Genomic DNA, 60,866 nt, shown 5'->3' with positions numbered 1-60,866 from the left:
CTTTTTTACCATATATTTTTTAAATCTTTATTGTTGAGAGTATTACAGATGTCCCCCATTTTTCCCCCATTGCCCCCTCCACCTGGTTTCTGCCCCACCTCAGGCCATTACCACCCTATTGTCTGTGTCCATAGGTAATGCATGCATGCATATAAGATCTTTGGTTAGCCCTAACTGATTTGGCTCAGCGGATAGAGCCTGAAGAAAGGGAAGGAGAAGAAGATGTTTCTAACTCTCTATCCCTCTCCCTTCCTCTCTGTAAATATATTTTTTAAAATATATTTAAAAAATATATATTCTTCCCCTTTCTCCTTCTCCCTTCTCCTTCCCCTTTCTTCTTGCCCTTTCTACTTCCCCTTTCTCCTTCTCTCTTCTTCTTCCACTTTCTTTTTCTCCTTCCCCCTTCTCCTTTCATCTCCCTTCTTCTTCCCCTTTCTCCTTCCCTTTCTTCTTCCCCTTTCTTCTCCCTTCTCCTTCCCCTTTCTTCTTGACTAGGGGACCGACCTAGTCAAGGGACCCTGGCAAGGGTCCTGGTCAAGGGCATATACCTTGGTTGCAGGCACATCCCCTGTGGGGAGTGTGCAGGAGGCAGCTGATCAATGTTTCTCTCATCGATCTTTCTAACTCTCTATCCCTCTCCCTTCCTCTCTGTAAAAAATCAATAAAATATATTTTTAAAAAAAGATCTTTGGTTAATCTCTTCCCACGCCACCCCCCCTTTCCCTCTAAGATTCCTCAGTCTGTTCCATGTTTCAATGCCTCTTGTTCTATTTTATTCATCGGTTTATTTTGTTCATTAGATTCCTTGTTTATTTTGACTTTTAGATTCAATTGCTGGGAGATATGTATTTATTGCTATTTTATTATTCATATTTTATCTTTTTCTTCTCCTCCTTCCTCCTCCTCCCCTCTCCTTTCTTCTCCTTTCTCCTTCCCCTTTCTTCTCCTTCCCCCTTCTCCTTTCTTCTCCCTTCTCCTTCCCTTTCTTCTTCTCCCTTCTCCTTCCCTTTCTCCTTCTCTTTTCTTCTTCCTGTTAACGTACAAAAACCATTGAAACCTGTAAAGAATTTTTGTGAGTTTATTTGAGCCAAACTGTCGACATATGCCGGGAAGCAGAACCTCAACGAATTGAGATAGTGCTCCGAAGAATGGGGGGGTTACAATTGTATTTATACATGAAATTCATTGGTGACAGATTTAAGGAGGTGGGATTAAGTGAAGCGAGGAAACCTCTGTGATAGGATAAAAAGTAAAGTGATGGACACATACTTAGGTGGGTGCAGGAACAATTAACATGATAAATGAAAGAATCTTCCGCATCTGTCCTGGGCCCAGCATACCTGGCTGTGCCCCAGGGGCTCCATAAAAGGGAAGTCACAAGTTACCCAGACATCCCAAGGACATGTTATCATAGATGCAAAAAGACAGATAGGCTCAGTTACGGTTAAAGGTTGACCTTATCAGTGAAGATATCGGCTTAAGACATAACTGCCCACCATAACTGCTTTTAGTTAAGGTTTAATTTCAGACCATCCTTTGTGGTTACTTTAGGTCTCTGAGTCTGCAAAACTGCCATGCAGGCCTCCCCTGAGCTTTTCAGGTCAGCATGTGGCCCCTTTCATCCACATTCCCCTTTCACCTTCTCCCTTCTCCTTCCCTTTTCTTCTTGCCCTTTCTACTTCCCCTTTCTCCTTCTCCCTTCTCCTTCCCCTTTCTTCTTCTCCCTTCTTCTTCCCCTTTCTCCTACCCCTTTCTTCTTCTCTCTTCTCCTTCCCTTTCTTCTTCCCCTTTCTTCTTCTCCCTTCTCCTTCCCTTTCTTCTTCCCCTTTCTTCTTCTCCCTTCTCCTTCCCTTTCTTCTTCCCCTTTCTTCTTCTCCCTTCTTCCCTCTTTCTTCTTCCCCTTTCTTCTTCTCCCTTCTTCCCTCTTTCTTCTTCCCCTTTCTTCTTCTCCCTTCTCCTCCTTCTCCTTCTTCTTCCCCTCCTCCTCCTCTTCCTCCTCCTCACCTTCTTCCTCCTCCTCCTCTTCCTTCTTCTGAAAATCCTTCAACATTTCGTGTAATACTAGTTTGGTGGTGGTGAACTCCTTTAGCTTTTTCTTGTCTGTGAAGCTCTTTATTTGACCTTTAATTCTAAATTATAGTTTTGCTGGGTAGAGTAATCTTGATTGTAGGTCCTTGCTTTTCATCATTTTGAATATTTCTTGCCACTCCCTTCTGGTCTGCGAAGTATCTGTTAGCTAACAGTCCTATGGGTGCTCCCATGTAGGTAACTAACTGCTTTTCTCTTGCTGCTTTTAAGATTCTCTTTTTGTCTTTAACCCTTGGCATTTTAATTATGATGTGTCTTGGTGTGGGCCTGCTTCTTTGAACACCATATATATTTTTAAAAAATATTTTTATTGATTTCAGAGGGAGAGGGAGAGAGAGATACAAACATTGATGAGAGACACATGGATCGGCTGCCTCCTACACGCCTCCTATACACCCCCTACTGGGGATTGAGCCCACAACCCGGGCATGTGCCCTGACTGGGAGTCAAACCGGGACCTCTTGGTTCATGGGTCGATGTTCAACCACTGAGCCACACTGGCTGGGCTGGTTTATAACTTTTGAGTAGTAATCTGCAATGCTATGTTTTGTCTATTCACTTAGTGATGGGCACTCAAAGTGCCTCCTGCTCCCCCCTTATCACCCCAGAGCAGCTATGAACATACTCATTCATGTGTCCTTTGGATCTGTGTGAAAATGTATTTGGGACAAATACTTAGGTTAGAACTGTTGGGTCCTAAGATACCCATACACATTAAGGGGCTGCTCTCCAGAATAGCTGAAGCAGTGCATGCGAATTCCTGTATTACTTCCTGCCCTCCACTGCATTGCCACCACCAAATTCAGTTTAATTTTTGCCAAGTATTATTTTAATTTGCATCTCTCTGATGACTAAGGAATTTGAACATCTTTTTCATATGCCTGTTAGTTTTTTGTTTGTTTGTTTGTTTTTAATATATTTTATTGATTTTTTACAGAGAGGAAGGGAGAGAGATAGAGAGCTAGAAACATCGATGCAAGAGAAACATCGATCAGCTGCCTCCTGCACATCTCCCACCGGGGATGTGCCCGCAACCCAGGTACATGCCCTTGACCGGAATCAAACCTGGGACCCTTCAGTCCACTGAGCCAAACCGGTTTCGGCTGCCTGTTAGTTTTGTAAATTTCCTCTTTGTAAATTTCCTGTTTATAATCATTGTCTGTTTTTCTATTTGTCCTTCCATTTCCTGTTTTTCTCTTGTTGAATATACAATAATTTCTTTTCTTTTTTTAATTTAAATTCTTTATTATTTAAAGTATTACATATGTCTCCTTTTCTTCCCCATTGACCTCTCCCCAGCCACTCCCACCCCCCAGCACATACACTTACAATAATTTCTTATCAGTGAGGAAAGAATGAATTATTCAATAAACAGTTTAAGATAACTACACAGGCATATGGACATGAATAAAATTGTATCACATGAATAAAACTGTATTCACTAGAAAGTATAAATTTCTAGTGAATCAAAGATTTAAATTTAAAAAATGAAACCATAAAAACTTTAGAAGAAACCACTGAGATTTTAAATAATCTCACACTAGAGAAGGCATTTACAAGTATTTTTTATAATTTCAACTATTTAAAATAAATTTCTGATGACAGGAAAATAGTCTTTCAACTAATAGACATGACAAACTAAAAAGAAAAAAATTGCAACACATTTCACAAAGGATAAATTTCCCTAATTTATAAAGAATTCCTATAGATCAAGGAGAAACAATAATAACCTAATACTGGTATACTAACAAAAATGGAAAAAAGATATCAACAAATAGTTCATAGGAAAGGAAATAAAACAGCAAATGAAATATGTTAAACCTGGCTCAATTGCTGTATCAAAAAATATGTGAAAGAATATATGCACCCCCCAAAAAATATATATATATACCATATATATATCTCCCTATGTTCATAGCAGTGCAATTTATAATAGCTAAGACTTGGAAACAGCCTAAATGCCCATCAGTAGATGAGTGGATAAAAAACTATGGTACATTTATACAATGGAATACTACATGGCAATAAAAAATAACTCTTACCATTTGCAACAGCATGGATGGACCTCGAGAATATTATGCTGAGCGAAATAAACCAGTCAGAGAAAGGTAAGTATCACATGATCTCACTCATATGTGGAATCTAATGAATCAAATAAACTGATGATCAAAAATAGACCCAGAAGCATAAACAGATTTTTGAACCTCAGAGGGAAGGCAGGAAAGGGTGGGTGGGAAGAGATGAACCAATGAACTTGTATGCATATATGCATAATCTGTGGACACAGACAATGGGGTAATGAGGGTCTGGGGCAGGGAGGATGGGAGCGACTGGAAGAGGTTTATGGGCGGAAAAGGAGGATCTACGTAATACTTTCAACAACAAACATTAATAAAATAAAATACAGCTCTAACCTGTTTGGCTCAGTGGATAGAGCGTTGGCCTGCGGACTCAAGGGTCCCAGGTTTGATTCCCGACAAGGGCATGTACCTTGGCTGCGGGTACATCCCCAGTAGGGGGCGTGGAGGAGGCAGCTGATTGATGTTTCTCGCTCATCGATGTTGCTAACCCTCTATCCCTCTCCCTTCCTCTCTTTAAAAAAATCAATAAAATATATTTTTTAAAAAGTAAAATAAAATACAATAAAAATATGTGCACTTCTAAATTTGATAAATTGCCTTCCATAGAAAGTATCAATTTCTATTCCACCAACAATGTATGAGGGTCTCTATAGCTCTATATGTTGGCAACATGTTTTTTGAAAATATATTTTTGATTTTTTTAGAGAGAGAGGAAGAGAAAGAGAGAGAAAGAAACCGATAAGAGAGAAACATTGATTGGATGCCTCCTGCATGCCTCCTACTGGGGATTGAGCCTACAACCTGGGCATGTGCCCTCACTTGGAATTGAACTGGTGACTTCTTGGTGCATGGGACGATGCTCAACCAACTAAGCTACACTGGCCAGGGCCAAACTATTTTAACTTTGCCAAATTGATATATTTTACTTAAGTGATTTTGGTGTATATCTCTCATGAATCAATCCATACAATGGAATTCTATGGAATCTTTTTTTTTTTTTTAAATCCTCACCCAAGGATATTTTTCTGTTGATTCTTAGAGAGAATGGAAGGGAGAGGGAAAGATAGAAATATCCATGTGAGAGAAACACATGGATTGGTTGCCTCCTGTACACATCCTGACCAGGTCTCAAGCCAGGGAGGATCCTGCAACCGAGGTACGTGCCCTTGTCTGGAATAGAACCTGGGACCCTTTGGTCCACAGGCCGATGCTCTATCCACTGAGCAAAACCAGCTAGGACTCTATGCAATCTTAAAAATTTTATCACTAACCTCTATCCTTAAGTGAGAAAATCAATATGCATTACAATATTTAGTATACTACAATTTATATAAAAAGAGAACTGTGTTAAAAGGGAGAAATTATATATTGTTTATGTACATAAAATATCTTAATGTATATGCACAAAACTGACAAGCAGTTTGGGAAGAGACACTGTGTGGCCAGTTTTAAGAACAGAAGAGGTTTAACTACCTCACTGTGCATGTGTTCTCAAGAGAGAGGCATGCATGGGGCGGGGAGGGGAGAGAGACAGAGAGAGAGACAGAGAGAAAGAGAGAGAAACATCAATTGGTTGCAGTTACGAATGAGATCCAACCCACAACCTGGGTATGTGCCCTGACCTGTAATCGAATCTGTGACCTTTCAGTGTATGGGATGATGCTCCAACTAACCAAGCCACACTGGCCAGGGCATAGCTGTCTTTACTGAATGAATGTTTTATGGATCCTTGAAAAGGAAGTCTGTTCTCTGTTTTCAAGGTATAAGCTATATTAACAATATATTCCTTAGTACTTGTGATATTTAAGTTATGTATATGCTTTACTTACATTTTTTTCCATTTCAACTGTCATGAACTGTAATCTACTACTGTCACCGTAACTCTTTTTTGTTTTTTTAATATTGATGCTATTTCCTTTGCTGCATGTTCATAACTGTTATATCTCCATTGAGAAATGGACCCTTTATCATTCAAAGTGTGTTTCTTTGACTTGCTTAATGATTTTGACCCGGATTCAACCTTGTTTGATTGTGACACCTGCTCTCTTTTTATTTGCATTTGCCTGATTGTACTATTGCCCATCTTTTATTGTCAACATTTATGTGTAAACAGCACAGAGTTAGGTTTTGCTTTGTGATCCAACCTGCCAATCTTTTTCATTTAATAGGTGAGTTAAGCTCATTTACATTTTTGACATGAGAGGTATGTCTGAGCATAGATCTGCCACATTATCTTATGTCACATTTTCTCCTCTCGACCTTTTTTAAAACCCACAAAATGATGTTTGCTTTGTTTTATGTATGTTACTTCTGTTAATTTGGAAGGCTTATCTTTTGTTCTAATGGGATGATTTTATAATGTGCTTAATCCTCGTTTTCTTTGGACAATGTCTATAATTCCATACTATGATCAATAAATGATAAAATGTATTTTCTCTTTTTCTACACACTGATATTGTAAAATATACAAATACTTATTTATCACCTTTAAAGATACCATAAAGATAAAATATCAATAAACTACCTTTTTTCCTACCTTCCTGTCAGAGTTTTACTATTTTATATTTGGTTACAGCTTTCATATTCATATCACCAATTTTCTGGTGATATTTTCATCCACTGTTGGCCTTCCTTCCTTCCTTCCTTCCTTCCTTCCTTCCTTCCTTCCTTCCTTCCTTCCTTCTCTCTTGTATTAATTTTCTATAGACCCTTAGCTGTTCTGGTTACTAATCTTTGAGGAAGAAGAGTTTTCCTGGACCAGTCATTTTGGTGAATATGCATGCCAGGGGACCCCAGGGCCATGTGCCCACCTGTGGGCATTTACTTTATGACGCCATGTTTTGCATTTACTCTTCCCCATCTCCTCTGATTCACACCTATGGAGCTGTTCACAGTGACGTCTTCTGTGCTACAGGGCAAAGTGCTTCCTGCAAATATGGCTTGACTCTGTGATTCTTTGGTTTTCTCGGCCTCCTCTGCTTCTCAGAACTAAATTGAAGACTTTTTTTTTTAATTCACCATAGGGCAATGAAATATGAAGATCTAGCTATTTCTCACCTCCCCCACCCTGGGAACATGGACACTTTCCAGCCCACATCCTCCCAATACTGTTGGATCCATTTTGGTTAAATTCTGTGTTATCTACTCTACTAGAGGCCCGGTGCACAAAAATTTGTGCACTGGGGGGGGGGGGGGGGGCGGGGAGGAGGGGCCCCTCAGCCTGGCCTGTGCCCTCTCGCAGTCTGGGACCCCTCAGGAGATGACCACCTTCTGGCTTAGGCCCGCTCTCCGGGGGGATTGGGCCTAAGATGGCAATCAGACATCCCTCTGGCAGCCCGGTAGCCCTCGGGGGATGTCCACTTGCCAGCGGGGAGCAGGCCTAAACTGCAGTCAGACATCCTTAGCACTGCTGAGGCAGGAGAGGCTCCCACCACCACTGCTGTACTAGCAGCCATCAGCCTGGCTTCTGGCTGGGCAGAGCTGCTCCCATGTGAGAGCGCCCTGACCACCAGAGGGCAGCTCCTGCATTGAGCGTCTGCCCCCTGGTGGTCAGTGTGTGTCATAGTGACCAGTCATTCCCAGTCTTTCTGCTGTTAGGGTCAGTTTGCATATTACCCTTTTACTATATAGGATAGAGGCCTATACCCCAGCCCATTCCTGATAACCTTCATCCTAATTTCTTTGTTCAAAATTCTCCTGCTTTCCTTTGATTGCATATTTGTATTTTTTTTTAAATGTATTTTATTGATTTTTTACAGAGAGGAAGGGAGAGAGATAGAGAGTTAGAAACATCGATGAGAGAGAAACATCGATCAGCTGCCTCCTGCACACCTCCCACTGGGGATGTGCCCGCAACCCAGGTACATGCCCTTGACCGGAATCGAACCCGGGACCCTTCAGTCCGCAGGCCGACGCTCCATCCACTGAGCCAAACTGGTTTCGGCTTGCATATTTGTATTTGATTGTCTTATATTATATTGCTGTAGGCAATATATTGCTAAGTTTCATTTACCTTGTTGTAAATTTCAGTTCACTTACTTTGTATAATATTCCATTCTGACTATACCACAGTTTATTTATCCATTCTCCTGTCAGTGGGCATTTGGGTCGTATCCAGGTTTTTCTGGGGGAGAGTGCTGTAAGGATCATTCACGTACATCTCTCCTGGTGTACATGTACAGGAGTCGCTCTTGGACATGTACTGAAGAGTGCAATTTCTGTGTCATAGTTTGAAATTACACGTTTACAAATAGGTCCATACTGGTTTTAAAAGAACAAATTAACCTCTGTATGAAAATAAAGTATAGGAACAATTAAAGTTAAACATCTGTAAATATTATTTATGGCTTCACTTATGCTGTTCTGGTCATCTGACATCTGCTTGTTCTCTACCTAGTTAAATTTTGTACTTCTAGTTTCTGCTTACAATTCACTGTCCCCATTTAGGCTTTTCTATTTAACCTACTTCACACTGTTGATTTTCCTCAGTAAATGTATAAGCTATACTAGCCCAGCATTTCATTGCTTTTACAGTACCTTGCAATTATTCTTTAGGTCACTATTACTTATATTTTCATCCTAGCATATGCTTATAATTTTTAAAATTTGAATGACTTGTTCTGGCCAGTGTTGCTTAGTTGGTTGAGCATTGTCCCAAGCACTGAAAGGTCACTGGTTTGATTTCTGGTCAGGGCATAAGCCAGGGTTGTGGCCTCAATACCCAGTAGGGGTGTGCAGGAGGCAGCCAATTGATGTTTCTCTCTCCCCCCCCCCCCTCTAAAATCAATAAAAAAACATGTATCTTTAAAAAAACTTGAATGACTTGTCTCAACTCTACCACATTAATAACTACTCCCGTCAAAAACTAGCAAAGAAGAGTATATTTATATGTTTGTAGAGGAAATTAGAAATAGATGGATATGTTTATTTGACTAAATAGTAGGAAAGACCTGCATGTTTATAGGGCAGTAAGATTTCTCTGAAATTTTTGTTAATGCATATAGTTGCATCTAAGCTACAGTGCAGAAAACCTAATTCAGAAACCCGTGAATAGTCAGAGATCACTAAGAATCCAGGTTTTTCTTCCCATAAGGGCCTTCATTCACATACACAGACTGTGAATTTTGTATCTGGTTGTGTTTTACTCTTTGATTTGATTGGTAAGAAACTTGAAGGTGAATTTCTTGCCCATTTTTGATAATTCTGGTGTGTACGTTTGTGTATGAACTTTACTTGTGACTTTATTCTTAAAAGCCTTCAATCTATTCATATTTTAGAAAAATCATTTCAAATGTCTTCTGGAACACAGTGGGATACAAGTAACTGACCAAATTAATATATACGTACAGGAATGAATATATAAAAAATATGAAGAATCAATTTAGATAAAATGCATCCACAGTTTATGCTGTGGATACTCAAACCTGAGTTTCCCATTGTTCTTTCACCTGAGGATAACCTAGCAAGGTATGTATTTCCTGTTTCTGAGGTTTTTAAACTGTGTGGCCCCAAGAGGGGCAGCTTGAGTGGTGGACTTGCTGTGTCTGCTTCCTTTCCTCCTCTTTGCTCCAACCAACAGGGCAGTTCCTAGTTGTATCTGGCATTTAGATTTTATTTAAAGAGTTTTGTTGCCAAAAAAAAGTGCAAACTTGTCTATAGACTACCAACTCAGTAAGTACACATCAGCTTATTATATTCATACTAGAGGCTCAGTGCATGAAATTCATGCACTGGGGGCAGGGGGGTCCCTCACCCAGCCTGTGCCTCTCACAGTCCGGGAGCCCTGGGGGGGATGTCCGACTGCAGGGAACGGGCCTAAGCCAGCAGTCGGACTCCTTAGTGCTGCCGTAGAGGTGGGAGAGGCTCCCGCCCCCACCACTGTGCCTGCCAGCCATGAGCCCGGCTTCTGGCTGAGCAGCGCTCCCCCTGTGGGAGTGCACTGACCACCAGGGGGCAGCTCCTGCATTAAGCGTCTGCCCCCTGGTGGTCAGTGTGCATCATAGCAATCGGTAGTTCTGTTTGGTTGATTTGCATATTAGCCTTTTATTATATAGGATACTGTCTTGTATTCTTCATATATTCTTGCAGTCCACAGTTAAGGTGGGTTACGGGCACATCACCAAGCTTCTAGCTCTGCTTCTTTTTTTTTTTTTTTAAATATATTTTATTGATTTTTTACAGAGAGGAAGGGAGAGGGATAGAGAGCTAGAAACATCAATGAGAGAGAAACATCGATCAGCTGCCTCCTGCACACTCCCTACCGGGGATGTGCCCAAAACCAAGGTACATGCCCTTGACCAGAACTGAACCTGGGACCCTTGAGTCCACAGGCCGACGCTCTATCCACTGAGCTAAACCGGTTAGGGTGCTCTGCTTCTTTGAGAACATCCCTGAATAGGCCAAATACAGTCTGAACATATTATAAAATATATATAAGCCTTAGAAATATTTTATAGTATGAAAAAGAGAAGGAGAACTATTCATCTAAGTTAGATTGAGACAGTCCTAAATATAGACACTAGTAAATAACAAATTCATTTTTGCCATTAGAAAGTAGATAAAACTATCCTATATAATAAAAGCCTAATATGCAAATTGTCCCCTCAACCGGGAGTTCGACTGGGAGTTCAACCAGGAGTTCGATTCGATCAGGGGGTGGGGCTGGCGGCAGTGGCAGGCAGCCGGGGGGGGTGGGGGGGGAGGGAGGGAAGGGAGGTGTCCCAGCCGGCAGCCGCTAGGGACTATACCCATGCACGAATTTTGTGCACTGGCCCTTTAGTTGTGATATAATGCCCACCTGCTTGCAACTTTTCGAAGGTGCTAAGCCAAAGAAGAGGAAAGCAGTCTCCTTGTTTCTGTGTACTTGGATGTCTGTTGCATGTGTTGTACACATGGCAGAAGCCTAAGCATCTTGCTACCCGTTGAATTTTAGGATCATTCTGACTGCTTCTCCCAAATAAGGCAGGCACTGTCCCAGTTACATGCATATACAGTCATTTCCAGTGCCTTCTCTTACCTCTCAAGACTTTTTCCTACTGATGACAACCACCACATCTTTGTTTACTTGTGTAGACTTCTGGTTAAGCTTTTTTTAAAAATTAAATTTATTGGAGTGACATTGGTTAATAAAATTATATAGGTTTCAAGTGTACAATTCTATGATACATCATCTGTATTTTGCACTGTGTGCCCATAGACTGCGCTCCTTAAGGGTCAGGACTGTGTGTGATATTTGAATCCCCAGCATCTAGTATATCTTAGCACATGATCAAACAATAATTAGATGGGAACCAAATTACATGAGGTCACAAGTCCCCTGCTCTACCAGTTACTATATGCATGACTATTAAATTAACAAGAATTTGAGAGCTTTCTATGTGAGGTGTCTTATGCACCAGAATGAGCTGTAACTCAGCAAAGAGCCAAACCCAATATGACTTAGCAGGAACCATGAGCCTTAATGGACAGGGATTCTTAGGGATTATCTACTTTCCTCTCTTATAAGTGTAATTTGTGGATCCCCAAACTTTTGTTTTTTTTTCCCTTTACTCTGGGGTCAGGAAAGAAAGGGGAGAAGGCACATGACATACCCAGGGCTCGCACTTACCACACTTAGAATATCATAATAAGAACCAAATAATAAACTTTAATTTTAATATGTTACAGTAGAATTATTATTTTGAAGTACAAAAATAATTGTAAATTTTTTTTTACATTTGCAAGTAATATTTTCTGCAGACTATAAATAGTACCTGGATGCTGTTAGGGCTATATGATACTTAACAGCCATTTGTAAGCTTCCTGCCACAGGAGAACAAAGACCAGGGAGGGGAAAAAACTTGCTTGACACCAGGAATCAGACCATAAAAGGAACTGAAACTGTCCTGAAGACACTTGATCGCACACCTGCATTCCATCCACATTCCAAGCCCACCGATTCAGCCCCCAAACCCACTGATGACAAGAGCTTCCAGCCAGTGACTGCATATAAGGATGAAACTCCAGCTCCTGAGTGCTGCCATCATCGACCCAATGTCCCTTGGCTTGGTGCTGTGTAGCCCTTCCCTTAGGATATCCCGCCCCCCATCCCCCAAGCCCTTTCCTTAAATAAATTCAATTCTTCTTTGTCCACCATCTGAGATGGCTATTTAGCCTGCCCGTGCACCACAACCATGTTAACCTTTCAGATGCTATGAACTGCACACGTTACATAACATTCCTAGGCCTGGACCTACCTTTCTCCTGTATCGTCACATGGAGAAAAGCAGTTGTGCAAACCACTCTGCAGTCTTGAGACCATATCAAGACCTTTTAGAAGTAGCTATCCTGAATGGCGGGACTGAATGATATCTTTCCTAAACTAGTCTTTATGGTTTTGGGTTTTGTTTGGTTTTTGTTCAATTCTATAGATTGAAAGCTTTTTAAGAATTAGTTTAAAATTCTGGGAATTGCTATTTTTGGAATATCAGATCCTCCCCCCCTCCCCCAAAAAGACAGAAAAACACAGGGAGAAGTATTAAATTCAACAAAAGCTCATTTAAAAGTAAATCACCATCAGTGGGAAAGCTTTTCAAATATAGGGAATTTGAAAATAACAGCAATTAACTAGAAGGCACATTTCATTGCCTAAAGCCACTGAGGAGTTCCATCTTTTTTCCATTATTACCTTTCCTAATCTTTTAAGAATAACAAGAAGGATTCTAAAAATTATAGTGGGTTCTTCTCAGATCTGATGCACCTAGTACTTTAGATGCTGAAAACCAATTATTAAAAAAGTAGGAATAACGTATTGAGAAAACAGGAGCTTTATCATATGAAAAGGATGTAACTTTGTTTTCTAAAATTCAGTTATTCAGGCCAGTTTCTTTATTTGTGCTCTGAACTGCTTAGATCTGGGTCTAACATAAAAGACAAGAAAACCGGTCATCTTTCTGAGTAGAGCTGAAAGAACCTTTGCAACTGTTCAGAAGTATCTGAGGTCTTGGATCATCTCTCCTTAGCTGCTTTGACTCCTTCCATGTTCCCATCTCTAGTCTATACACCTTCTTCATCCATAGAGATGGCTCTGCACTTTCTACACCTGTAATACTGGGTGCCTTAAACTCAAAGAAAAAAATATGGTGTAGAAACAAAGGTAATCTGGTACATAAAAACATGCAGGTCTATTTTCTGAAAATAGCTTGTGAGCCTAAGAATGGTCACTTGTATAATAGGTTTACGTTGAGAAAGCTCAGAACATGGGGCTGGGATATTACTTAGGATAGAGCCCAGCCATTAGGAAATCCCTCAAAGGGCTCTACACACCCATGTTCTACATCATTACATTGATACATGGCCATAATGCACACACATAGCCTTTGCAGCCCTACTTTCAAAATTGATGTTTATTCAGCAAGATACACGAAGGGAAAACCTAACCTGTTTTGTTACCTAAAATATAATGAAGAAATGACAAATGAGAGTTCCTTAACAGATTTTTTTCATAGTACTCACCGTTTAAAAAACTGCAATGTTACTCCACTGCAACATGTTATTATCATCGAGAATTCAGTTACTGAAAGATTAACCCCTAATCCTATTATCTATTAATGAACGGGCAGCTTGATAAAGGTTCTTACTGACATTCTTAGAATCATCTAGCTATTTTAACTTCTGTTCTCCCAAGATTCAGAGACCCATTACAAAACTCTTTATGGAATTCCCTAGTAACAAGGGGTAGTGTACATAGTAGGCTGAAAATAAGATAAGAGGATGATGGTGACTCTTGAGCATTAATGACATTTGTATTGCAGCTTGGAGAAAACGCCATAGAATGTAAATGTAAGAACAAAGCTATGCTGTTCTCCTTAAAGTCAGGAAATTACATGACAGTATTCTGAGTATTTTTGGAAAAAAGGCACCAGGTAAGTTCAAAGTCTTATTGCTGGTCAGATCACACAGGGCCACAGCACAGACTATGGCACTTGGTTCAGCCAGGAGGCAAGTCTAAGCAGTCACTGGTCTTGTGGCTGAAGAACAAGGAAGGAAACGTCAATAAAATAGAGTCCTGCATCTTACATTAAACTCAAGGAAAATGATCCCCAATTTCCTGTCAAAGCAGTGACTGGTTCCCTAGGCCTCCGGAGGGATGTCAGACAGGCACCCTGTTCTCTTTGGCCCATTTCTTCATGATCCGGATGATGTACTCTACTTGGGTGTTACCCGTACTTCTCAGTAGATGGAGCACTTCTCGAAGGGTCTCTCTGAGGAAAGAATTTGAAAGGAAAAGTGATTTAATAGAGAATGAATACTAATAGGTAAAATAAACTCTTAACTATTCTTCATATACTTCTAGTAGGGCATTTTTGGTAACAGACTCTTTCCCTGTGTATTCATAAACCAATTACAAACTTCCTAGCATTCTATCTTATGGTGGCATAGTAAATGAAAATTCTTTTCACCAACCCAAGTTTTCCTTATTTATTTATACTATCTATACACATGTATTAATCTTTTTGCCTTAATATGACATGAGTATTTCCATTTTTGTGCTTATTCTGCATGACAGAGGAAAAAGAGGGTATATCAATGAGCTGGGGGCAGACTTGGATTCCAATTCTAGCTCCTTACTAACAAGTCACTTAACTTGTCTGAGTCCCAGATTTCTCTTTGTTTAAGGTGAAAATTACCATAAACTGGGTATCACTGCCATATTTGTGAAATTTTACAAAGCCAGAAGAATGGATGATTTCCTCAAGAAAAATAACATATTAAAAATATGGAAAAAAAGAAAGTTAAGAACCAAGAGTTAGCAAATGCCCAGTATTTATGTTTTAAGTAATTTAAATTTAATTGGAATTAGTGTTTTAAGTAATGCTTACTAAAACTTCCCTATTACCTTATCAAATCTACAGGTAACTGCATATTGATCCTCTTCCCTAAGAGTTCTCTCATGTTTTCGACTTATTTTTCCCCCTCAAACAACCTCTTTTACTTAACCAAATTCTTTTAAACTTTTATTTAGGACTGGAAGTAGATATAAAGCGGGAAGTAATTTTTGTTAGATTGTTTACTTATAAAATAATTATACCTGCTATTCATACATCAGTAACAAATACATTCCATGAAGTTATTTTTAGAACACTGAATTTAGTTTTAAGCATTTCAATTTTTGTTACAAATAGAGCTACAAGCCACTTAATTTTATTTAATCTAATGTCTTAGTATTTTCTGGAATATTAGAGGCAAATGAAGAAAAAATTATTAACCACATCTACTCCATTCCTAATTCTTTGAGGCCTAAACTAAAAGACAAGAAAAAGATAATAGGCAAAGAAAAGATAGAAGAGATTGAGGAAGACTTTGTTTATGCAATGGCAATTCATTTAGAGGCAAATATTTATCTTGCTCTTATATTTGAGAGCTGTAGTATGCTCGATGTCCCCAGTATTAGGATTTAGAATGATGTGATTCTATAAAATAAAAAATTTCTGGAGGAAAAAGGTCAGCTACAAATATATAACATCATAAAGTTTTATTTTTATTCATCATTCTAAAACATCTTATATTTTTGAGTTTTCAGAAGAGGATGTCATCATGAAAACAATTCTTTTTCCTCGCAAACCAGCAAATGAGTAGAGGTAGTGTTTGTTGTCTGTGCACTTACTTGGGTTCTCGCCCAGCTAAGATCATCTGGAAAATGCCCACACAGGCCCCCCTCTTGCCTTCCCAATATTCAGGGTTAGGATCCAGCCTCTCTAGGACATCAAAGGCTTTGGCGGAATAGTAAAACTGGCCCATCTGAGTGAAAGAAAGAATTGTGCTAACACTTGTAGTCACAAGGTTACACAGAGTGAAACTAAACATAAAGATGCCGTGAAGCAGAATTGTATAAAATGAGTGCATGGGTAATGACAAAATTTTCTGTTAGCAAATTAGATAAATTTAAATTCTTTATTAAACCAAGAAAGAAGAAAATCAGTTTGCATACGTGGACTCAATTTAAATTAGCTTACCTTCATTCAGTTTTCAACAGTATATCTTTTTTACATATAGTCAGGTTATTCTATAAGCAACACATCTGTCATTTCTTCTAATTATATTCTAATCTTGAGAATAAATTCCAACAACTGTGATTTGAACTGAGTATTTTTCATGTCTTCTCAGTACATTCTGTAGGGGATTACTATCATTCATTTTATGCTAGTTTGATCATGTTCAACCCAAGAGGATGGTCTTTCCCTGACCTCGTCTAAATTCTCAGTATGCTTAGATGTATGCTGAATACTATTCTAAAAAACCAACTCTTTAAAACATTTAATTTATTTTGACATATCTTTCCTTGGCCTTGTAGAAAACGCTGAATAACATTAAATTTTGCTTAGATGAGTTTACTTGACCGGCAATCAAAAATGTATAGTGGTATATAACAATTTCACTAAAGGCTTCAAATTGCTGAGTAATCCTCTAGCCAGTGTGGTTTAGTTACTTCTCCATTCCTATAAACTGTTGTCATAAACATTTACCAATTTCTTTTTAAAAAAATATATTTTATTGATTTTTTTACAGAGAGGAAGGGAGAGGGATAGAAAATTAGAAACATCAATGAGAGAGAAACATCGATCAGCTGCCTCCTGCACACCCTCTACTGGGGATGTGCCCGCAACCAAGTTACATGCCCTTGAGTGGAATCGAACCTCGGACTCTTCAGTCTGCAGGCCAACGCTCTATCCACTGAGCCAAACCGGTTATGGCCATTTACCAATTTCTTGAAGAGCTCTATTGCATTCTTAGCATAACTTTTTCTCTACTTCAGGGAAAACACAACTTTCCTCCCTTCAGTTCAAATTATACCTTCATTCATCCTTCCCTCTTTTCTGTCTGTCTTACAGGGAGAAGTGTTCTTTTATTTTAAGAGAGTGGAGGCAGGGAGAGACAGAGACAGAGAAACATTGATGTGAAAGAGACACATCGATTGGTTGCCTCCTGCACACACCCTGATGGGAGCCAGGGATTGAGCCTGCAAACCGAGGCACTTGCCCTTGACCAGAATTGAACCTGCAGCCCTTCAGTCCATGGGCTGACGATCTACTGAGCAAAACTGGCTAGGGCGAGAAGTGTTCCTATTCCTTTTCAAAGTTAATCCTTCTTCCTATGTCCCCTTAAGCACTTTTCAGGGTGAAATCACACACATAGAGAATGTTGCATGCTACATAAATGCACAGTTTAATGTCTGATTATAAGGTGAATACAAGTGTAACCACCACGCAGGTCAAGAAAGGAAACATTGACAGCAAAACAGAAGCTCTTTGTGTCCCTTCCAAACCACAACCTTCTCCTTCCCTCTGGATTAACTACTATTCCAACTTTTATGGTCATCAGTCTTTTGACTTTCTTTATAAGCACCTATGTGTATATCTTTAGATAATATTGAGTATTGCACTTAGAATTTTATCTATATAAAATAATACTATAAATACTCTTGTGTCTTGTGTATATTTATAAGATTCACCTATATTGCTGGATATGACTCTAATTGTTTTTTAAAAACAATTCTTTCTTTTTTTTTTAAATATATTTTATTGATTTTTTACAGAGAGGAAGGGAGAGAGATAGAGAGTTAGAAACATCGATCAGCTGCCTCCTGCACATCTCCCACTGGGGACGTGCCTGCAACCCAGGTACATGCCCTTGACCGGAATCGAACCTGGGACCCTTCAGTCTGCAGGCCGACGCTCTATCCACTGAGCCAAACCGGTTCCGGCTTAAAAACAATTCTTTATTGTTGAAAGTATTTTTTTCTTCCCTTTCCTTTCTGTTCATCTTCAACCTCTGTTTCCACTGAGCCAAACCGGTTAGGGCATGATTCTTTTTTTAAAAATTTGATTTCAGAGAGAGGGAGGGAAGGAGGGATAGAAACATCAATGATGAGAAAGAATCATTGATCACCTGCCTCCTGCACGCCCCCTACTGGGTATCAAGCCCACAACCCAGGAATGTACCCTGACTGGGAATGGAACTGCAAGCTCCTGGTTCATGGGTTGATGCTCAACCACTGAGCCGCGCCAGCCAGGCTGTAATGATTCATTTTGACTAACACTAGACTCTCTTTACCTTTACCTGACATTTTTCTCGTCTTTTGGATAAGCAGAAATATACCAAAAATAGGAATTTCTGGAATTTGAGCCGAACTTTTAAAAACGCTCTTAATTTTTAAAAAGCTCCCCCCTGCCTTTCCAATGCCCTACACATACATACACACACACACACACACACACACACACAGTCAGACCTTTACTAAATGACTGCGGCTTCTTTTTCCTTTTCTGGTTCCTTTGTCTTTCCTGTCCACTATTTGCATATTAGTATTCCCTAAGGTTTGCAACCATTTACTTTTCTCACTTTACTTTCTTATCTGGGCAATCCCACTGTTTTTCAGGGTTTCAATTACTACTGAAATGTTGATGATTTCTCTAAATCTACGTCTCTAGATGTTAGAGGACATCTTTCTTGAGCTTCAAAACCAAATTTCCAAATCCTGGGTGAATGGATGCTATCTAAAGATTCACAGCCTTTGGAAATCTAAAACCTCCTCTCTAAATCATTATTTCATATACACATAAAAAACCCCGTCATGCTATCTATCTCTGAACTCAGTTCATTCATAACAGAGATGACATTTCTGATATCACTATGCAAATCTTCTCACCAGCAGCCATTTGGTCTGCAGGACACTTTCCCCTAACATTTAGCTAATGCTGCAGTGTGATGCTGATCTTCAATTTCCCTGTATCCTCATTCAGACTCACCTTGTAGCAGTCATTAGCAATGAGCTGTAAGAGGCTAAAGGACTCGCCAGAGGTTTCCATCTTGAGATAAAGTTCCCAGGCTAGTCTTGGTTTCTTATTCATTATATCTACAAAAAAGAAACAAAGATTTATGCTTTTTAAATGTACAAGAAATACATTTCTACATCTTGCTATTTTATGGATTTAGTTCTATGTTTCAAATATAAAAAGTAATGCTAAATTGCCCTAACTGGTTTGGCTCAGTGGATGGAGCGTTGGCCTGTGGACTCAAAGGTCCCAGGTTCGATTCCAGTCAAGGGCATGTACCTTGGTTGCAGGCACATACCCAGTAGGGAGTGTGAGGGAGGCAGCTGATCGATGTGTCTCTCTCATCAATGTTTCTAACTCTCTATCCTTCTCCCTTCCTCTCTGTAAAAAAAATCAATAAAAAATATATTTTTTTAAAAAAGTAATGCTAAATAGCTCTTACATGGAAAGCTCGCAATGTTGGCATTAAGTTGGTTCCCTATCTTAATTATACCGTACTTATTTTTATTTAAGTTAGTATTCAGATAATTATGTCTTTTTAAGTTGGGTTGATTTCTAGTAGTTCCCACTTAGGTCATCTGCTTAAAATAGGACACCTATCATTCATTCAATTCTGCTCATATATTTTCAGCCTCACTTAGAATATCTGACTGCTAAAATTTTCCTGCAACTTTAAACTCAAGGAACATTTTAAATCCCAGATGAACAGAAGGAGCAAGAAAAGACAGTGGAGAGAGAGAGAGAGAGAGAGAGAGAGAGAGAGAGAGAGACTGTAAGCTAAATAATATTTTAAAAGTTATGTTTTTGACATTTTGCCCCATTTTAGTTCTGCATCATAGTGAAAAGATAAAATTAGCCTAATAGTATCATTTCATACAAAACAACACTGTAAACTGAGGCTCTGTAAACTTTAACAGGAAGAACCTGCCATCTTTCAGGACTGGACATGCTAGGTCAATGCTACATGGCAGACCTAATCACACGGTAGAATTATATATGTGCATGGCCACCCTAACTGACCAGCATTAATAACACTGTAAACTGAGGCTCATTAATAACACGATTTTGGTGTTCACTTGTTTTATGGCACAAAACAAAATTAGAAAATGCTCAGTATAATTTCCTTCCAGAAGATTTTACAGCAGGGAACAAAAAGATAATTCTTCTATAACATTTGAAAGAAAACTCACAGTCCAGCTGGTGTGACTTGAGTGATTGAGCGTCGACCTGTGAACCAGGAGGTCACAGATCTGATTCCTGGTCAGGGCACATGCCCAGTTTGCAGGCTTGATCCCCAGTGTGAGGCATGCCGGAGGCAGCCTATCAGTGATTCCTTCTCATCACTGATGCTTTTACTCTTTCTCTCTCCCTTTCTCTCTGAAATCAATAAAAATATATCTTTAAAAAAAAGACTCACAGTATGATCATGGGGATATAAAGTACAGCATAGGGAATACAGTCAATAATATTGTACTAACTACACATGGTATCAGATAGGTACTAGATTTATCAGGGTGATAACTTAGTAAGTTATATAATGTCTAATCACTGGGGTATACACCTGAAACTAATATAATATTGTATGTCAACTGTAATTGAAAAATAAAAAATTACAGTAAAAAAAAGACTCACAGCATCGAGCTAACCAACTGAGGTAAATGTAATCATTTTTTAACTTCTCACTTTGTATTAAAAGGAAAACCTGCAAGAAGAGGAAAGAAAGGGAATAAACATGAAGATGGTTTTGCAGTAAAAACATTCATATCCGCTTATCTTACATTAATGTTTAACATAGCATTATAGATGACCAAATTCTACACAGGCTGCTAAGATAGTGAAGAATAAAATTGTGGTGATTTTAACATACTTCTCTGGTATTGACATCACAAGCTGAGAAAAGGTTGGTAAGGATATAAAAGACTTGAACAAAATAATTAACAACTGTACAATACATATTACTTTCAAGAATGCATGATCATGCTACTGGGCAATTTTAAAGGGTTGGTGTTACACAGACCACATTCTGTGACCACAATACGATTAAGTTAGAAATCAAAATTTAAAACCTGAGAAGGATAATGCATGCTTGAAAATCATAAAACATTTAAAAATAACTCAGTCAAAAAAGGAATCATAATGGAAATTAGTTGAATAATTTGTTGAATAACAAAATTCAATTGAATAATTCAACTGAATTATTTTGAATAATTTAAACAAATCACTCTATGAAGTTAGAAGCAAGATCATTGTTAGCCTTATAGTAAAGAGATTGATTCAAAGAGGTGATGGGGAGGTTTCTAGGATTATGATAATATTCTGTTTCATGATTTGGGTTCTAATTATTTGAAAAATCCATCTAGCTATATGCTTTGATTTGTATACTTTTCTCCATTTATATTATGCTTTTATAAAATTTATCAAAAAAGGAAAACATTTATGTGGTCATAAAATCCATATACCTATTCACATTGTACTTTCTAATGTGACCTAAGAAAAAAAGAAACTTTTACTAGTCCTTTACCCTTGAACATTTTATTTCAGTGAGAAAAATTGACAACAATGTTTTTAGACAGAATCATTCGAATGCCTTCCAAAGCAGGTACCCACCTCTTCACCCTCACTGGTATTGCCTGTTGCAGCTTTGGCTTGGGCATAATTAAAGTTAAAGATGTCATCATTATAGAAGTAACTCTGAAAAACATCCCAAGAACAGGTCACATTGAGCATTACCATATAAAATAGAAAAACATGTTATACAAGATAAACACAAAAATAAGCGTAAGGAATTAGCTGATGCCACCAATGCCACCATAATAAAAAGGCCATCTTTAAGAATATCTTCTCTCCGACATATTATATATAGTATTTTGTATACCAAGTCATCTACAAAATTCTATACTGACCTTAAATGAGTTGAGGTAAATCAGGACATCATCAAATTGCTTGAGCAGGAAGAAACAGGACGCCATGCACTGTCTCCCAGGTATTGTATCTTAGATGGAATGGGAACAGACACCATGTCTACTCAAGAAACTAAACGGCATCTTTAGCAGAAATTTCAGTTATTTATAATTTAGAGATAGGAATATATTACCAGACAGCTTTCTAGATTCTGAAGTTACAGATTCTGTTTAGTGAACAAAACCTCAGCATAATGGAGAACACAGTGCTTCAGAGTGACCAATAATCTCTCTCCATGTTAACTCTGAGTTCAAAATAAACACATGCCCTGCAGGCTACAGTATTCTCCAGATCACTTTTTATTTTCTTGCCCAACTCTGACACCTGCACATACAACTAATGTGGCGCGGTCTCCATCGTTACTCATCTAAGACAACCTAGCCCTTTTAAAAAATACATATTTTTATTGATTTCAGAGAGGAAGGGAGAGGGGGAGAGAGATATAACATTAATGAGAGAGAATCATTGACTGGCTGCCTCCTGCACGCCCCCACTGGGGATCGAGCCCACCACCCAGGGAATGTGCCTTGACCAGGAATCGAACTGTGACCTCCTGGTTCATAGGTTGATGCTCAACCACTGAGCCACACTGGCCAGGCAACCTAGCACTTTCGATCTCAAATGGAGAATAAATTTGCCATGGAAGCACCTGATCCTGATCCTGACCTAACCGTCTGTCTGATATCATATTCCTATTTGAGGCAGCAGATGGTTAGTGTAACCTCCACGCTTGCCATTGGCACTCCCAATCCTCCTTATTTTCTTTCTGCTCAATTTTCCCCATAGCAACTCATCATAGTCATATATACTATATAATCTATTTATTTTTTATGTTTATAGTCTGTCACACTAGACCGTATGTTCCACAAAAGAAGGGGGATTTTAGTTTTGTTTACTGCTATATCCCCAACACCTCAATCCCCAACACCTCAATAAATTTTTGTAGTATGAATTAGTGAAATGGGGAAAGGAAATATTATTTGATAAATGGTTTTGGTGAAATATTTGGAAAAAAATCCAGGGGTGATAAAAATATTTAACAACCAGTTCAGCATGAAAACATCATCAGAATAGATGCTGGCCATAGACAATTGGTACGGACAGCCATACCAGTTCACACTGGTTATGGGCCCTTTTTATAGCTCTTCCTCAAGTCTTACACTGAATCTTGACTGATGAAATCAATACTTTAATAACAGAAACAAAGCCACAAAACAAATTGTGGGAAATATGGGTGAATATTATATAACTGCAGGGGTCAAAGCACTGTCTAAGCTTGATACCCATGTTAGAATTCATTATGGAGAGGATAAACTTAATTAAATAAGGTTTAAATAGTTTAATATAAGAAAAAATATGATAGGCAAAGTTAAAAGTCAAATGACCTACTGGGAAAAAAATATCTCTAAGAGCTCTTGAAAAATCAATTAAAGTTACCATTTCAAATAAAACAAAACAAACAGAATAAAAAACTCATAAACTAGCCCTAATCAGTTTGGCTCAGTGGATAGAGCGGCGGCCTGCAGACTCAAAGGTCCCAGGTTCAATTCCGGTCAAGGGCATGTACCTTGGTTGCGGGCACATCCCCAGTAGGGGGTGTGCAGGAGGCAGCTGATCGAAGTTTCTCTCTCAATGATATTTCTAACTCTCTATCCCTCTCCCTTCCTCTCTGTAAAAAAATAAATAAATAAAATAAAATAAATTTTTAAAAAAACCTCATAAACTAAAGAATATATTTATTCTTCTCTATTTCTAAATTCTCTCATCCCACTCCAGCTGAGATGCTGAAAAGAGCTAATTCTAATATTCTCTCCTGTGTCTGACTCCCCACCTTATAATGGGAAACCTAACAGATGTAGCACTTATTCTTATTCTTTTTAGAATGTTAGATGAATAATATTTTATTTATTTAAACGAGGCATGGGGCCCGCCGGCTGTGAGTTTGACTTGCTTGCCAAAGACTCCAACTTGACCAGGCAGTATACAACCAGCTCAAATTATGGATCATGTTCATAAGTACATATTTCAGACATACCACATTCACTAGCTGATCCTCCCACCAACTGGAAGAACTGCTGGGCAATTTTCATATGATCCCTCTGAAAAACAAAGCAAAGCTTCTATAGAGGAATAAAATGAAAATATTTTATTTATATTATACTTTATGGTTTTAACATACTTATCAGGATTTAACACATACTCTTGTTTTAAATCCTCCCAAACAAAACCAATTCTGATTAGCACACAACTAGAAAATGATAACCTGAAACTGAATTAACACCTACTCTAGCCCTAGCCGGTTTGGCTCAGTGGATAGAGTGTCGGCCTGCAGACTGAAAGGTCCCAGGTTTGATTCCGGTCAAGGGCACGGTTGCAGGCTCCTCTTGGCCCGGGCCCTGGTTGGGGTGCGTGCAGGAGGCAACCAATTGATGTGTCTCTCTCACATTGATGTTTCTCTCTCTCTGTTTCTCCCCCTCCCACTCTCTCTAAAAATCAATAGAAATATATCCTCAAGTGAGGATTAAAAAAAACAAAAACCTACTCTGGGACAGATAGAAAACAAGAAAAAAAAAATCCATCCCAAAGTTCTATCCTAAAAGTACCTTCATTAAATGAACTCATTCATGTACTCATTCATTCACTTAAATATTTATTGCTCTTTTTCCATATGTTAGAACTTGTAATATGACGATGGTCATAACAGGGAGTATTTATTAAACAAACTCATTCATATATGCAATAACTATTAATTATTGTTAAATGAGGCTGTCAAATGAGGCTCTGTGAAGTGAGCTGGAGATAAGATTTATTTTATCCCACTTTATTCCAAAAAGAACTTAATATTATTATTTAGAATATTAGAATTCTAAAAAATAAAAGAATTCTTATTCTTTTTAGAATGTTAGATGAATAATATTTAGATTAATAAGAGCTTAATTTTAGACACAGTTTTTGTATTTATAAAAAGCATTCCAATAGAAACAATTATTCCCATTTTACAGATGCCAAAATTATAGCTCAGAGCTGTACAATGTTGAAAAAAAAGTCACTGAAAATAAGAATGAAGCTGTGCGATGATTAGATATATACACTGTTTAAAAATTGGGCTCTTTTTATTTTTTTTAATTAAAAAAATTTTTTTTAAGGTAGTTGTTTTCTGTTTTTTTTTTATATATATATTTTATTGATTTTTTACAGAGAGGAAGGGAGAGGGATAGAGAGTTAGAAACATCGATGAGAGAGAAACATCGATCAGCTGCCTCCTGCACATCTCCTACTGGGGATGTGCCCACAACCCAGGTACATGCCCTTGACCGGAATCGAACCTGGTACCTTTCAGTCCGCAGGCCAACGCTCTATCCACTGAGCCAAACCGGTTTCGGCTGGGCTCTTTTTAAACAAAGCAACAATTCTTAGCATTAACGACTTTTTTCTTTTTTTTTGGTCTTTAACAGAATTCTTTTTACAATGAGACCTGATTGGGGGATATGGAGAAATGAGGGCTGCAGAAGAGCCTATTTGTAAGCTTGCTGCTGGTTGAAGGTTGACATTTGTGTTTTTTTTTTTCCATACACTGTAACTTGGCAAACTAGAGATTACCAGTGATGTCATACTCACCGATCCCATTTCCTGGCCAAGGGCTGCATTGACCACTCCTTTGAGGATATACTCCTGGAAACATGCAATAACACTGATTAATTTCAAAGGAATGTGGAGCTATGAGATATATTTCAAGTTAATTATTTGCAACAACTCAGTACTTCACATATATTATCAAAAGTTACCCAGAGTCTCTTTTCTCTGTTCTATCCCTGGCCTGAATGAAAGAATTAAGAGATTTTCATTTGGTTCCAGCAGGCAAGTGTCCATATAACAGAACTCACCATATTTGTAAATTCTCAATCTTAAGCAGAAATAACTCAGTGGGAACTTCTAGGAGTTAAGTTTTATTTCATTTCAATATAATGGAAACAAATTAACAGTAAAAATGTTTACATAATAATTTGTATCACCTTGTCAGCCACTGCCATTCTCTGTGACCATTTCATATACATTATTTCCCTTTTCAATGCTATAGTAACTTTCCTTTGCTAGTGATTCTTTCTTTCTTTTCTTTTTTTTTTTTTTTTTAAAGTGTCCTTTAGTTTCCATCTGTAAAGCATTCTCTTTTGGAGTCCTAGGGCCTCACCTATATCCTTGTCAGACTTGGTTCTATTCTTTAACAGACATCCTCCTTAGCAGCTTTATCAATTTTTATATGGGTGCTCTCCCTTTTTTTAAGAAGCCTCATACTAGTAAAAAGAATCACACAGAAGATGCTAAAGCTTTTAATGCATTTGAGAAATATATCTGTTTAGACTTCATGGGGTCTTTCATTCCATAAGTAGAATGACTACTGTGTGCTTAGTGCACATAGCATTGGAGATACAATGCTGACACAAGGAGCTAATCATCAGGTGATGGGTGGAGACAAGTTGCAGGCAATTTACTAGCGATATACCGGTAAGTCGTTGCTTTCATCAGAATTCTAGATTCCAGTATTTTTAAACCTCAACTCTTTGGGGGAAATGACCACATGTAAGGGAGTTTAAAAATACCCAAAACCCCAGAACATTCATTCTTATATCAACAGTCTCACAAAACATTCCTAGATCAATACGTGGACTTTCCTGGGATTCTATAAGCAGTAATCTTCTTTAATATGCCTTCCAGCTATTGTTCCAAAGATCCATTTTAAACAGAAGTTGGTTAGTAAAAATATAACACATTCTTAATTACCTGAGGAGTAGCAGGTTCCAGATCCTTGATTAAGTTATAAGCTTCTTGTACATCATCTGAAATATAAAAAAATAAGTAGCTATACTAGTCCATATTTTAGCAAACTCTTCTGAAACAGTCACCAAAAAGTAAGATCCTTCAGTACTCAAACATTCATGAGAATTATGATCTATTTTATCTGTCCTCTAAGCCTCTGTCAAGTTCAATGTTGAATAGTTATCCTAAAGATAACCAAATATCCTTAGGAAACCCATATTAAGCCATGTAGCACTTAAAAAATGTTCAAGCAAAAAATATAGATTGGGTGTTACATACCAATGACACTATAGTTATCTAAGAAAAACAACCATTTTTTAAAATGTTTCACAACAATAAAAAAGATATATACAGAGGTGAGCAAAAGTAGGCTAAATTATCAATCATCATTACCTAAAAGATAAATCCTAAGTAAGGATAAGAAACAATAACAACAATAATAAGACAATATAAATAAATATAATCATTAAATAAAATAATAATACAAGAATAAACTCTGTTTCGTGTACTCACAACTATAAACCTACTTTTGCTGACCCCTGTATTAAGCATGTAGGAGTGAAATGACATGAAGTCTGTGATTTGCTTTCCAACATCTCAGCAACAAAAAACAAAAAAGGAGGGAGGAGATGAAAAAAGACTGTCACTATCTTGAAAACCATTGAATCTGGGATGATTATGTGGGTGTCCATACTACTTTTGTTTATGTCTGAAAATTTTATAATAAAAATTGACAAAAGATTAATTTATGAAATATATAAGATGCTTCTTTTTTTGTTTTATTTTTGTTAATCCTCATCCGAGGATATTTTTCCATTTATTTTTAGAGAGAGTGGAAGGGAGGGAAGGGGAGAAACAGAGAGAGAAAGTCATCGATGTGAGAGAGACACATCTATTGGTTGCCTTCCACAGGCGCCCAACCAAGGCCAGGGATCAAGCCTGCAACTGAGGTACATGTCCTTGACAAGAATTGAACCCGGATCTTTCAGTCCAAGGGCAAATGCTCTATCCACTGAGCCAAACCAGCTAGGGCAGATGTTTCTTTAATTCTTATCACAAAGTATATTTCTTTGTGCTTACATATCACATAGAACTGTTTGCAAGTTCATGTTTTTATTTTAATCAACACTTAACATTTTCCTCAGTGAGGATTATGTTGTCTGGTTGGTTTCTCCCATGCATCTAAAAGGTCCCACACTTTCAGTCTGAAGTCCATGATGGAGTGCCACCACCAGTGCGTGGCCACTACTGCCCTGTACTTAAAACAATGAGAGCAAATACAAAACAGTTCATGATAAAAAACGCTTAAGAAGATGTGGATGTAATCAAGCATGTCAAACTCAAAAGCTAACATGGGCCAAATAAACAAGGTTTAAGTTTATGTGGGCTGCAAAAAAAGAAAAGCTTCAATTTTCATAGAAACTTAGGTTTACGATTCTGGTTAAGGGCATTAAAAAACAAAGGAAGAAACATAGGTTTATTTCGATAGAGATATGCTGAATACAAAGGGCTGAAACAAATGAGCAATCATTAACATAAAATAAAAGAACATTTTAATAAAAATTAACATTTTTTTCTTGAACATTAAGTTACCAGACACTATAACTGCACAAATTAATAAGTGTAACGCAAATAAACCTATTTTTCTTGTTCTCCGAAAGCAAAATATTTCCTGTTGTGCACACCAAACAAGTCAGTACAAGACTAATGACGTGGCAATCAGCTGCTAAAATAGTCGCTGCTAATATCAGTGGAGAGAAATGGTGCGCCTGCATGTAAGGTGTGTAAGAGAAATGAATGCAACACGATTATAGAATCAGTCATTAGCGAACATTGTAGTCCATTATTAATAATTACGTATAACAGGATATTGTAAAAATTAAATTACGAAATTTTTTAAAAATATATTTTATTGATTTTTTTTTTTTCAGAGAGGAAGGGAGAGGGATAGAGTTAGAAACATCAATGAGAGAGAAACATTGATCAGCTGCCTCCTGCACACCTCCTACTGGGGATGTGCCCGCAACCAAGGTACATGCCCTTGACCAGAATCAAATCTGGGACCCTTAAGTCTGCAGGCTGACGCTCTATCCACTGAGCCAAACCAGCTAGGGCAAATTACGAAATTTTTATTAAAATATTTCTTACATACTGTTATATTGGCTGGGCCGCAAAAATATTTGCTGTGGGCCACAAGTTTGACATGCTTCCTGTATATTATACACTAGAGGCCCGGTGCACAAAATTTGTGCACAGTAGGGTCCCTAGGCCTGGCCAGCGATTTCGGCTGCCAGCTGGGGCCTGCCTTCGCTCCGCGCCACTCCCTGGTGGTCAGCGCATGTCATAGCGAGCGATCGAACTCCCAGTCGAACTCCTGAGGGGACACTTTGCATATTAGCCTTTTATAAATACAGACGGGAAACCCTAGGAAAAAGAAAGAACTGCCAGGGATGGGAAGGAAAAACTGAAATACAATGGGCAAAGAACAGAGGAGAGGAAAATAGAAAAATAGAATGAGGGAGAAGGTTGGAAGCAACAGAGGAAGAAAGAGAAGCTAAAGAGTAAAGGCACAACAAATAACCAAAAATATTGCTCTGTCCTATGAACTTATTGCAAATATATTTTTGGAAGTATTATGGATTTTAAAAGCTAAGCAAACAGATCAATTAGAGATTAAATGTTCTAAAGTATGTTTATAAGTATGTTTAAAGACAAAATTTTCTTACCTTGACGAAGGTAGTAAATCACTAAGTTTAGCCTTGCTTCAGGAATGACATCAACCAGGGGAGGCAAAACCTGCAAAGCCCCTTCACCTCCTCGGAAGACAACCTAGAGATGGAGAAGCTGAGTTATTATGGCAATGAGCACAAATATATTTATTGGTGGAAATGTTTCAGGAACTGAGACTTGTAAGTAGATACATGATGCCAACTCAAATAGCCCTGGGAATCAGTTAATATCTTGAGAACTTTTATCATTCACTGAATGTGTTATTGCCTAACTATTACCTGTGCTTCTAACCATTCACCTTTCCCCTCCCCTCTGATTTTGATCCTTGTATTTAAATATTTCCTTTTTTACCCTATCTAAAATCTATCTTCACTATCAGTCTTATACCCTTATCCTCCTTTATTTTTATTCATAGCATTTATCACTTCATTTTATGTATTTTGTATCTGTTTATCTGTTACAACCTCCAGCATATAAGCTCCACATGACAAGGAGCTTTGCATTTACTGTGTACTCCCAGCCCCTAGCACTGTATCTAGCATAGTTGGTATTCATTATTATTTGAAAGGATGCATTTATATATATTATTATTTGAAAGAATGCATATATATATATATATATATATATTTTTTTTTTTTTTTATTGATTTTTAGAGCGAGAGGAAGAGAGAGAGAGAAACATCGATGTGATAGCGACACATCAATCGGCTGCCTCCTGCACACCTCCTACTGGGGACTGAATCTGCAACTCTGGCATGTGCTCTGACCGGGAATCGAACTGGCAACCTTTCGGTACATAGGATGATGCCCAACCAACTAAGCCACACTACTAGGGCAGAATGAATATATTTTTGAAGCTCTCTATACACATGACCTTGACCTCACTTAAAAAAAAAAAAAAAGCATTATCTAGCCCTAGCTGTTTAGCTCAGTTGGTTGGGTGTTGTCCAGTTCACCAAAAGGTTGCCAGTTTGATTCCTGGTCAGGGCATATGCCCAGGTTGCTGGCTCAATCCCTAGTAGGGGGTATGCAGGAAGCAGCTAATGGATGTTTGGATCTCACCTTGATGTTTCTCTCCTTCTCCCTTCCTCACAGTCTAAAAATCAATAAAAAATTTTTTTAAAGCTGTCCTGGCTGGTATTTCTCAGTGGTTAGAGCATCGGCCCATACACCAAAGGGCCATGGGTTCAATTCCCAGTCAAAAGCACGTATCTGGATTGCAGGTTCCATCCTCAGTCCCAGTCGGGAGGCAATCAATTGATGTGTCTCTCTGTCATCACTGTTTTTCTCTCTTTCTTCCTTCCTTCCTCCCTTCCACTGTCTAAAAATCAATGGAGCCCAGCCAGTGTGGCTCAGTGGTTGAGAGTCGGCCTATGAACCAGGAGGTCATGGTTCGATTTCTGGCCAGAGCACACGTCCAGGTTGTGGACTCGATCCCCTGTGTTGGGCATGCAGGAGGCAGCCAATCAATGATTCTCTCTCATTATTGATCTTTCTGCCTCCTTCTCCCTCTCCCTTCCTCTCTGAAATCAATAAAAATATATTATAAATAAATAAATAAAAATCAATGGAAAAAAAAAATATCCTCAGGTGAGGATTAATAAAAAAGAAAAAAACCATTGCCGAAACCGTTTTGGCTCAGTGGATGGAGCGTCGGCCTGCGGACTGAAGGGTCCCAGGTTCGATTCCGGTCGAGGGCATGTGCCTGGGTTGCGGGCACATCCCCTGTGGGAGATGTGCGGGAGGCAGCTGATCGATGTTTCTCTCTCATCGATGTTTCTGACTCTCTATCTCTCTCCCTTCCTCTCTGTAAAAAGTCAATAAAATATATTTAAAAAAAAAAAAAAAGAAAAAAAAAAGAAAAAAACCATTATCTAAATTATACTAAGTATAAAAAACAGTGACCTGCTGGCCTGGTCATTCCTTACTGCCCCCCATGCCGGCCTAGTCGCCCCCAACGGCCCCCCTCTGCTGGCCTGGTCGCCCCTAACTGCCCCCCCCTGCTGGCCTGGTTACCCCCAACTGCCCCCCACACTGGCCTAGTTGCCCCTCACTGTTCCCCCTGCCAGCCTAACCGCCCCCAACTGCCCCCCCTTCTGGCCTGGTGGCCCCCAACTACAACCCCCGCCAGCCTAGTTGCTCCTAACTCCCCCTCGCCCCCCCCCGCTGGCCTGGTCGCCTCTTACTGCCCCCTTTGCCGGCCTGGCCGCCCCCAACTGCCCCCCTCTGCCAGCCTGGTCACCCCTAAGTGCCCCCCCTGCTGGCCTGGTCGCCCCTAAATGCCCCTGCTGCTGGCCTGGTGGCCCCCTACTGCCCCCCCCCCCTGTTGGCCTGGTTGCTCCTCATGGCCCCCCTGCCGGCCTGGTCACCCTACGCTGCCTGCTGTTCAGTCATTTGGTCGTCCCTCACTAACCCCACTGCGGGCCTGGTCATAGGCAGCCATCTTGTGAGGCTGTAAGGATTAATTTGCATATTTCCTGTTTTTTGTTTCTGTTTATTATATAGGATTGTGTTATTTTCCATATGACCAACTGTGAACCTACGTATGCCCCACCCTCTATATGGGCAAAAGTAGGTTTACAGTTGCAAGTACACGAAACAGTTTATTCTTGTATTATTATTTATTATGGTATTATTTACTTGTATTATAATTATAAACCTACTTTTGGCCACAGTGTATATTACTGCCCTCCCACTAAGGATTTCCATAATAAAAGGACCTGATATTTTATAAACACATTTTCTCTCCTCGACAGCAAGGAGTTCCCTTGGAGTAAAGGAATACTTGCTGAGCTATCTCCCTTCGTTCATCTTTCTAACGGCTGAGATGTAGGAAATAGGATAGGGCTCAAGTCACTCCAGACGGGGAACTATTCTTCACCAGATTGTGCCGGATGAGTTCCTTCGCAAATTCAAAGGAAGAAGAAGCATTGTCCATCAAGCTTTTGAGTTCTGCCTGAAATTGAAAAAGGAAAGACTTAGGAAAACGACACATATGTAGTTCTAACACCACATATTTGTACAATGCTTTATAGCTTCAAAGAATTTAACACGCTATTTCATTTGTTCCTCAGGACTCTAAGAAATAACGTAATTATGATTATCCTCATTTACAGTTGAGAACATTGAGGCCTATAAAAGTTTAGTGACTTGAACCTTATATTAACCAGCAAGTTTGAAATTGGTGAACCCAAGTCTGAAGACTCCTTGAGTTAGTCTTTTCTCAGGGCCAAAGGTAATAAAGGAGTTAAAGTTTCTTTTTTAAAAACATGTTTTTGTTATTGATTTTAGAAAGAAAGGAAGGGAGAGGAAGAGAGAGATAGAAACATTGATGAGAGAGAAACATCAACATTGATCCTCTGCCCCCGCCCACCCCCTACTAGGGATGAGCTGGCAACCCAGGCGTGTGCTCTGACCAGAAATCAAACCAGCGACCTCCTGGTGTATGGTTTGACACTCAACCACTGAGCAACACCGGCTGGGCAAGGAGTTAAACTTTTAGCAACTGAGGCTAACCCTTCAATCTGACCATTCCACCTATATCCTGAATTCTCAGGGTAACTCCTTCCTGCTGAATTGCTGTTTGTTTACATAACTCAATTAAAATGCCTCTTCCCACCCTGGCAGGGTAGCTCAGTTAGTTAGAGCGTCATCTTTGTACAAGATTTCAGATTGGATCCCTGGTTAGGGCACATACCAATGAATGCATACATAAGTGAAACAACAAATTGACATTTCTCTCTCTCTCCCTCAAATCAATCAATCAAATAAAATACCTCTTCCTCCTACTTTATTATTTATTAGACCTCTTCTGCATTCTCTTACCCCCTTAACACCCCTTAGAATAAATGGTCAGTCATTTCCAGTGTCTTTACTAAGACACTAGACTCACCCCTTCCACAGCTTTCTGCTATCTCTACCTTGCCAATCTATGATTTGGAGTAATTCTCTCTTCCTCCTTTTTCTACTTTCATCAGTGGGTAGCTAAGGTTTTGTGGATAAAATGATTAAATTCTTGATTATGCACACTAACCACTATAAGCTGTTCTACGTGACCTCAGACAGGAGTGCATGTCTACTCAGCAATCCTTTTATTAATCTCTTCTCTTGATCACAGCAGCGATTCCAAAGTGTTGGGTAATATTAGACTAGATAATCTCAAGCTTTGAAATCTCAAGAACCCTTTTGTAATCTTAAATATTATTAAGGATCCCAAACAGCTGTTGTTTATGTGGGTTATAGCCATCATTATTGAATTAAAACAAAAAAATGTAAGTATTCAATTAGTCAAAAAATATAAATCTACTATACATTAACATAAATAACTTTTTAAAATTTAAAACAACTATATTTTCCAAGACAAAAATTTTATGAGAAGAATGGGACCTGGCCCTGAACGGGTCCGCCTAGGGCCAGCTGGTAGTGTGTGAGTTCTTGATTTCATTCAGGAAAAGATTTCACCACAGGAGTCCAGATGAGTATGAGGGTGTGTTTATTAAAGCTAGGGACAGTGAAACAAGAAAGGGCTTAGCATAGAAAGCAACAGCAGAACTCTGGCTCACTGGGAAGTCAGAGAAAAGGGGACCTTGGAGACAGGTTTGAGGGTTAGTCTGAGAAGCGGCTGCTGCCCCGGCTCCCCTGGTTGTGAGTCTCTTGGGGACCCTCAGTGTTTAGGAGGTGCACGCCTGTAGAGGAAGAGGGGAAAGAAATGGCACAGGTTGGCTCCCTGGAGGGAGAGTAAGAGCTGAGTCCTTTGTCTTGAGGGTTTTTATCTCTCTCTTGCAGGCAGGTATCTTAGGGGAGGGTTTCAGCAGAATATTCATCCGTTTTCCATGTGTGCTCTTTCCATGGTCTCCACTGATTGGTCAGTGCCAGGGGGTCATTAGTCCCTAAGCTGGTCCCATCTGTTTTTGCTGCTTTTCTGGGCCTGGAGCTGGATGAAATACAACTGAGGCCTGAGTGTTATCTCTAGGGAGGTGAACTTCTGTATCTGGCTGTTAATTGCTCAACCAGTTTGTTCAGCTATCTGTTCAGTTTCCCTATTCCACTCGTCCTGGCTTACTGGCCTGTCTCACTGTTTAACATTCTTGCAAATCTCTTTAATGTCTGGCTTAATAGAGGACAGCTAGATTGGCATATCTATAACTGCATTTGAACTATTTTGAAATCACACTATGTCTGGAAAACTTGATTGAACACTTGAGAGAATGAAAGTCGAAAGAGACCTTTTAGTATTCTGAAGATAGTTTAAATCTCCGGCAGGGCTAGCCAGAACTAAGGGTGAGGCAAGTAGGTGCCTACGACACAGATTTAAAGCAGCACCACTCACATCTGTGCAGTATGCAATTGCTGACTTTTCAATTTTGCACCTAAGCAGGTTGCTAGCCTCACACAATCCAGGCCCGGGAACATCCCTAACACAGGATCATTGCCCAGCTAGGATTGCATAGGCCAGCGGTTCTCAACCTGGGGGTCGCGAACCCTTTGGGGGTCGAACGACCCTTTCACAGGGGTCACCTAAGACCATTGGAAAACACACATATAATTAAAAAAAAAAAAAAATTACATATTGTTTTTGTGATTAATCACTATGCTTTAATTATGTTCAATTTGTAACAATGAAATTGGGGGTCACCACAACATGAGGAACTGTATTAACCCTTTGCAGTCCAATTTTATTTTTGGAATTCAAACAGTCTGGTCCAAATTAATTGATGGGATTGAATGTTGAACCGGTTTGCGGTGTCGACCTCAGCCTCGACGTTGGACCTGCTCCTAGCGCCTGGTCTGTCGAGTCAGCCTCCACGTTGGACCGAAAAGGGTTAAAGGGTCGCGGTATTAGGAAGGTTGAGAACCACTGGCATAGGCAGTTCAGGCAATCATGGTCATATCTGTTTCTTTGTTCAGCCCTGAAATCCCTGGAACCCCCTACACTAAGTTTTACAGATTCCAGAACTGTAGTCCCAGATCAAATTTGAGAGCCACTGGGCTAGATTATTCAAATCAATGAAAACAACTGAATAAAAATAGACATACTCTTAAACATTTTCTTAAGAATACCAAAGAAAGTAAGAAGTTGCCAGATCAAAAATGAAGGGGAAAACAGAACCTAGAGAAGGTAGCAAGCATGAAAACCATTATTTCCCTGAAGGCTTTATTGATTCTATAAAAAAATTTTTAAAATATTTATTTATTTTTAATCCTCACCCACGGACATGCTGAGAGAGAGAAACATCGATCGGCTGCTTTCCACAAGTTCCACGACTGGGGACTAAACCCGCTACTCAGGCATGTGCCCTGACTGGGAATTGAACAAGCAACCCTTCGGTGCACAGGACCACATTCAAACAACTGAGCCACTCTGGCTGGGCTAAAATTAAAACTTTTAGTTGTTGATAGTCTTGCCAGGCAACAAGAACAAAAAACAAAGCCCAGGACCTGCACAGGGAGTCTGGCAGGACACCCTTCTCCACAATCAGCCAGGACTCCACAGAGCTCCACTGGCAAGGGCAGGATGAACAGAACTGGAACATCCCTGACACAGAATCATCGCCCAGCTAGGATTGCAAAGGCAGTGCAGGCAATCTCATGCCTTGAGCTTGGTTCAAGGTGGTCCCAAACTGACAGTTCTCCGGGGTGTCTGACGTAGAAAATGCATATCACTTAGGGAGAAAAGTACCTTCGTTGTAGGCCTTAAATTATTACTATACAAAGACACTACACTCCTCGAGGGAGAACCAGGAGAAATGAGAAAAAACAGAATTAGAGCCACAAAAATTTCATAAATTCAAATTATTAAACTCAGATCACAAAACAAGTGTGCTGACTATGTTCAAGACAATAAAAGACAAGCCTAAAAGCATAATACTGGAAATGATAAAAAGTGAAGATTTTTTAAGAAATAAAGAACTTTTAGAAATATAAAATATTTTAAACAAAATTAGTAACTGGATGGCTAAGTGTCATATAAATGAGCCAAAAATGGCCACTGTATATTGGCCCCCAGCTTGTTTATATTTTCACAGCAGGCTGAGACCCATTAGCTCAAAAGCTTTCTAAAAAACATTTTTTAAAAATCAGCTTAAATTTTACTCATCCAGTTTGTTTTAAATATAGCCCAAATAAGCACATTTTTAATCCTTGATACCCTGCCTGGTTTTCATACCTCACAAACTTTCCAGACATCTGCTAGCCATAGATAAGATAAATCCTAGAGCTATAAAGAACCTAACCTGCCCATCTGGCATGGTTCAATTGGTTGAGCGTGTCCTACGAACCAAGTCACAGTTTGACTCTTGGTCAGAGCACATGGCCAGGCTTCGGGCTCCATCCCCAGTAGGGGACATGCAGGAGGCAGTCAATCGATGTTTCTCTTTCATCAATGTTTCTATCGCTCTCTCCCTCTTCCTTCCACTCTCTGAAATCAATGAAAACATATTTTTAAAAAAGAACCTAGGCTGCTGTTGCCTATCAGACCTCAAACAGTCTCTGACCCCGACACTCCCTCCCTGCTGCTGAGAGACATCCTCTAGACAAATAAGCTCCTATCCAAATCCCCTCCTCCCTGGAGTTACTGTACCCTCCTCCTCCCATTCTGGATGGTGGTCTCTGTGCCATAGCCTCCAGACAGTCACATGCTCTAAGAGACCCCCGCTCCAAAACTTTTCAAAGAGTCACCCAAATAAAGTTTGTGGGTGCTATTGTCACCTCATGGTCATATCTGTTTCTTTGATCAGCCCTGAAATCCCTAGAGCCCCCTACACTCGGTTTTACAGTAGGTTAGACATGTCATAAGAAAGAATTAGAGAATGGGAAAACAGGTGTGAAGAAATTCTGCAGAGTATAGCACAGAGAGACAAAAGGAGGAAAAATAACAAAAAGAGGGTAGGATTAGACAATACTGTAAAAGGGTCTAACATATGTGCCTGATTGAAGTTCCTGAGTGAAATATGAGCAACAATGGGTAGAAGAAAAATCTGAAAAAAAAAATATAAAAATTTTTTCAGAATTTTCTCTGATTAGACTCATTAATCCACCAATTCAATAAGTCCCATGAGGACAAAATTTTTTTTAAAGTTCACATCTAGTTAAATAATAGTAAAACTGAAGGAAATAAAAAACAATGGGAAGTTTTTAAAATTAAATTTTTATTAAAAAGATGGATTACTTTCAAATAAAGTCAGAATGATAGCTAACTTCTTAACATAAAAATGGAGCTAGATCATGGAAAGATATCTTCAATGGGCCAATAGGTACTCTATACCTAATGAAAATATCTTATAATATATAAAAGCAAAATAAAGACATCTTAAGACCAACAAAAACAGAATTTGCCACCAGACTCTCACTAAAGGAAATCTTTAGGAAAACTTTATTTTTAATTTTTAAAAAATTATTTATTGATTTTAGAGAGAGAATAAGGGAGAGAGAAAAACAGAGAGGGACAGAAACATTGATTTGTTCTTTCACTTATTTATGCATTAATTGGTTGATTCTCGTATGTGTCCTGACTGAGGGTCAAGCCTGAAACTTTGGCGTATCAGGATCATGCTCTAACCAGCTGAGCTACCTGGCCAGGGCCCGAAGGATAAATTTTACTTCAATTAATAGGAAAAGAATCCCAGATTAAAGGTTTCAGTTACAAGTAAAAATTAAAAGGGAGACATGGGTGATACTATTAACAATAAAAATATATATTAAAAAATAAAATAGGAACCCCCCCCCCAGAAAAAAGAATAAGAAGGAAAAACTATGATATTTAAATGTTGGTAACACTAAATAAATGAATAGATTTAACAGCAATAATTTTTTTTTTAAATATGATACTAAAGCCCTGGCTGGTGTGGCTCAGTTGGTTGAGTGTCATCTTATGCACCAAAGGGTTGCCTGTTCGATTCCCAGTCAGGCACATGCCCAGGTTGTGGTTTCTGTCGGTCCCAAGTCAGGATGTGTACAGGAGACAATCAATCAATATTGTTGTTTTTTTCCTCTCTCCCTCTCCCTTCCTCTCTCTCTAAAAAAAAAAAAAAAAAAAAAAATCAATAAAAATACTTTTTAAAAATATGATACTAAAGAACAAGACAAAAATAGCATATGATTTAGGAAGGTGGTAAATGAGGTAAAAATATTGTCAAATCTTTGTATTGCTTAGGAGGAGAATTAAAATTAACATTAACCTTGGTTAAATGAAAGATGTCTGTGGTAATTTTTATGGTAAGCACTAACATATAAAAACAGAGTGCATAACTTCTGAAACTAGCAAAGGAAAAATATAAAGATAAAAATAGCCAATCAAAAATAATCCAAAAAATGACTAAAAAAGGAGAGAAAAAGAAATAGGTGAGACAAATAGAAATTATAGACTAATCAAACTGATAAGTATTGACATAAAAATCTTAAATAGAATATTAGCTAACTGAATCCTGTGAAATGTTATTGTAAAGCTGTAGTAATTAAGGCAGTATGGTGCTGAGAGCAGGAGTAGACAAATGGATCAATAGACTAGAGGGCCTTAGAGTCAGATAGACATGGGTTCGAGACCTAAATTTGATACTTGTAAAATCTTAAGTTATTAAAAGTACTTTAAGAATTAAGTCAATCATTACAAATTATTTCATGATTACTAGAGAAGAGCTGTTAGGGCTGCTGAAGGAGGAACACATGAGGCCAAAGTGATAGGGAATTATAAATTTACTAGAGGCCCAGTGCACGAATTCGTGCACTGGTGGGGTCCCTCCGCTTGGCCTGCGCCCTCTCGCAATCCAGGACCCCTTGGGGGATGTCAGATAACTGGTTTTGGCCTGATTCCCGCAGGCCCGATCCAGACAGGAGGGAGCCCAATCCCCACAGGCCCAATCTGGACAGGAGGGAGCCCGATCCTGTGCATTGAGCATCTGTCTCCTGGTGGTCAGTGCGTGTCATAGCAACCAGTCGACTGGTCATTTGATTGCTTAGGCCAGTGATGGTGAACCTTTTGAGCTCGGCGTGTCAGCATTTTGAAAAACCCTAACTTAACTCTGGTGCCGTGTCACATATAGAAATTTTTTGATATTTGCAACCATAGTAAAACAAAGATTTATATTTTTGATATTTATTTTATATATTTAAATGCCATTTAACAAAGAAAAATCAACCAAAAAATGAGTTCGCGTGTCACCTCTGACACGCGTGTCATAGGTTCGCCATCACTGGCTTAAGCTTTTTATATATAGATATGTAAGCTGCACTGACAATTTCAAATGAAAAAGCATGCCTTTTGGAGATGGGAAGTGCAGTTTGGCAACCTGACTTGGATAGCACTAGACCTACAGAATACTGGTTAACCATGCTACTCACACCAGACTATAGACAGAACATGTGCAAATAAAACTGGCAATGTCCCCAAGATTGATTCAAGGTAGAAAGGCAAAAATATATTTCTTTTCTTTGTTCTTACCAAGGATGAAAATTCTGAAGAGATCAAATTGCAAACCCAGTTTACTATTAAACTGCTGATGCTGGAAACTAGCCAATTAGATAGACTCAAGGGACTCTTTAGTTGAAATGAGCATACCCAAGAATGTATTTTATGTAATATATAAATGGGCTGTTCGATTGCATACTGAGCAATTTAATTGACAGGCATTTCTTTTGCCACAACTAACCACCTTTATTGACATAAGCCACAGAAAGTGAATCTGGGCTTATGCCAAAGACATGTACTCTATACCCCTCCTCCTTCCCTGCCAACTACTACACAATGTTTCCCTGAGGAGTTGAATATCCTGTCAGCATGAAGTAAGTTCCTTGCTATTACATTTTCACAAATTTTACCTTGATGTAGTCAATTTGCTGGTTTCAGTTTCTTTCTTTCCTCCTCTTACTCTGAGTGGTATGATACCAGTTAAAACTGTTTTTCGGATAAGGGTAGGATTTTAAAATTTTGACACATGCAGAAATTTTACTTTTAAATTTTGGTGGCTTCTGACATAAAGTAATGCCCAAGAAATAATTTCCAAACATGGTTGCCTCATAGAGTTCATTTAAAAATATGTGTACAAGACCTGGCCAGTATGGCTCAGTTGGTTGGTCACCATCTTGTAAACCAGGAGTTTGCTGGTTCAATTACTACCAGGAGGTTTTGGGCTCAATACCTGGTAGGGGGCATGCAGGAGGCAGCCAATTGATGTTGCTATCTCTCTCTCCCTCTCCCTTTCTCTCTCTCTAATTATTCTTTAAAAAAAAAAATTTGTACAAGTTTGGGCAAAATAGATTTATAGTTGTTTATATGGAAAAATAATAAAATAATAACACAAAGTAAACTCTTGTGTTCTGCATAGTCACACCTGTAATCCTACTCTCCCCCCGCCCCCCGTAAATAATCAAATCTGTACATAGCTATAGTATAGAACATGCTATCTACATATATTTATAGCTATATACACGTGTATATATACATGCATGTATGTGTGTGTGAAATATTAGATAAAAGGAGGTCATAATGTATGGCCTCCTGTGTACTCTCAGTAGTTTCTTATAAAAAGAGAGCTCTAACAGAATTTACCACAGGGTTGTGAGGGAAACTAAATAAAGGATATAAAGTGCTCTGCACAGAACTTATAAGGTAGCTAAGTTCTAAATATTTATAAAACGTCTACCACTATTGATTCTTATAATAACTTGAAGGAGACACTGAAGTGTACCAACCAAAGGAAGACAGCCAGGATTGAGAAAGGTGTACGCAAAGCTATGGCAGTCAGAGAGTATGGCGTATGGAGCAAACTCACTGGTTGGGCCAGAGAGGACAAGACTAGAGGCAGGGAAAGAACTGAAATAAGTGATGAGGACTAGAGCAGTGGCAAAGGAGAAAGCAGACAGACAAAAGGGATATCTAGAACACAGAACTGGTAGGAACTGGTAAATGATTAGATGGGGAATGAAAGAGAAGAGAGTGATGGATATCCTAGGATCGGATGTGATTTACATATTGCTGACACTGAACCAAAGAGCCTCAAAAATATTTTGGAGGAAGAAGTGAAAATATCTGATTTTAACATATTTGAGTTAATGTAGGGCATCTAGGAAAAGATCATCTACAATATATTAGGTATACACAGAGAATTTAGAAGTCAAGATTCTTGCCGAAACCGGTTTGGCTCAGTGGATAGAGCATCGGCCTGCGGACTGAGGGGTCCCAGGTTCGATTCCGGTCAAGGGCATATACCTGGGTTGCGGGCATATCCCCAGTAGGAGATGTGCAGGAGGCAGCTGATCGATGTTTCTCTCTCATCGATGTTTCTAACTCTCTATCTCTCTCCCTTCCTCTCTGTAAAAAATCAATAAAATATATTAAAAAAAAAAAAAAAAAAAAAGAAGTCAAGATTCTTTTTAGAATATCTGGTAAATATAAATATTGAAATAATTAGGTTCATATAGAATCACACTGGCAATAACAAAGGGGTATTGATCCAGATAATAGTTTCATGAATAACCCGGGAAGCATAGGGTAATTTGAACTGGAATTAAGTTAAAAAATGAATTTCCATCACTACCTCAGCTGCTTTGCCATTGTAAAGACGAAAATGATTACAGGCCTTAAGATTGAGTGCGATGGTGCTATCAGGAATTTGCTGAAGGTAAACGGCCAGAACTTCTTGAGACACATCATAGTAATCCAACTTGTAGTAACACAGAGCCACATAAACATTAAGGGCAAGGTATTCCCTATTAGATAAAAGAATTAAAGGTTAACAGAAATGCTGTCAAACTACAAAGACTTTTTTAATGGCTAAGAAGAACAGCAAGCCAAAGAGGATGTGAATTTGCCTTTTGAAGAAAGAAGGCAAGGTGTAATCAGTGTAGGATTTTTCTTTTGGTATTGTAATTTTGGATGTTTTGATAAGTAGAAAAAAGGATGACAATTAGAGAAGCAAGTGAAAAGTTTAACTCCTACCTGTTCATGTTAAAAAAAAAACTAACATACAACATAATTGAGTATAAATGCAAATAAGCACACACCATACAGAAGATGGACAGTCAAAGCAAGTAGACCTGATGACTTAAAATGGGAATGAGTGGGAGACTGTGAAAGTAAAAGAAGGGAGAAGAGAGGTGGATGAGATATTTTGGGGATGTGAGAGAGAGGCAAAGTGGTCAGTGATAAAGTTGCAATGTTAATTTTTCCAATTTCATCACCAAGTTACCTAAAATGTACTGCAACTTTGAAATTGATACACCTAGACCAGTGGTCAGCAAACTCATTAGTCAACAGAGCCAAATATCAACAGTACAACGATTGAAATTTCTTTTGAGAGCCAAATTTTTTAAACTTAAACTATATAGGTAGGTACATTGTTATTAACTTAATTAGGGTACTCCTAAACTGGCCTTTGCTAAAAACATCCTCAATCTGATTGAGGTACGTTTGTTGAGGTCGACCCCTTCCAACTCTCCCATCCACACTCATCTTGTATACTTGTTTCATCTATCTCCTTTCGTTCACCTTCTCTATATGTCCACCCCCCACTTCTTCTAATGCCACTTCTTCAAAATAGACTCGCCCAGGCCGAAAACCGACTTCTGCGCATGGGCCACAAAGTTTCAATCACACTGTACGTGTGTGCCTGCACGTGGTATTTTGTGGAAGAGCCACACTCAAGGGGCCAAAGAGTCGCATGTGGCTCGCGAGCCGTGGTTTGCCGACCTCTGACCTAGACCATACAATTTCAATAGGAGAAATATCACTCATAAATGGGGCAATAATTGGTTCTTATAAAGAGGTGGGAAATTATACTAATTTTATATACAAAGCATAGCTATACATACAGTACATAAACAAATATACAGTACATATGTGGTATTAAAATTTCATGGGAGGGCAATTAGGGGGAAAAAGGGTCTAAAAAGGCTCCTTGGAAGGGTGATAATGAAATAAAGGTGGAGAAACCTTAGACAATAAAGAGTTCTTACGCTCACCAGATTAGCTAACAGATTTGAACACATGGTGATACTACATCTAAAGGACACTATGTCTTTTCTAGTTACAGAAGAAACTAAGAAAATGAGATTTTGAGTAGGCATAAAAGAACACAGACCTGTTATCTAGCAGAATTCGCTTATAAATATCAATAGCTTCTTGGTAGTGAGATCGCATATAGTGGATTGAGGCCAAACTGAGCTGATCTTCCGTGATGTCCTGAAGATTCTGATGGAAGTTCATCAACTTCTTCTCATCATTAAACTAAAATGTAAGAGAGAAAAAGACATGTAAAGTTTCACATTAGCCCTGGCTGGGTAGCTCGGTTGGTTAGAGCGTTGTCCTGATATACTAAGGTTGCACAGTCCATCCCCAGTCAGGGCACCTACAATAAACAATCAATGAATGCATAAATAAGTGGAACAACACATCAGTATCTGTCTCTCTCTCCCTTCCTCTCTCTAAATTTAATGTTAAATAAAATTCATATTAGAGTATATCAGAGATATCAACACCTACATTATAGAGACTTTAACTCCTCCTCCTCCAGCTATTTTGTCTCTATGTTCTCTCTATTTCCCTTCAGTTTTTGTCTTCTCCTTTGTCTATCCTTCAGAGAAAGAATGAAAATAGCCTCTGGAGGCATAGTCTTGACAATGGAAAGCCTTTAAGTTAGAGGTCATATAACTTACTTGATCCCTCTTCCCTCTTTCTCTTACCCTCTTTTTCTTTTCTATTTCTTTCTTGATATTTTTTCCCTTTCCTTATTTTCTTTGTCTCTTTATCTTTTCTTTTTAAAAAAAATATGTTTTTTTATTGATATTAGAGAGAGAGAGAGAGAGTGAGAGAGAGATTGATGTGAGAGCAAGACATTGATTGGCTGCCTCCTGTGCGCCCCCTACTGGGGATCGAGCCCACAACCCAGGTATGTGCCCTGACCTAGAATGGAACCAGTGACCTCTTGATGATTGGGTCAATGCTCTACCACTGAGCCACATCAGCCAGGCTTCCTTTAAAAAAATTTTTTATTTTAGAGGGAGAGAGGAAGGGAGACACAGGAGAAACATTGATTTTGCTGCTCCACTTACTTACGCATTCATTGGTTGTTTCTTGTATGGCGGGGAATCAATCCTACAACCTTGATGTATTAGAACAACACTCTAACTAACTGAACTACCTAGCCAGGACCTCTTTACCCTTTTTTATATGCTGTCTACACGAGAGACATTTAAAATATAAGGATACAAAGAAGTAGAAAGTAAAAGGATGTAAAGAATCATAACAAGCCAACAGTAATCAAAAAAGATCTGGTGTAGCTATATAAATATGACAAAGTAGACTTTATATGAAAAAGAGTTTTTACAGATAAAGACAGACATTTTATTATGATCTGTGTTTCAATCCACTAGACATAACAAGAATTTCTAGTTAATTATTTCTTACCGTTGTTGGTAACAAGAAAAAAAAAAAAAGAAAAAAAATTTTTTTTAAAAATGTGTGAAATCGGAATACCTTGTGAGCCAAATGAAAGAGGAGGCGGTTTTGAAGTCGGCTTTTTGGAGCTAAAAAAGAAAAATCCAAGCTGCTTATTAAAGAACTTAATTGCCTATGGCACTTAGTCCCATGCAGGAATGACATGAGACTCAGATAAGACTTCCCAAATCCTTACTTATCTGCTCCTTGTATATCTCTGCTACATAACAGTACATTTTATTTTAGTCTAGTTTCCACTGTGTGACAGCATCAAGAACCAGAAGAAAAATGTCCTAAGGCTCTGCTTTTCCCCATCACTTGTTCTACCTGATTCTATTATGGCGGACCACAGTCCACCACTGTGCTGAACCAAATACTGGAAATAAACAGTTATGGTCATTTCAATACATGTAGGAATCCATTCTCATTCAGCTGTTCTCCCCAGTATGCTTTGTCAATTCCTTCTGAAAGCTCTTTTTCTACAGTTATACCACCATATTTTATTAAGTGCTAGACCAGCCTCTACTCCATAGATCTTCTAGCATGATAATCTGCTACAATGAAACAGGCAGCCAAGCAAAAAGGTTAACACCTTTCAAGTTCAAAATCCTCTTTGCACTCTTGGAGAATTTTACTAATTCTGTACACTCAATCCTATACCTTTTTACAGAAAAAAGTCATACTTCAATGTATAAAAAAATAAAAATCGTCCTGGCCAGGTAGCTCAGTTGGTTAGAGTGTTGACCCAATATACCAAGGTTGTGGTTTCCATCCCTTGTCAGGGCACACAGAAGAATCAAGCAATGAATGCATAAATAAGTGGAACAACAAATTGGTATTTCTCTCTCTCTATCCCTTCCCCCTCTCTTTCTAAAATCAATAAATAAAAACTGAGAAACAATGAAAAGATATATAGCTACCTTGACCACCTTCTGTGTGTCTAACACTGTTCTAGGCACAGATAAAGCAAGTGACTTAAAGGCCCTTATAAAGAAGTGAGGAAAACTACATTAGTACATATGACACAATTTGGGTACAAATCAAGAAAGGCTTTAAGTTCCATATTTTCCATGAATTTGAGCTGAAATTCTAAATATGTATGTCAGTTAATTCACTAAGAATTCTACCCTGGAATGCATTCTTCCTTAACAAATTTATTTATTTTTTGTTGGTTTAAATATGTTTTTATTGATTTTCTTTAGAGAGAGAGGAAGAAAGAGGGAGGGAGAGAGAGAGAGAAATAACAATGCACACACTGACTGGGGATGGGGGATCGAATCCACAACCTGGGTATGTGCCCTGACCAGAATCAAACCTGCAACCTTTCAGTGCATGGGACAATGCTCAACCAACTGAGCGACACTGGCCTGGGCACAAATTTCTTAAAATACATTACCTTGCCCACTTTCTCTACACTTCTTTGAATTTAATTTGATTCATACTCTAATTCTTAATCTTTCCTCCCATATTTCCCTTTGCCCTACTCTTGTTTGCAAATTTGAATCTAGTTCTCCAAAACTACTGTCTTGACAAGTAAAGCAAATGTAAGGATGTACAGATTCTTCATGCTGAAATTACTTGGCTTCTCACTCAGAAGCAGAAACAGCAGCTATAAAATCCACATCCGTAAGAGCTGAACCACTGTCCCCCACTCCCACCAAAAGCATGAACATGCTCTCAAGCTGGGGCTTAAGGAAGATGCCCTGCCGTTCTTCTTCCCTCATTCTTCTGCCAGAAGCTGTACCTTCTAAGAAAGGGTGGTGGGGAGCAGCACACACAACCTTGGTGTGTTGGGTTGACGTTCTAACCACTGAGCTCCCGGCCAGAGCACAAACATCAATTTGCTCAAACCCAATATTCTTTGAAGAGTAAAGCTATTTTTTAGCTTTCTAATATCACTTGAACTTTCATCAACAGAAAAAGAAATTAAATAAATTTTTAAATCTCCAAAATGACTCTTACAATTAGGGATGAATACCAGACATTAAAGGGGCCCACTTTACCTTTGAATCCAGCAGCTTCAGCTTGCTTATACATCCCAAGAAAAAAGTAGGTACAGGCTAGATTCACCCAGACTTCAGGATTGCAATTTTCCTCTTTTGTCACATTTTCATATTCCTGAAATATATATTAAGCAGTGATGTTATTTTGGCAATAACGCAATAGATGGGCCATCCTTCTCTGATGGAATAGGATTTCTTACTGAGATTGGAAAACTTCGTACTTAGGTAATCTGAATGCTCAACTATTCCCTACCTGTAAGGTTAAAAGCACTGCAACCCTACCCGGTTTGGCTCAATGTTACAGGCTTGATCTCCCCCAGGTCGGGGCGTGTGTGTGAGGCAACCAATTGATGTGTTTCTCTCATATCAATGTTTCTCTCTCTCTGTCTCTCCCCCTCCCTCCCTTCCACTCTCTCTAAAAATCAATGAAAAAATATCCTCGGATGAGGATTAACAAAAGACAGACAAACAAACGAAATAGTGCAGCTAAAGCTCAATCCCACCCATGCAGGACTGTGGTCCATAGACTCTTACACTTGTTTTTTCCTCTTTTTAACAATGATATGAGCTATAAACTGCATAAATGAAAAGTTATGAAAATATTTTATTTTTACTAACTTAAAAAGACATACAAAAGATACTTTATAAAAATGCATAGGTTCAGTTAACTTAAAATCTGATAGCATTACTACACTACAAATTTCACTTCATTCTAATTGTTCTCTGGCTTTATTTGGCTTTACATTTTTTTAAAGCCTTTTTTTCCCCCTGCCCACAATCTCTTTCTGAGATTCACTTTGTCAACTACACTTTCCATATACTCTTACTATTTATCAGTCTATACTAGATGCGTTTGTTTTTTCTTATTACATTTGGGTTACTCTCCTTTCTCCTACATCTTTCACAAACACTACCAGCCTCTATACCAGTGATGGCAAACCTATGACACGCGTGTCAGAGGTGACACGCGAACTCATTTTTTTGGTTGATTTTTCTTTGTTAAATGGCATTTAAATATATAAAATAAATATCAAAAATATAAATCTTTGTTTTACTATGGTTGCAAATATCAAAAAATTTCTATATGTGGCCGAACCGGTTAGGCTCAGTGGATAGAGCGTCGGCCTGCGGACTCAAGGGTCCCGGGTTCGATTCCGGTCAAGGGCATGTACCTGGGTTGCGGGCACATCCCCAGTGGGAGATGTGCAGGAGGCAGCTGATCGATGTTTCTCTCTCATCGATGTTTCTAACTCTCTATCTCTCTCCCTTCCTCTCTGTAAAAAATGAATAAAATATATAAAAAAAAAAATTTCTATATGTGACACGGCACCAGAGTTAAGTTAGGGTTTTTCAAAATGCTGACACGCCGAGCTCAAAAGGTTCGCCATCACTGCTCTATACTGTCCTTTTCACATCTTCTCTTTTCCTTCACCAATTTTGTTGCTTTTGTTCATCTCACCACATTACCTGATCTTGGATACTTCCATTTTAGTTATGCAGGTTCTTTAAATACCCTTAGATTACATTTTGGGAGTAAGAATATGTGGGAAATGTTTAAACAATTTCATTTATGAATTAAAAATTGCTTGATATAAGGCATTTATAATTTTATCTAGATCCATAATCTTATAGATTGTTCATTACAATGACCAAGAAAAACAACTTCAAAACTAAAGATAATGTAATCTTTCACATCTCTAAAAAATAACCAAACAAATAAAAATGAACTTCTTTTGAGAAAAGACTCATAAAAACTTTTCTATCAAAATGGTTTACTTTTCCTTTCCTGAAGACTTTCTTAAGAAATAGTAATGTTGGAGTCGACCAAGATGGCGGCGTAGGTAAACACCGGAGACCGCTGCCGCAAACAACCATTTCAAAAATACAACTAAAAGACTGAACGGACATCACCCAGAACCACAGGAAGGCTGGCTGAAGAGAGACTCTACAACTAGAAGGAAAGAGAACAGCAAATCGACGCTCAGAGGCGGCGCAGTGTGGAAAATACAAAGGTACCGAGGTGCGCGCGAAAGCGGGCTGGTGGCTGAGGGCGCGGTTGTCGTTTTCTGTCGGGACTGAGTCTCAGACTCTGGGCTCCAGACCCGGGCGAGTCTCTAGGGACCCAGACTCAAACGGGAGAAGCGGGATTACCCGGCATCAGTTGGAACCTGAGGGCAGCTTTCTCTCCGAGGTTTGCAGCGGCTGCCGGGGTTCTGAGAAGCAGAGCCTCTGGGAACGGGACTGAGCGTGGCCATAACTGCTCCCTCCGCCCGCCCTGTTGATCCCGCCCCGCCCAAAGCCTGCGCACAGCCATTTGCTGATCGCCTCAGGCAAAGGCTGGATTAGCGCCTCCCCAGAAGACAGAGTTTTCCGCACAGCTGATTCCTATAGCCAGCCGGCCTGAGGGTCAAATCCCCCTAGTGTTAACTACAACAATTAAGGCTTGGCTAGAACAAGACTGCGCACAGAGACCACAAGGGGGTGCACCAAGAAAGCATAAAAGATGCGGAGACAAAAAAACATGACAGAAATGGAGGATATGGAGCTAAGAATCGCAATTTTGAGGGCTTGCCATAAATTTGTGCAGAACCTCACGAAAACTAATGAGACCCTCGATGCTACGATAAAGAAATTAGAAAGTAAGCATACACGGACTGAAATAAAGAATATTATACCCAATAGCAGACCAGAGGAGTACAATAATCAAACCAAAGATTCGACAAAAAACACCCAATTGGAAAAGCAAAATGAAAAAAGAATCCGAAAGTGTGAAGATAGTGTAAGGAGCCTCTGGGACAGCTTTAAGCGGTCTAATATCAGAGTCATTGGAGTGCCAGAAGATGAGAGACAGCAAGATATTGAAAACGTATTTCAAGAAATAATGGCAGAAAACTTCCCCCACCTGGTGAAAGAAATGGACTTACAGGTCCAAGAAGCGCAGAGAACCCCAAACAAAAGGAATCCAAAGAGGACCACACCAAGACACATCATCATTAAAATGCCAAGAGCAAAAGACAAAGAGAAAATCTTAAAAGCAGCAAGAGAAAGAGGCTCAATTACCTACAAGGGAATACCCATACGACTGTCAGCTGATTTCTCAACAGAAACCTTGCAGGCCAGAAGGGAATGGCAAGAAATTTTCAAAGTGCTGAATACCAAGAACCTACAACCAAGATTACTTTATCCAGCAAAGCTATCATTCAGAATTGAAGGTCAGATAAAGAGCTTCACAGATAAGGAAAAGCTAAAGGAGTTCATCACCGCCAAACCAGTATTATATGAAATGCTGAAAGGTATCCTTTAAGAAGAGGAAGAAGAAGAAAAAGGTAAAGATACAAATTATGAACAACAAACATGCATCTATCAACAAATGAATCTAAGAATCAAGTGAATAAATAACCTGATGTACAGAATGAACTGGTGATTATAATAGAATCAGGGACATAGAAAGGGAATGGACTGACTATTCTTGGGGGAAAAAGGGGTGTGGGAGATGCGGGAAGTGACTGGACAAAAATCATGCACCTATGGATGAACACAGTGGGTGGGGAGTGAGGGTGGAGGGTGGGGTGGGAGCTGGAAGGAGGGGAGTTATGGGGGGAAAAAAGAGGAACAAATGTAATAATCTGAACAATAAAGATTTAATTTAAAAAAAAAAAAAAAAAAAAAAAAAAAAAAGAAATAGTAATGTTACTATGTTGTACAACCTCATTAATTTATATCTAAAAGCAAACGTAAACAAGATATATACACAAACTTGAACATATAAAGAAGAATTCTGAAGCAACTCATCAAAAAAGAGCCAATGGCTGCCTCCATTAACAAAGAAGTAGAATTGGGAACAGTTTTTTTTCTTTTTACTTTGTAGCCTTCTATATTGTTTAAATTTTATCATAAGCATGTATTATTATATACAAAGCTTAATAACATTTTCAAAGCCCTTCTGTTATAAATTTTCTTTTTACTAACCTCCAAAGCTCTCTTGTAGTCACCCAGGTGAAAAGCACAGTATCCAATCCACAAATTAGTATCCTCTTCTTGTTCCCCAACATGACGTTTGAACTTCAGGTTAAAATTTCATGGAAAAAAAATCACAGAAAAACTTTTTAAAGTAACCCCTGTTTTGTTCTTGTTTTTTTTTTTAAAAAAAAATGCTACATTAAATTACTGTTTTAATTTATCAGTTTATAATAAAAAATCATAAATAATAGAAACAAATGAATATCCAATTTAATTAAACTGATACCTATATAACTCAGCACAATTACCTTCTAATTATTACAGAAATTGATATTTTAAAACACTTCATGTTTATTTTTCTGTATTTGCTGACACCTCACTCCAGAAAGTATTTAAGCATTATCCTCATAACAATTCTGGGTGATATATAAAAACATAAGAATTATGTAAAACATTTAATCCAAAATAATTGAAAGTAGAGAGATGAAGCAATAAGCTCCAGGCCATACAGCCAGTAGGGGTGGCGGCAGGGACTTAAAGTCATGTTTGACTCCAAATCCCATGTTCTCACCCTCCATGCTCTACTACATTCAGCTTCATGGTTCAAACCTGTCCCATTAAAATACACATATATTTACTCAGAGGTTATAACAGTTGACTGAGGACAGGTCACTAAAGCACTCTCTGACCCTGGAACAGGCTTACCAGGACCTATGGGAGCTAAGGATGTTTAGAAGATTGGCATCATATGTCCACTAGGAACAAATATTTATGAATTCTTCAGTCAACAAAAGGAAAGCCCTATGTTGGAGGAAAGGACTGATCCCTAAGGAAGGAGTCTGAAACCTTGGTAAGGTGAGAGGTTTTCACTCCACAGGTTGATAAATCAAAAACATGGGTGAGGTCCTGGCCAGGAATTACACCAAGGTTTCAGGTTTGATACCTATTCAGGGCACATATAAGAGTCAACCAATGGCCCTGGCCAGTGTATCTAGGTGGTTAGAGCATCAGTCTACACACTGGAGAGTTTTGGGTTTCGCCAAGGACAGGTAGGTTGCAGGTTCCATCTCCACCCCCCATTGGTTGGGGTGCATGTAGGAGGCAACCAATCGATGTGTCTCTCTCATATCGATGTTTCTCTCTCTCTCTCTCCCCATCCCCCTTCCCTTCCAGTCGCTCTAAAAATCAATGAAAAAAATATCCTCACTCCTTGGATGAGGATTAAAAAAGAAGAATCAACTAATGAATGCATAAATAGGCGGAACAACAAGTCAATGTCTCTCTCTCTCTTTCAAAATAAAAAGAAATTTTAAAAATATGGGTGAAAAATTAAATAGTGAAACACATATTTACATGTCATTGCTACAAAATATTGGATGCCTTTAATTATTATAAGATGAAGGCATTCTTTGATACTTTCTTGTCTGGGATAAGAAGTTACTCCTGTGGCCAAAACCGGTTTGGCTCAGTGGATAGAGCGTCGGCCTGCGGACTGAAAGGTCCCAGGTTCGATTCCGGTCAAGGGCATGTACCTGGGTTGCAGGCACATCCCCAGTGGGAGATGTGCAGGAGGCAGCTGATCGATGTCTCTCTCATCGATGTTTCTAACTCTCTATCTCTCTCCCTTCCTCTCTGTAAAAAATCAATAAAATATATTTAAAAAAAAAAAAAAAAAAAAAAGAAGTTACTCCTGTAGTTAACTCCATCACATTAGAAATTCTCCTCTCACAAATGCTGTGAATTCAAGTTCAGTGCCTTAGATCTGAAGAAATTCTTATTCTTATTTGAGGTCTCCCTGAATTTATCCCAGGAATTAAGGAGAGTTTATAAGACTTCCTCATCCCTACCCATGGAAGTTCCCATTCCTATACATCATGGCACTCTATGTAAAGGCAGTGTGGGATTACACATAAGGAAAATGTGGTCATTGCCTTAAAAAGAGAGAGAGAGAGAAAAAAAACAGACGGACAAAAATTAGACATATACACACCACTCAGTCCACTGATTTACAGAGCTAGCAGGTCCTTCTAAGTCAACTCCCCACTTTAAAGATGAGAAGACTGATTCAAAAAAGTTAAACAGCTCTAGCCGGGTAGCTCAGTTGGTTAGAGCATTGACCGATACACCAAGGTGCCAATTCAGCCCCTGGTCAGGGCACATACATACAAGAAGCAACCGATGAATGCATAAATAATGGAACAACAAATCAACATTTCTCCCTCTATTAAATCAAAAATTTTTTTAAGAAGTTAAATAATGTGCTCCATACCAGATCACTAGGAAAAAAATGTAGGACTACCCATGGAAGACTGAGAAAGATATATAAAGCTAATTAAAACAATTAAGCCCATAATCGTGCTTTGGAGAAATGACTGTGGTACGACAAGCACGCCTGCTGTCGTACATGCTTTGGTGCACCCCTTCATTCTCCTTCACTCCCCTACAGCATGTGTTTTCCACAAAGCAGTTTCTCACAGTGCACTGTCCTGGGACCACCTACGTCAGAAGCACGCAGGCTACTTGCCTAAAATACAGGCTCCTTTGCACCACTGTGGACTGATTCTGTAAAGAATCAGAATCCCTGTCCTGGCCGGGTGGCTCAATTGTTTGGAGCTTTGCCCTGTGCACCACTTAGGTTGCAGTTTCCGTTCCTAGTTGAGGTGCATGTTGGAGGCAACCTCACATCTGATGTTTCTCTTTCTCTCCCTCCTCTCTCGAAAATAAATAAATAAATAAATAAATAAATAAATCCATCTGTAAGGCAGACGCCCAGGAATATAAAGCACCGTAGGTGGTTCGGAGAGATATTAAATTTAAGAACTACTGCCACAGAGATTGAAATATTTTCTGAAGATTTCGTATTTAAGACAATAAGCATGAAGCAGAGTAGATTACATTTAATCAAAATTTTATAACCTAGAACCGGTATAAATCATAAATGGGTCAGGGGTTGGGATAAACAATGTATGAACTGACTATTAAATGACCCTCCATATTTTTAGGCTGAATTCACCATTAGTGGGGCTAGATATAATTAAAAGTGTCCCTCAATAAATATGTCTGTCTTTTTTAAAAAAATATTTTATTGATTTTTACAGAGAGGAAGGGAGAGGGATAGAGAATTAGAAACATCGATGAGAGAGAAACATCGATCAGTTGCCTCCTGCACACTTCCTACTGGCGATGTGCCCACAACCAAGGTACATGCCCTTGACCGGAATCGAACCTGGGACCCTTCAGTCCGAAGGCCAACGCTCTGCCACTGAGCCAAACCGGTTAGGGCAATATGTCTGTCTTTTTAAAAAATATATTTTTATTGATTTCAGAGAGGAAGGGAGAGGGAGAGAGAGGTAGAAACATCAATGATGAGAATCATTGACTGGCTGCCTCCTGCACGCCCCCTACTTGGGGTCCTCGGGGAACCCCATCATGTGCCCTGACTGGGAATCAAACCATGACCTCCTGATTCATAGGTAGAGGCTCAACCACTCAGACACAGCAGCCGGGCCTATAGTTCATCTTTAATCAGATTTGTAGCTAACTGGGAAACTGGAATCTTTGCCTGACTAGGCGTACAGGAAGCCCCCGAACGCACCCACCTGTTCCAGTGCATAGCAACCAGCATGCACCCACGCATTCACCCCTGTTCCTGGCATTCACCTCCTACGAAGCAACCTTCTTCGGACATTACCTCCAACAGGGTGATAGCTCCGGTGAAATCTCTCTGTGACAGTAGCTCCTCCAGCTTTGGCATCTTCCTGCCCTTCTTCTTCCTTTTGTCCGTGTGGGGGAGGTCCCCACCTACAGCAGGTTTGGCCCGTGAAAGCATCTGTGAAAGAAACGACAGGCAGCTGTACGATCCAGGTGTGATGGTCAGTTTTCCACAGTGACAGCTCCAGGATCTGCAAGTCGAATCCTTCACAACGAACCCCAGAGAAGCCTATTAAACTCTTCGTGGTAACAAGTGTTATCACCACAAGGGCCATGGCCCTGCACTGTGCGGAACCAAATAGCTACTCCCAACTCCTGGATCTTCTCCAGTTAGGGTGCGGCAAGAGATGCTCTCCGGGGGCCTCTGTCCGCTCGGCCTTCCTTCCCTGGGCCTGCTTTCCGGGCCTCGCGCAGCTCCGGTGCCGGGAAAGAAAGGATCGGGAGGGAAGCCTGCACCGAGGTATTCACAGTTGCATCCCTGTCCCCCCTGGGCACGCGGGGAAGGTAGGGAGAGACCACCCTCGGTTGACACGTCTCTAGACTTTACCGACAGGGGCGCTGGGAACCTCGACGCTCCAGCCCCAGGGCTTACTCAGAGTTCTCCCTCCCTGTCCAGCGCCACTAACCATGTTGGCGTCGGTCCTGTGAGTCCCCTCGGCAGGCAGACGGTGAAGGCCAAGCCTCCGCGCTTCTCGGCATCCACAGCTCGCTCGGTCTCCACGGCAACCGCGCAGGGGGCGGGCGTCTGGTCCGTTCGGAGAAGCGCTCCGAGGAGAACCGGTGCCTTTGGCTTCTTGGTTCCCGCGCCTCCGCCGCCGCAGGACTGGCAGTTCCTCTCGGGACGAGGTCCTGGGATTGTTTTACTTCCTTTTTTATTGAGTTTTTGGGGTGACACCAACAAAGTTATACAGGTTTCAGGTGCACAATCATCTGTACACTGTATGGTGTTCACCACCCCAAGCCAAGTCCCTTTCCATTACCCTGTGTTCCCCGCTAAACCGTCCGCCTCGCCCCACACCCCGCAATTACAACACTGTTGTCCGTGTCCACGAGGTTTTTCTTTTCCTCTTTTTTATTTTTTTACTCAATCTCTCCACTCCCCGCAGCCCCTCAACTCCCCCCACGCCAGCTGTCAGCCTGCTCTCTATGCGTGTACCTCTATTTTGCTTGTTAGTTCATTTTGTTCTTCAGAGAGCGACGTTTTCAGTGCTGCGAGCGAGAGTTTGATTCTATCTCTATGAGTTTAGGAAAAAGCAAATTAGAATGGTATTGTTTTTCAAATACAAGTTTCCTGGGAAAGTAATTTTCAAGGACCACTTCCGATTATTGTCCGCGTCGGGCTCCATGGCAACCCCCGCCGCTGCCTGGCACGTGATCTTGATCTCGGGCGGGTGCCTGAAGGTTAGAAAAGAAGTTTCTGCTGAACCGAGGAAGCTGACGTGTGGAGGTGGGAGTTCATCATGATACAGTTTCTTATTTCCATAGATACACCCTCACACAATCGGTACTGTAATCAAAATGTGTTGATTGGACGACTTCTCTTACTCCTGAACCCAGTTAACACGGCTGCCAGGGTGGTCTAAAACCAACTAGTGCAATGTTAGAGCTGGAAGGGACCTTTAATGGACAGCTAGCTCCACGCTCAGAATTCACAGACCAAGGAACTAACATCTAGAGAAGCGAAGCAATCCTCCCAAATGGATAGGTAGCATAGCTGAACTGAGCTCCCCTTCTCCTCCGCCTCTGCTCCCCCTATGACTGGATTTGAACCTGGGACCCTTCAGTCCACAGGCCAACGCTCTATCCACTGAGCCAAACCTGTCAGGGCTCTTTAGAAGGAAGATAAAACAACCTCAAAAAGAATTATGTATATAATGGATTAATTTCCAGAGCATTCACAGATGCCATTTATGTTGCAAGTCTTTCTTCCTGAATTGTTTTCAATTTTCAATTGAGGGGTTATTTTAAAGCAAATAGATGAACCTGGTGAAAGGGAGAAAGAGATTGAGGAGGGAGTGTGGGAAAGAGAGGCTTTGTAATGACTTCCATGTGAGGACAGCCTGGGACCCCTTTCTCCAACCTCATCTCCTTCCATCCTTTCTTTCACTTTATGGTTGGAACACATCATCATTCCCCAACTTGTACACTATTTCAAGCCTCTGGGGTCTTACTTGGACTGCTCTGTGTCCAAGTAGAGTTCTTTTTCCCTCCTTTTGGTACGGATTCAAAACCCTCTGCCTTTCTCCTTTCCTTCTTCTAGGGAAAAAGAAGAGAGGAGAAGAGCCCTGACTGGTTTGGCTCAGTGGACAGGGCGTTGGCCTGCGGACTGAGGGGTCCCAGGTTTGATTCCGGTCAAGGGCATGTACTCTAGGAGTCTTTCTAATTACCTTTTCCTGTCTGTGCCAGGTGCCCTCCCCTGGGGCCCGGTGCTACCCTGTGCTTGTCTCTGTCATGGTTCTAGGCATATTGGACAGAAATAATCACTCCGATCCTCTTTTCTAATTAGAGTGGTTCTCAACCTTCCTGATGCCGCGGCCCTTTAATACAGTCCCTCATGTTGTGCTGGCCCCCAACCATAACATTATTTTCGTTGCTACTTCATAACTAATTTTGCTACTGTTAGGAATTGTAATGTAAATATCTGATATGCAGGATGTATTTTCATTGTTCGCGACCCACAGGCTGAGAACCGCTGGTCAATAGAGGATCCAGAAATTGACCCAAGCCATTATACTCAATTAATATTTGACAAAGGAGGCAAGAGCATACAATGGAGTCAAAACAGCCTCTTTAATAAATGGTGCTGGGAAATTTGGTTAGATACATGCAAAAAAATGAAACTAGGTCACCAACTTACACCATACACAAAAACAGACTCAAAATGGCTAAAGGACTTGAATGTAAGACGGGAAACCATAAAAACCCTACAAGACTCCATAGGCAGCAAAATTGCAGATATATGTCATAGCAATATCTTTACAGACACAGATCCTAGGGCAAGAGAGACTAAGGAGAAAATAAACAAATGGGACTACATCAAAATAAAAATTTTCTGCACAGAAAAAGAAACCATCAACAAAACAACAAGAAAGCCTACTCCATGGGAGAACATATTTGCCAATGTTATCTTCAATAAGGGTTTAATCTCCAACATATTGTAAATTGCGCTGCTATGAACATAGAGGGCATACATTCTTTTGGTTTCTTAGGATATATTCCTAGAAGTGGAATCACTGGGTCAAATGGCAGTTCCATATTTAATTTTTTGAGGAAATGCCATACCGTTTTCCATAATGGCTGCACTAGTCTGCATCCCCACCAGCAGTGTATGAGGGTTCCCTTTTCTCCACATCCTTGCCAGCACTTGTCATTTATTGATTTGTTGATGGTAGCCATTCTGACAGGGTTTGCTTTTTTTTTTTTTTTTTTTTTCAAAACTACAACTTTATTTTGGTTGAACTGGGCAGTTATAAATTGTTCTGACCTTGGTCAAAATGGCAAAAGAAACACAGAATGAAGGTCCCTGGTCCTGGAATTGGAATAGTTCGGAATTTGGCAAGAATGGCAAGGCTTAGACCAGAGACTTAAATCAAAGAGGGATAAAGTAGGACTCCCCTTCCAAAGTATACTATTTCCTTCAAACTCACCCTGTGATTAGCTTGAGTAAGAAACTTCTTGCTGGACTGCTCCCTGACCTCCTATCCATTCCACAGAGTAACTCCAACACACAGGTACATACACAGCTGTTGCACATTTCACAAGGTTTCACCTTATTTGATGTGATTGGTTGGACAAGCAATGCCCCTACTTGACACAGAGGGTAGTGAGGAGCTTTTGACTTGCACAAGTCCAGCCCCTGTTAAGCTCAGTGTAACAATGTGAATGCGCATGTGTTCTCTCACCCAGAGGTACAAACTCAGAAAGTGTGGCATGTAAAGAATAAAAATAGGGCCCTAACCGGTTTGGCTCAGTGGATAGAGCAGCGGCCTGCGGACTGAAAGGTCCCAGGTTCGATTCCGGCCAAGGGCATGTACCTTGGTTGCGGGCACATCCCCAGTAGGAGGTGTGCAGGAGGCAGCTGATCGATGTTCCTCTCTCATCGATGTTTCTAACTCTTTATCCCTCTCCCTTCCTCTCTGTGAAAAATCAATAAAATATATTTTTTAAAAAGAATAAAAATAGGGGGAGCACCCATGTGAAAAAGAAAGAAGAAAATAAAAGCATTTGAAAGCATTATCAATGCGAGGGTGGTAGACAGAGACCAACCCACACAGACATGTTCTGCCTCAGCCCCATGCACATGTGCATCTTTCCTGAACTTGCTGTGATAATGTCACTTGTCCATCTTCTGTTTATTTCACTTCATAAGCTTCTTGTCATCTAATTAATGCTTTAAAATGAAACATGAAATTTCCTTACCAACTCATTGTGAAATATATTCTGACTTGTTCATCTCCCTCTGCTTTAACCAGAAGATTTCTATGGCTTATATTACAAGGAATGACAAGGGCAATTATCATTAAAAACTGAGCAGAACAAAGCTATGGCAATGAGGAGTGCTACATTCATTCGCCAAGGTGATAAAAGGAGAACACGAACCCACCTCTCTCTTTCTGATAACAAAGCAATTACAACTTGTAAAGTAACACAGAGAAAATAATAATTTGATAGAAAACAGAGAGAATGGTAGGAAACAGCTATGTATAAAAATAATTCACTTTATCAAAACTTCCCATTATGAGTAGAAAACAACTTGCCAAAAATGTCAGAATGCACGGTAATATTTTTTTCAGAAAAAATAATTTTTTCTTATTAGTATTCAGAAGGTTGCTAGCAGAATGATACAGTAAAAAAGTTCAGCCCATCTTTGAAAGTAAAAAGCAATGAAGCACAAATAAAGGTAAAGCACGGATAGTAAGACAATACACACGTACACATATATACACAGGCACAGACAGACACAAACATATACCCACAAACACACACACATATACATATACACTCAGACACAAATACATACCCACACACATATACACATGTACTCACAAATATGTGTGCACATATATACATACATACTCTTACACACAGATATACATACGTAACACAAAGACATATACACATATACCTACACACATACAGACACACACACATATTCACAAACATACTCAGGCTTAGAATGGATTCTAAGGAAAAGAATCATGGACCAGAAACCACAGAACTAACATCTGAATGAATGATTGACATTTGGACACAGTGAGAGCCGGCAGCCCCTGTGACCTTCACAGTATCTGGGAGCGCTCCAGCTGCTGGGACAGTAAAAGCAGCTCCGCTGCAAAGCCAGACATGCCCAGGCTGGCAGAAAGCACATCTGCGGACCAATTCCAGTTCAAGAATTGCTGGTTGGAAAGTGTTAATCAAGGAACTTGAGCATAAAACTGACAAGCAAGGCATTTAAGCTTATGTTTGTAGCCCTGAAATCCACTCCTATAATCTCAAATCACTCCCATTGTTTCATCTTGAAATTGGAAATGGCACTGCTTACCTGTCGGGGATGCCGTGAAGACCGGGTAATGATCATAAAGTGCTCAGGAGCTAAGTATTAAAATTACAAGGTACAACACAGGCCAGAATCTGGCCTACGCAGCTGACACAGGCTCTACACTGCTCCTGTAGCACATGTCACTCTCCCTGTGGGGAGCAGGCCTAAGCCGGCAGTTAGACATCCTTAGCACTGCCACAGAAGCAGGAGAGGCTACCACCACCACCTCTGCACTCGCCAGCCATGAACCCGGCTTCTGGCTGAGTGCACTCCCCCTGTGGGAGCACACTGACCACCAGGGGGCAGCTCCTGTGTTGAGTGGGATCAGGCCGAAACCGGCTCTCCAACATTCCCTAAGGAGTTCCGGATTGCAGTGCAGGCCAGGCCGAGGGACCCCACCTGTGCATGATCGGGGTTGGGGAGGGACCGAAGGGAGGGTTCCAGGGCGTGTCCGGCCCATCTGGCTCAGTCCCAGTTAGGACCCCAGAAGCAAGCTAACCTACCAGTCGGAGCATCTGCCCCCTGGTGGTCAGTGCACGTGATAGCAAGCGGTTGAGCAACCTTAGCATATCATTAGCATATTACACTTTGATAGGTTGAACGGGTAACCTGACGGCCGGACACTTAGCATATTAGTCTTTTATTATATAGGATATCTGACATTCCCTTTTTCTTTAAGCCAGTTTGAATTGTAGCTTCTGGCAATTGAGATTGAAAGGTTTCTTCTATCTGTTTAGTT

The 60,866-nt window shown here is 39.7% G+C and overlaps 1 protein-coding gene across 1 annotated transcript; it reads right to left on the bottom strand.

The window, feature by feature from the left end:
• Window positions 1–11,802: 11,802 nt before the first annotated feature.
• IFT56 (intraflagellar transport 56) lies at window positions 11,803–55,298 on the bottom strand. Its single transcript, XM_070424000.1, has 18 exons — window positions 55,215–55,298; window positions 54,569–54,706; window positions 50,887–50,979; window positions 46,918–47,032; window positions 44,954–45,003; window positions 43,560–43,705; window positions 42,018–42,189; window positions 32,369–32,443; window positions 29,485–29,587; window positions 26,723–26,778; window positions 25,562–25,615; window positions 23,979–24,042; window positions 21,886–21,974; window positions 21,590–21,673; window positions 20,615–20,684; window positions 18,956–19,062; window positions 15,814–15,947; window positions 11,803–14,410 (listed from the first exon to the last, which is right to left on the bottom strand). Exons 1-18 carry the CDS (start codon window positions 55,215–55,217, stop codon window positions 14,299–14,301), a joined length of 1,665 nt encoding a protein of 554 aa, XP_070280101.1. The 5' UTR covers window positions 55,218–55,298; the 3' UTR covers window positions 11,803–14,298.
• Between the last annotated feature and the right edge of the window lie 5,568 nt (window positions 55,299–60,866).

This window comes from Myotis yumanensis, unplaced genomic scaffold (assembly GCF_028538775.1).
Source record: "Myotis yumanensis isolate MYYU_CA2020_CCGP unplaced genomic scaffold, mMyoYum1.0.hap1 SCAF_9, whole genome shotgun sequence".
Taxonomy (NCBI): Eukaryota; Metazoa; Chordata; class Mammalia; order Chiroptera; family Vespertilionidae; genus Myotis; species Myotis yumanensis.
This window is presented reverse-complemented; position numbering and strand designations above follow the sequence as displayed.

What these genes read in the sequence shown, in the direction of transcription:
- IFT56 (XM_070424000.1), bottom strand. An exon ending in CGAATTCTGCTAGATAACAG is followed by an intron (nt 42,190 to 43,559) that starts GTCTGTGTTCTT and finishes TTTATCTAATAG; the next exon opens with GGAATACCTTGCCCTTAATG. An exon ending in AACTCATCCGGCACAATCTG is followed by an intron (nt 29,588 to 32,368) that starts GTGAAGAATAGT and finishes CTCCATCTCTAG; the next exon opens with GTTGTCTTCCGAGGAGGTGA.